Below are 72089 nucleotides of genomic sequence, written 5' to 3'. Positions count from 1 at the left end.
ACTTGCTCTATTGTTTGAATAAATGTATGTCTTTTCACTAACGATGTTATGTGTGCTTAACTCCATTCACTCTGTGTCAGAGAGGGACAATCAGTAAGGATAATCATGTGTCACAGGCACTAATACTTAGATTCCAAGATTTCAGTGACAGTCTTATTCAGTATGGGATGCCAAAAGTTCAAATATTTTTATCCAAGAGATTCCTTTATTATTTTCTATACAGCTTTTGATTCTACTTTCAGAAATATATTTTTTTCAAAGCAACCATTTTCTTTCTCATTTAAGTAGGAAAAAAAAAGGAATAATTGACCAGCAGAACTTCCACTCCAGTAGGAACAACTGGTTTGAAAGAATTTCATCTAAACACAAAGTCTCTGTGTTTTAGTTAGTCTAGTAGTGTTTTCATAGCTAAGTACACAATATTTGTTTTATTTTAAAAATAATGAAAGTGATTTGCAAAGCCTACAACAAGATATTTATTTTTATTTCCACCTCTCCCCCAACTTCCATCTTCTTCTAATAACTGTACCTTTCTATTCCTTTGATAAACAACCTCTCCACCTCTATTCATTGCCTAGGGTGGCCATAAGAAAGTACCACAAACTAGATGGCTTAAAACAACAGAAATGTACTATCTCATAGTTTTGGAGGCTAGAAGTCCAAAATCAAGGTGTCAGCAGGGCCATATTCCTTCTGAAACCTAAGAAGAAGAATCTTTTTTTTTTTTTTTTTTTTTTTTGCCTCTTATCTTTTGGTGGTTTACTGGCAATCCCCAGTGTTTTGTGGCTTGCTGCTGCAAAATTCCAATCTCTTTCTCTATCACATTGTCTTCTTACAAGGACATCAGCCATGTTTGATTAAGGACTTTGGTATGATCTCATCTTAATTATATCTATAATCATATTTCCAGATAAGATCACATTCTGAGGTATAGGGGGTTCGGATTTCAACATGTCTTTTTGAGAGGCACAGTGCAACTCATAAAACCACCATTTTCAATCCTCTAGATGACATTACATTTGGCTCAAGAGATGGACATAGAGCTCAGGTCTAGTCAATCAGAGCATATTTGCCTGCCCAAGCTGCTTGGTTTCTGGTCTGTACATATGCTTAATCAGAGTGAACAAAATACAATGGGTATTTTGCTGAGATTTCAAAAGGTGAGACACTCTTGCTTGATTTTATTTAATGTTGGGGGTATATAAAGCCTGGATTCAGTACTAGTAGTTCTCTTGCCATTAATGGGTACTGATATGTAAAGAATATGGAAGAGTGAGGGGGACAGGGAGACAGAGAGTGGGTTGGGAAGAGGAAGAGGAAGAGAGGGTTTTCCAGGAAAACAGAACCAAGAGATAGGGTTGTGCGATTATGAAGGCTGAGAAGTTCCAAGATCTGCAGTCAGCAAGCTGGAGACCCAAGAGAGCTGGTGGTATACTTCCAGTATGTATCTGAACACCTGCAAAATGGAAGAACTGATAGCGTAAGTTCCAGTCCAAAGGCTGGCACGCTTTAGACCCAAGAAGATTCCATTTTCAAGTTCCTATCAAAAGTCAGGATAAGCTTGGTATCTCAGCTCAAATAGCCTTTATGTGCCATTTGGGCCTTCAACTGATTGTATAAGTCCCACCCACATTAGAGAGCAATCTACTTTACGCAAGCTACTCGTTCAAATGGTAATCTCATTCAAAAACACCTTCACAGAAACAAACACCTGAAATAATATTTGCTCAAATATATGGGCACCCTGTGACCCTGTCAGATCAATACATAAAATTAATCATCATGGAGACAGAGAGACTGGTTTCTTTGTCATGGCTTGAGCTCCCAAATTCACCCAGGCATTCTTAAAGCTCTACCTTTGGCTTTTTCAAGTAATGACCAATATATTCCCTCATTTCTTAAGTCATTTCAGTTGTCTTCTCTAATTTAAGTATCCATTTTTTTCTTCATAATATCCCAGGACCCTTTGGTTCTAAGTGAAAATCGCTGGCAAATACCATAGCTGTGATTATATTCTTCATCTGTCATCATCCTCAGGTCTTTGGAAGCAACTTTAGCTCTATGCTCCAGTAGGCTGTGGGCCAAAAACTTGAACCATAGTAACCTACTCTTTAAACAACATAAATAACATGCTATAGTATTACTTTTCACCTCACTAAGGAAAGAAACTCTTTCGTTGGGTTAGAATATGCTTGCTACTTAATGCTTTTTCAGAACTATTCTATTATTCATAGTCATGTCCCCAGACCAAAATATCTCATTGAAATATTAAAAACACAATCAGCTAATAGTCCAGGAAAGCAAATAGCTTTATGTCTTACAATAGTGTTTAGAGGATTTATGCAACTGGAGCAAAGATTCAAAATTCCCCACAATTTCATGTAGTCTATAAGTTGACATTTTTCTAGCCCTTGAGATGTCTGCATTTATGACTCTATATAAAGAGAACTCAATCAACCAAGCAATACAATCAGTCTGTTTTCTTTAACACTTGCTTTCTTGTAAAGTTTTTTTGATTGCAATGACACACAAACATAAAGAAAAAAATTGCCCTCCACAAAACAGAAACTATACCAACTCAAGGATATAAATAAATCATCTAGGGGATCCCTGGGTGGCTCAGCGGTTTGGTGCCTGCCTTTGGCCCGGGGCACAATCCTGGAATCCCGGGATAGAGTCCCACATCGGGCTCCCGGCATGGAGCCCGCTTCTCCCTCCTCCTGTGTCTCTGCCTCTCTCTCAACCTCTGTGTCTATCATGAATAAATAAATAAATAAATAAATAAATAAATAAATAAATAAATAAATCTTTAAAAAAAATAAATCATCTAAAGGAAGTAAGAGTGCCAAGTATTACTAAAAAGATTTCATTTTACACAATGGTTTTCCAAAAGTCTGTTCCAACCTGTTTGACTTCATTTGAGGGTCGTGCTTCTGTTCTTACAACTAAATTTCAACAGTTAAGAATGGAGTTCCACTCCTGCATCATGTGTCCACGGCCCAGTCAGACATATGGAGATGTTTCTCAAAAGTTTCTTATAAGTTGAATCATGTCAGAGGTTTGCTAGAGGAAATTGGTATCTAAAAGAATTATAGAAGAACATTTTTTGAAAACCAGACGTCTATTTGGTAAAATAAAATGTCCTCAGACTTGATGTTTATGTATAAAATTTGCTCTTTCTTATTTTGGATTTGCTTTAAGCAAGTCTAGAGTTCTCTTTTATGAAATCTATGAAAAATTAAATGAAGCTGAACTTTCAGACTACTCTAAAGCAAACATGAAGAGAGAAAGCTGTGTCTAGTTAACTAAGGGCTGTGCATAAGTGAAATTACGGTCTTTCCCTACTTTCCCTTTGAGGCTGGTTTTAAATATTTAGATTGAAATTTTATATATTTATAGGGATAATAAATTTTTATTTAGTAAACAAGTCTATTTTAAAAAGTTATATGAAGGGATGCCTGGGTGGCTCAGCGATTAAGTGCCTGCCTTGGGCCCAGGGCGTGATCCCGCGGTTCTGGGATGGAGTCCCGCATTGGGCTCCCTCCATGGAGCCTGCTTCTCTTTCTCTGCTTGTGTCTCTGCCTCTCTCTCTGTGTGTCTTCATGAATAAGTAAATGAAAATCTTTAAAAAAAAGAGAAAATAAATCTTAGAGTTTTGGAACATTCTATTGCAAGTGACAGAAACTCAATTCAAACTAGCTTGAGAAAACAAAAACAAAGATAATTCACCAACTCATTGGATGCTTAGTAGGTTACAAATATCTAGTTCCTCAAAGCCTTACTGATAGTAAGAACTGCCAACTTTTCATCAATTTTTGAAACATTGAAAATATATTGCATTAAAATTTTTTTCTGGGGCACCTGAGTGGTTTAATGGTTGAGTGTCTACCTTTGGCTCAGGGCGTGATCCCAAGCTCCTGGGATCTAGCCCCACATCAGGCTCACTGCAGGGAGCCTGTTTCTCCCTCTGCCTATGTTTCTACCTCTCTCTGTGTGTCTATCATGAATAAATAAATAAAATCATTTAAAATTTCTCCCCTTGATTTTTAGTGATACCGAAATATTTTATGTTTATTAGTTATTTGATTCATTTTCTTTTGTCAATTGCCTTTTTGTTCATTTTAACTGAAATATTTTGAAGTTAGCAATACTGAATCTTTTGTTATCAAAGGTTGTATATGTTTTTCTATCATCTTTTGGCCTGCAGTGTGGATTTTATTTTGCTTACCATTTAAAATTTGTCAGTCTTTTCCTATATGGAATCATGGGTTACTGGACACACTTAGAAAAGCCTCCTTTTGAAAAGCCTTCAAAATTATTTTCTTCTTTTTTAAGATTTCATTTTTTCCATTTAAATATTTTAGCTGGAGTTTTCTTGTAGGAGATATCTACCTGGCAAATTTTTTACATTTTACATCTTTAGTGCTACAGTTGGTCATACAAAGTGAAATGGGAACAGAGACAAGGAGATGGCAAATTTGACTTGGCAGAAAAAAAAAAGGTTTATTTGCTTATTATGTTTTGGGTTTATTGACTGTTAGTTAGGATTATTTTGGTGTGAGGTAGTTATCTATTGCTATGCCAAAAACAAAAACAAAAACTACTCCTTACAACACAATGATTTAAAATAAAAATAAACTTTTTATATCCTCATTTTTTAGGGTCTGAATTTTGACTTCTTTGAGTACTTTTGTTTCAGGGTCTCTCATAAATTGTAGTCAAGATGTGTGCTGGAGTTGCAATCATCTGAAAGTTTGAGCTACAGGTCCTGCTCCCAAATGGCTGGCAAGGTGCTGCCAATGACGGTCCAGCTCCACCCTAAATGGGGCCTCTCTATAGGACCATGTGAGTGTCCTCAGGAATGATACTGGTTTTCCTCAGACCTAGTGATCCAAGAGAGAGTAAGCTCAGTGCAAGACATCCTTTCTATGATATCTGCACTCGAAAGTCAAATTACACTACTTTTGGCATAACTTTCAGGTGAAAGTTACTGAGGACTCAGAGTTTTCAGGAATGAACATTACCTCCAAGCCCAGCTTTCTATTTTGATTTTAGTCCTAGACAGGCCTTTTCTTGGTTTGTAAGATGATGCCAACGTCAGTGACTACATTCTATCATCTTGATATGCTGATTTTCTTAGTTCTGGGGTCACATGTTCCACTACTAAAGCTACTGGTGAAGCCAAACCCAGGCCATGTAAATTAAGAGGGAAGAAAGAATAGACTCCTGCACAGGAAACAGAGATATTTGTGGAAGAAGGTGGAATTGATCCTAGTGAGGTTAAAAAAAACAGTATCTACTATATATCCAGATATACACACACTGAATGACATATTAGTTTTAAATTATAATTCTTGTAGGGCATAAATTATGTTTCTCAAATTTACTTTGGATAGTGCTAATTATAGTATCATACACAAAGATGTATCTACCCAGTGCTTCTGAATAATTATTAATGAATGATTTCAGATTATTTGACCATAGATGTTTCTAGCCAGCAGTCATATAGAAGATCAGAATGCAGAGAGCATGGTTAAAGGCAGCCTGGGTTTAATGTCTATTGAAATAATAACTGGGCATTGCTGGGAGATCTTCATAGCAGCGATTGAAACAGCACAGTTGAATAGGTGGCAAAGCCTAGTGTTTGTCATCCTTATAACTACTGAAGAGGAATAATGTCAAATCCCACCATGAACACATGCCTTACGTCAATTTAAAAACTTGAAAATACCTATGATTACCTATGCCCTTTTTATTATATATGTTCCCTTATGTTTATTCAAATTTGATAGTAACATGTCACAAACTTACACTACAATTTCCCCCAAACTGACAAATATCACAGATTTGCTAATGTTATACTGTTCTGAAAATTCCCCTCTGCTGCAGAGGGCTCTTGACAACCAGACTACAGAGATTTCTCTCACACCATCATTCAAAGCATCTATTTAGCTGTAGAGCTAGGGAGAGATAGCAGTAAAGGACTGCACATAGAAAAGAGGAGGGAGTACTATAGTTTCCCACAGACATTACTGCACAGGGAGTGACTCTGTCAACAGCAGTTCCTGCAGAAAGGTAAAGTTACCCAAGGGGATCCAACAATGAGTATGATTCATGTTAGTTCACACAGTTTCTTTTTAAACAAGTTCCTTATGATGTAGCTGCATATTCTCAGGCTCGACACAGCTGATTGTGTGTTTAGCCACGTTGTTGCCATAACTTGAGGGGTTCTAAGGCCAATTCTGTTCCCAAAATGCCCCCCTTACCTCTACACAAAGGCTGAAATCCCATAAGTGATGCCTTCAGATAAGGTTTTGTCACAATGTTGAGGAAAACAACAGAAAGTAAATAGTTCCAGAATCAGTTCTTAGGCACACATCAATGTCTAGGAAATGAGCTTACTGGTTTTCTTCTGAGCTGCCGCCTGCTCCATATAAGAGAGGCAGTCCCATGGCATTTTAAATTTATGCATGGTCCCAGGTTGAACACATAAGGGTACTTGGCCCTTTGTGTGGGAGGATGGAGATGATGGTTTACAGGAAGATAAAAGAGAGAAGGAGGAGATTAGGACAAACTTTACTTACTTCGGTAATGTGGCTAGGGAAGCCCCTACTCATTTGCTAGGAGGTAGGAATTGAAGCATTAGCCTATATGAGATTGGTTAGTCAGCTGTGTCCTTTGGCCTTTGATTCCATCTTCACTATAGTAATCAGGGTTCTCCAGAGAAACCGAAACAATATCATGTGTATGTGTGTGTGTGTGTGTGTGTGTGTGTGTGTGTGTGTGTGTAGATAGGTATGTAGATAGATAGATAGATAGATAGATAGCTGTTACAGATTTTTAAAACCTGCTTATGCAGTTATGGAAGCTGGCAAGTCTAAGACCCACAGGGTTCTGGAGACCTAGGAAATAGTTGATATTGAAGTCTGCTGGCGGAATTCCTCTTCCTGGGGGGTGGTCAGTCCTTTTTCCATTAAGACCTTCGACTGATTAGATGAGGCCCACCAACAATATTGAGGGTAATCTACTTTATTAAAAGTCTACTGATTTAAATGCTAATTTCATCTAAAAATATCTTCACAGAAAAATCTAAAATAAAGTTGGGCCAGATATCTGGGTACCGTGGCTTAGCCAACTCGATACATAACATTAACTATCACATTCTTTGTAGCCACTGATGGAGAAAAAATGGTTTTAGGGCCATATACTCCAACTCTGTCTTACCTAACAAAATAGGGCTCTCTGGATGAAGTTTTCAATCACTGCTCTCAAAAGCTATGGTCACAGAAATGTGAGATGCGATGAAGATTTGGCAAAATGATGGCTTTTGTCTTAGGGCAGTTCACTGAGCCACATAATTTGAAGACATAAAATATTTTGCCCCATGTCAAAGGTAATGCAGCTCACACAGATGCCAATTTTCAGCCACTGGGGTCCAATAATTAATGTTCAGTGATCTGCTGACAAGCACAGACCGTATAGATTATCTGAGAAAATAACCACTTTTATATAGTCATATTTATTTGTTTACTCAATCTGTAAAAATATTTAATGCCTATAATGTGCTAGTATGTGAATTAGATGCTAAATATATGGAGATTAATAATGTGAAAATCCCTTTCTTCACAATTAAAGAGGCAGATTGCTATGGATTCATTCCCTCCTCAAAAAGAAAATAAGTGTTTTGGAAGGTTGTTTTTTTTTTTTAAAGATTTATTTATTCATTCATTCATTCATTCAGAGAGAGTGAAGAGAGAGGCAGAGACACAGGCAGAGGGAGAAGTAGGCTCCATGCAGGAAGCCTGATGTGGGACTCGATCCGGGTCTCCAGGATCACACCCCAGGCTGCAGGCGGCGCTAAACCACTGTGCCACCAGGGCTGCCCAGTGTTTTGGAAGGTTGTAAGTCACTCTGGAGCAGTTAGGTAAAGGAATGATGTTCTGAGGTGATTCTTAAAAGTAATAATAATAATAATAATTAGTAATAATAATGATGAACAATTATTGTTAATAGGGAATGATAATTATTATGGCTAATAATAAGTAATAATACTAATAGAAAAATGTCAAAGGTTCCTTGGGCACTTTTCATATACCAGGCATAGTTACAAAGGCCTTACAGATTTTCATTTAGTTCATGATTAATACTTTCCCAGAAGCTTGAGGTGAGATGGCATTCTTGGTAAAAGGCACAGCACGTACAATCATGATAGCCAAAGAGAGCTGGACCCACTCAAGGAATTGCAAGTAACTTAGTAGTGGAACACACAAGGCTACTATGCAGAGTATCAGTAAATAAGACTGAAGATCCTGCCTCCTGGAAATTCCCACTAGCAGCAGACATGGTCCTGCTTAGCCTGTAGGTCCTGCACCCATCTCAGTGCTTTAGATTATGTAGTAGCTCACCCCATCAACTCAGGTGCTCTGAAGGTAGTTATCTGTTTATTTATGGTGTTGATTGCCTCGGGTTCTCAATGTGTTTCCTTTTCACCTGAGTCAACTAGGAGCATCTAGAGTCATTGCCACCATCACAGCTGCCCTCATGTTCAGTGCATTTGGGTTATGGATTGTTAGGATGCTTTCTCTTTGTCAACTGTATTCTATATTATCTATCATCTATCTATCTATCATCTATCTATCTATCTATCTATCTACATTTACATATAAATCATATCAAAAGCTTTGGGGTAATAGGAAAGGTCTTTACATGCTCATTCAACCATTATGATAATTTTGGCTACTGAGTCGATGCCTCAATCATCCATTTTTTTCAGGTTTTCTGATGATATTGGTTGCACAGGACTCATGGTGAATATTGAAATCCTCTTGACCTTGGAGGCAGTGACTCCATTTGTCTCCTCATCTCAAGACTCGAGAGGCTGTTTATTCTCTCTATACTTTGAAAGGAGAGAGAGACAGACAGCATCTGAATCTGCTGGCTGTCCCTCTAGGACCATAAATCTTCTTTCTTGATGGTCTTTGTCTAGTGTCCTTTCAAAGACTCTCTGTTAGTCCCCAGCTGAGGATCAAAGGATATAACAGAATGGCTTAGTATGCAAACATGATAGCTTATAAACTGCTGACATCCCAGGCGAGAGGCCCTTTTGGGTACTTTAACATTCCTTTTCATATTCTTACTCTGTTCTCTGTGCCTTACGTCTCTGTCAGGGTCTGGGTGGTGATAGGGCCAAAGCTGTGCAAGAGCTCAGCGACTCAGATACAGCTTGGAAAATAGAAGCATTTCTAAAGTCAGAGTGACGTTCACAATAGAAGTCCAGAAAGCTGGAAAAAAACCTAAGTAGATTCGTCTCTCAGGTCAGTTATTGAAGGAACAAAAGGTCAAGATATTTGAAGTAGAGGAGCTGCCTTGTAGAAGATGGTAACAAAGCAGAATGTCAGCCCAAAGGGTCTCAGAGTTTTTCTCAAGTTCCCTGGGCTTTCTATCAGAATTTCTACTATTTTGCCTGAAAACAGTGCTTTAGGGTTACTGAGGGACTCAGGCCTCATCTTCCCCCTACTCTCAGCTTTTCTTTCTTGTTCTGCTTCCTGCATATCATTTAAAACTGTATTTTATTTCCTTTCCAAATTGCAGAAATGTTGCTCTAACATCATTTCCTTTATTTGCTGTATCTTATTACTTTAGTAAAATTCCATGATCCAAATCCTCCATGACTGATTTTTAAACCAAAAAGTACACTCTGTTTCCAATAGTATTTTTTTAAATAAAAGTGTTTTGTTTTGTTTTTTAAAGATTTTATTCATTCATGAGAGACACAGAAAGAGGCAGACACAGGCAGAGGAAGAAGTAGGTTCCTTGCAGAGAGCCTGATGTGGGACTCAATCCCAAGACCCCGGGATCAGACCTGAGCCAAAGGCAGACACTCAACCACTGAGCCACCCAGACATCCCTTTTTAAATAAAAGTTTGATTGATGTAAAATTTATATGCCATAAAAGTCTTGTAAAATATACAATTCAGTAATTGTATTCATGGGGTTGTCCAATTATTTCCATTATCTAATTTAAGCACACTTTCATCTCCACCAAAAGAAACCCAATACCCACTAGCAGTTATTCCCCATTTCCCTCCTTCCCTCACCTTCTGGCAACCCTAAATCTATTTTCTGGTTTGTTTTTTTTAATTTGCCCATTGCTGATATTTCATATAAATGCGTTTATAAAACATGTGGCTCATTTTGTGACTGGCTTCTTTCACTTAGCATAATATTTTCAAGGTTCATCCATTTGTAGGTTGTGTCAGTACTTCAACCTTTTTTCACTACTGAGTAATATTCCACTGTAGAAACATACCTCATTTTATGTTCTTCAGATAATGAAGATATGGGTTCTTCCTGCCTTTTGGCTATTATGAGTCATGCCACTATGACCATTCATGTATAGATATTATTATAGACAAAAGTTTTCAATTCTCTTGAGCATATACTTACTAGTAGAATTATTGGGTCATATGGTAAGTCTATTTAACCTTTTGAAGAACTTCGAGACTGTTTTCCAAGGAGGCTGTGTTGCTTTCATGTTGACTAATAGTATACAGATTTCCAGTTTCCTCATTCTAGTCAACAATTCTTTTATGTCTTTCTTCTTATAGTTATCCTACTGTGTACAAAGTGGTATCTCATTGCAGTTTTGATGTGCAGTTCCTTGCTGGCTAATGATGTTGAGCATCTTTCCATGTGATCATTGGCCATTTGTGTATCTTCTTTCAAGAAATTCTATTCAGAGATTTTGTTCATCATTTAAATTGGGTTGTCTTTTTATTGCTGAGTTGTAAGAGTTCTTTATATATTCTAGATATAAGTCCCTTATTAGATACATGATTTGCAAATATTTTCTTCCATTCCTTGAGTTTTTTTTTTTTACTTTCTCAATGGTGTCCTTTGATGTACAGCTTTTTAATTTTGATGAAGTTCAGATTAACTTTTATTTTGTCACTTGTGCTTCATATTTGGTTCTCGTTATGCCTAACATATTTTAGGAATTTAGAAAAATCCTGCTCTCTATCCAAACAGTCTGATTTTAAAGATTGTTATCTCACTGTGGATTTGAGAAAGTCTAAACTCAAGGCTGAAAAATGTCTTGTACAAAAAGGCAGTGATACTTTATGGAAGGTCTCCTTTTGAGTTTAAAAGAAGAGATTGCTTTTTGCTGGGATGGAAAATAGACATATCAAAAACATTTTTTTCAACTTAGATAGGGTTTGGATGGAGAAAGATATACAGTCCATAGGATATCACAGACCTACCCAAAAGACACAAAGTTGCAAGGGCTGGTTGAAATCTGAGTTAGAACTGGGAGTGTGTAGTGAAGCACTGAATGTCAAGGCAAGGATGAATTATATTCTCTTATGAAGGAACCATTTGATACTTGGAGGAAAGGTAGGAACATGATTCCTTTGGGGATTGATGAATGTTAATCAGACTGAAGTCTGGAGAAGTTATTGGAAAAACATGACATAGAGGGAAGAACATCAATAGAGAGTCTATGGCAATGGGTTAGGTGGGAGTTAGTGTAAATGGGAGGGTTGGTGGTAACAGAGAAGCAAGGAAGGAGGGTGGCAGAGATGCCACAGTGGTGGCTCTGTGGAGTCCTTGGCAGCTGCTGGGATACAAAGTGGGGGCTGACAACAGGAGCAAGAAAACAAACTAGTTTAAATAAGAAAAATATTCCTGATTAAATAGATAAAGAGCTATTTTGAAGTAATCGTGGTGCATTGTTCTGATGTTCCAAAGGGTTTGGAGTGTCCTTAATCAAAAATAATCTGAATTATACTATTTTTGAAAAATATTCCTACAAAATTTTTTCCAGCCCCCAAGACAAGATATTTGAAAAGGGGAATTTATTCATACTGCCATTTTGACTCTAGCTGTAATGAAGAAAAGAGTCTGAACTCTATTTTCAGCTCTTCATGGAAACATCTTAAAATTCTCATTTCTCTATGCAAATTAAAGCCACCTTAAATGGTAGTATGTGTTTCCCTCTTAAAGACAGAAAAAAGGGTTGTATATATGTGATTGCAATAGGATATGAGACAGTGTTCTTCCGTATATATTTTTGTACTTACATATTGCTCCACTGTAGGCCCTGGGGGTTTCTAACAGACATTAAATTTGTACAACAGATCTAAAGGAGTGAAAGGAAGTTCATTCTTTTTTGGCTTTTCTTTCCGTAAGTTCTAGTGACCTAATGTCTGAAGAACAATGATAGCTAACCTAACTTCAGATTTACAGAATTCAAAAAAAAATAAGCTATACAATATATATATTCAATATCTTTAAAGATAAGATATACTGTATATATATTCAATTAAATATTATTTACAATATTTCTGATATAGTTGTATGATGCAATCACCTTTAGGGCTAATTCTGTGTTCTAGGTGGCAGCTTTTTGCTTATGTTTGTTTTGTGTTGATTTATTTTGGTCACAGGAACTTTCAGAAACATGACAAATGCTGTGGACCATTTCCAGAAAACACACTATATTTTGCATATACTTTCAGAGGACAGCAGATTTCCTTAAAATCCAATCTCATTCTGTGAAGAGGTTTCTAGCAGCATCACACTCAAATATTGCAGATATTCTTAGATGACAGTCTCAAGATGGTTACACTGGCAGGACTGTCTAAAAATCATGTACAAATTATATTAAAATTTTTTTAAAACACTCATATTTTGTGTATCTTAATAAGATGAGGCATTAATAAGACACTGGATAACTTCTGATGTTTTAATCAGTTAATAAAAATCATAATGCAGTCAACTCTTTACTATTCCCAAATAATATAATAAATTCTATAATAGGACATAAATCAAGAGGATGTGGAAATGTGCTAAGCTACCCTATTCTGTTTGTCTACCCAGAACTAGGCTGGTGCAAGATACACACTTAAATCAAAATCTACTAAGCATGAATTATTTTCAAAATTGCACTTGTTCTTTACTTTGTTGGAATTAAGTGCTTTAATTTAAGAGCACTTTTACTATAGTGCAGATAGAAGTAATGCAAAGGGGCTGGTCCTATAGGCATATAACAAAATTGAGGTGTACTTGATCAGGCCTTAAACCTTCACTCTGTCAAAAGGGTAGTCTGTGTACTCATAGTGGCTAATGTCCATTAGGAACAGACTCTGTCCCAGGTTGGAGCTCACAGGTATCTGGATAGACAAGCCCAAGACTGGAGATCACAGTACTGGCTCCCTATGGCCTCTAATATGAAAGGGATCCAGAAGCACCTCATGCCTTTCCAAAGTGGAGAGGTCAGTGAGCATTCAGTGGGTCAGGAAACACCTGGCTCTGAGCCACAGAAAGAGCAGAAGAGAGGCACTTTATAAGAGGCAATGCTCATGGCAAGACCTCCATGAATGAGTGTATGAATTGAGTTGACCTATGCCAGGGAGCTCACCAAAGGGGTGTGCAGCTACCATCTAGCCCATGTTCTGCCTGCAAAGGCATGCCCTCCAGTATGCCCTCTGTGTCTAGCTGCAGGAGGAATTTTTCTCTGATTCTAACAAATGCCCTATGTGGGCTAGTGATGGCTCTGATTCAAGGACAATGGCAGAAACAGCAATCCTCCCAAAGTCAATGGAACAGGCTGTATCACCACCACCACTGAGAGAGACTGAATCCAGAAGGAAGAAGAAAACATGAATATCAGGCCAACCGTAAAGCCTTGAGATCCATTCTCTTTTGAACCCAGACCTTACCTTGGGAAGTAAAAAGTGGAGGAGAGGTTCAGCCCTGGCAGGAAATCCAAGTTTGAACTGCCTGAATATTTACCCAAGTGGGACTAATCAACTTCCAAGAAATGGTAGGAAGTCACAGTCTGCCGTAACTCAAATTGTTTGTGTCTCTACTTCCTCCTCCAGCAGACACACCCAGCTGCTGTGACTTCTTAGGATGGGTTTCATATAGGAGGTGATAATACAGGAAACAAAGAATCCTAGTTATCTTGCATGACTAAATGGAGATGTGACTTTTTGACTTGTATGTTATATCTGTTCTCTCCATAGTCTGTAAGCCTCCCTATTCACATTTGTGTGTTTACTCATGTATTCCCTGACTCTCTTAAAATGCTTTGTACATAGCAGATGCTCAATAAATTTGCATAGGAAGTGCTTCATCAATGGCTTAGGATGTGATGAAGCACATTTAGCTCTTTCACAAAGACTGGCTGCCTTTTCAGACTCCAAATAACTTATGTCTTTGTTTTCATCATATTTTACGTCTTTGTTGTCAGTGTTTTGGGTTTTGGCAGAAGAAGAAAGGAAGCAAACCTGTCAGTTGTATATGTGTAATATATACACTCAAATGTTGGCATATCCACAAGCTAAGCCTGATAAAAATCTGTTCAACAATCTTACTAAATTAGTTCTTTAATCCTATGAAAGAAGAAAAATACTGGAAGATGAATAGAAGTCTTAGAAAATGCTGGCTTAGCAATTCTGAAAGCTAATTCTGAAGATTTCTCTAATTAAGTTGGAAATAGTAAGGCACATTTCTCCCTAGCATTCCTATTGCCAAAGCAATACTGCACTCATGTCCCTGGTAGCAGTAAGTAGTCTCTTTAGAGGATGGCATTACTACCTCCTACCTTTAGTTTGTGAATAGTACTAATGACACACCTGGAGAGAAGCAGTTAGTAGACGAGGCGCCAATATGAAAGGCTGCATCCATTGTGTACCTAGAATATACAACATTGACTGTGTAACATTTTACTCTGTTGAACTATCTCTTGATATTTATTTTTTTGAAATTAGTGATACTTGGGATAATTTTTCTTTCCAAAATGACGTCTTTATCATCCTTAGCTTTCTTTGATTAGCCCCCAATATTTATATTTGGACTTTTAACAATTCATTCTAGAAATACTATGCTGCTCTTTCTTTTTTGCTATATGCCTTTTTTCACTGTATATATAGCACCATGCATTGCCTTCATGGTTTTTAAAAGATGTATATACTATTACATGGTAGAGTCCCAATATAAGTGACTATCAATAGAAAATGGGTTAATACAGTTTTTACTTCTTTAGTGTTTCTACAATCAATACTCTTATAAGCATCTTGAATGCAAATTTTTGTGCATTTTGTGTTTCTAGAGATAGAATTGCCAAGTCTAATTGTATGGGCTTTAAAACTGTTGATTGTATTCCCAAGCCAATTTAGTGTAGTTGTACTACTCTAGACACTAACCTGGTACTTCCCATCCTTTATGAAATCATGACACATAGAGGAAATGACAGTATTTACATAGCATAAAGTTAAACAGAGGCAGGTGTTCTCAGCCAGACTAACCAGCTACAGCTACCATTAAGGTTGGCGTATCAGCACATTCACAGCCCATTTTTGAGCCACCATTCAGGAAGTGCTGTTCTAACCAATAGTGTGTCCAAGGCTATTAACAATATTCTTAAAACTCTCCAATCTAGGGATGCCTGAGTGGCTCAGTGGTTGAGTATCTGTCTTCAGCTCAGGGAGTGATCCTGGGGTCCTGGGATCGAGTTCTACATCAGGCTCCCAGCGGCGGAGAGCCTGCTTTTCCCTCTGCCTATGTCTCTGCCTCTCTCTGCATCTCTCATGAATAAATAAATAAATAAAATCTTTTTAAAAATCCAATCTAATTGGTAAAAAAAAACTCATTTTTAATTTTGTATTTCCTTGATAATCAGTGATATTGAACAGCTTTTTCTGTACAGATTGCTGTAATTTTCTACAAATTAGCTCTACATGGGCTTTGCCCATGTGGCACCAATGTGAGCCACTGGATGTTGCTAACCTCCACACTTCTGAAACTCTTTCTGATTGCTAATCTCTCTCCCCACATTCTATGAATCATAGTTTCGGAGAATTCAGCACACAGTGGGGTTGGTTATATTCACTTGTTGGTCCCCTGTGGTCGCTATCCTGCTCAACACCACTGTCCCCCCACTGTGGACACTCTTTTACAGTTCCAAACACAGTGTTAATATAAGTCTGTTCTGAGTTGTAAATGTTTTATGAAATCTGGAGATCATAGGGTTTACATCACATAATAGCTAATAGATTAAAATGACGTCTCATATGTCACTGTCCCCAAGGTTCCTGCCCATGCTACTCTGGGGAGAGACTTTAGCTGACCTGCATCTGCCTTGCTCTTACTCAAGCCTCTCCTCACATCTTCTCCCTATATCTGCCCTTCTCAGAGTTTCAGATCCCACAATCTCTCTATAAACTCTAAAGATCTGTTAGTTGAAATGCAAGGCAATCTTGATCTCATACGTAAACTTTCAATTAGGCCCGACCCAGGGAGGTTTTTTTCTGATAATAAAGTCCATCAAGGTGCTTCCTGAACAAAAAAACCCACTCTCTTCTGTGATAATGATAAAAGTGCCATAGTCTTTTACTCATTTCTGTTATCTTTTTACAGGAACTCTCTTCCCATTTCTCCAGTGGGGTGTTTGTTTTTCCTTTTCACATGTGGAAGTTCTATATATCCCATTTCTACCACTTAGAAGCTGCAGGCTTGGGGATCCCTGGGTGGCACAGCAGTTTGGCGCCTGCCTTTGGCCCAGGGCGCGATCCTGGAGACCCGGGATCGAATCCCATATCGGGCTCCCGGTGCGTGGAGCCTGCTTCTCCCTCTGCCTGTGTCTCTGCCTCTCTCTCTCTCCCTGTGTGACTATCATAAAATAAAATAAAAATAAATTAAAAAAAAAAAGAAGCTGCAGGCTCTAGATAATTATTTTAATTTCTCTGTGCCTTAGTTTTGTCACCTGGAAAATGAGTCTAGAGTAGTGTATACTTCATGAGATAGTGGGGTACGTGGGTTAATACAAGCTTATCACAATATCTGGTACCTAATAATCACTGTGTATATTAATCTAACATTTATTATTATTATTACTAAGAATTAATATTAAACACATTGCAAATAATTTTTCCTCTTTGTAATCTGTATTTTTAATTTGGACAATCAGTCTTTTGTGAAAATTCTTGTGTGAGCCATCAAGTTTTTTCCTTTATCATTTCTGGCTTTAACATCATGCTGAGACAGTCTCCACCTCAAACTAATCTTTAAAAAATCTATTATACTTTTATATTTACTGTAAATTATGATTCAACCTATAAATATTTTTGTTAAAAGTGCTGGGGGGTTGGGGCACCAGAGTGACTCGGTCCATTAAGCGTTTCCCTTCAGCTCAGGTCATGATTCCAGGGTTCTGGGATCTAGCCCCATATCAGGGTCTCTACTTAGCAGGGAGTCTGCTTCTCCCTCTCTCCCTTCCTCATGATGCACGCTTTCTCTCTCTCTCTCTCTCTCTCTCTCTCTCTCTCTGCCTTTCCCTTAAATACAGTCTTTAAAAATAAGTAAATAAAAGTGCCAGAGAGGGAATACAGCGCCCCCAGTTCCCAAAGGAATATTTTTATATCTTCAGATATTATAAAGGGGGATTCTAGATTTAATAAAGAAAACAAAAAAAATCAGCTTAGAATGACTGCACCTTGTTATCCCATAGCGTGGGTTGAAGTTATAAACCTCATTCAGCAGGTTCTTACTTTAACTCCTAGACTGTCCTTAGGAAGGTATTTGTGAAAATGAGCCAGGTTGGCTGGAAGACATATCCTCTCAGAGTTGAGTTTTCCTCTTTTCCTTTTTAGCATGATCCTCACCTAACTGAGGGTTCCACACTCTTGGTGTGAATTTAGAACAACTGTAGCAACAAAACTTAAATTCCTTGATATGAATAGAAAGTCCTTGACATAAGGGGGTAAGTGTTCCATGCAGACCAAATACAAGCTCTTCCTCAAACTGCTGATGAACATCTGTGCCTGATCCTGATATTGCAGATCCTGCCACAGTGAAACCTAAGGAGATCTAATCTTTGCTCAAATCAGCTATATTCCTGCTGTGGCTGCCAGGTACTCAGCAATAGCTTCTGTTTCTCTGTACTCAGTGTCTCTCAGCTTGCATGGAAAGGAGTAGTAGAAAGAAACAGCTTCTAAGCTGACTCCTACAACTCTACCCTGCCCTGCCGAGGTCCATGACGCTTTCTGGGTCACATTATCACATCCACCCCTTAGATATTTTTAAAGCTCGAGTTTTACTGTGAAACCATTTTATGCCCACTGGGGCTAGATTACATTCTCCTGTGTGGGGTCACATGAGGACAACTGGTTGTGCAAATTTGTACTGCACAGAAACCAACCCTAAATGTAGATGGAGTGAGCAAGTGTATAACAGAGAGATGAAAAATCACTCTTGAATAGATAGCTACAGACCCTAGAACTTCACTAACATCTGCCATTTTTTTTTAAGATTTTATCCATTGATTTATGAGAGACACAGAGAGAGGTAGAGACACAGGCAGAGGGAGAAGCAGGCTCCCTGCAGGGAGCCTGATGTAGGACTCAATCCCAGGACCCCAAGATCACAACCCGAGCCAAAGGCAGAGGATCAACCACTGAGCCACCCAGGTGCATTCCTAACATCTACTTTAAAGGCAGCCTTCTTGAGAATACAAGTGTATGCATTAAAAGGAAATTAGACATAAGCATTTTTAAATTGTAAATCAGAAAACTTAGTTTATCTAGTAAATCAGTGCCCACTAAAGCACTAAATCAGTTGAAAATAAGGGATCACAAGGAAAAGACACAGCTTAGACAGGGTGAGGAGAGACAAGCTGTCAGTGCTATTGCAATACTAGTGGATTGCAATCAGAACACTCAAGTTCATTCATTCATACAACAAATATGACCATTTAATATGTAATTGGCAATGGGCCTGGAACTAAGTACATGCTGGCCTATGGGGAATTTACACACTGATGTGGGAACCTGATAAGATACATAATTACAAGGGCACCTGGATGACTTAGTTGCTTAAGCATCAGGTTTTGACTCAGGCCATGATCTCAGAGTTGTGAGATCAAGCCCTGTGTCAGGCTCTGTGCTGCGTGTGGAGTCTGCTTGAGATTCTCTGCCTCTCACCCTGCTACTCCTTCTTCTCTCTCTTTCAAATAAACATAAATATTTTTAAAAAGATATATAATTATAAATGGTGATGCCTGCCATGTGGTCAAATGAGCAGGGTGCAAGGGATGGGAGCAAACTTCAGAAGTGGGAGTTTTCATTAGGTAGGTGGATCAGGGAAGGTCTAAGGAGACTTTAACTTGCAATCCAAAGAATGATCAGAAGCCATCATGTGGATGAACTGGACAGAGAAGAAGTCATGTGTGAAGACTCAGGTGAAGAGTTTAGTGAGTTTGAGGGATTAGTGGGACTGGAAAAAACTGGAAACAGCAAAGGGAGACATGAGGTGAGGCTGCAGGGTACACAGGGGTCACACCACAAATGGCCTTTCCAGCCACTCTAAGGACTTTGGGTCTAGTTGAAGTGCAATGGGGTCACAGGTAGTCTTTATGTAGGACAGGATTCATATTTTAGGTTTATTCTCTGGCTGCTATATGGAGAATAGACTGTTCATATAGTCCTGTCTTTCCCTTAACTTGCTCCTAGAGCCACTGTTATAGGTTGTAAATGTTCTCTAAGTTCCCTTTGAGTCATGAAACCTTAAACTTTTATTCATACTACAAGAGAGCCATGATGGAAGAGGAAGAGAGAAGAGTGTGTGCTGGTGGTGGGGATTCAGAGAGGTTAGTGCATATAACTCAGTGAATAGTTGGGCATAAATATAAAAATACATGTTAGTAGGGTTATAGTTTTATATCTACATCTCAGTTCTTGAGATTCTCACCAATTGTAATTTGATCTTCTTATGCTAAGGATCTTCACTGGTCTTTTATTAAAATGCAAATAATTAATAGCAGGCTTTTTTTGAGACCCTCACCCAGTTATTAGTGTTCGTGTCCTTCCTATGTTTCCAGAGGTAATCATGCTTTGGGCAGGTATGGGATACTGCTTAGGAAGGTGTTGATGAGCATATGGGAAAAAATGTGAAAAAAAAAAAAGGAAAGAATGTGGGAAAATAGTCTCAAAGCAAGGGGGTGCCTAGAAAAGGTGGGGGAAAACATCTTATGGAACCCATGTAATTAGAAGAATCATGTGAAGGCTTTGGGCATGTGGTATAGAGAAAAAGAATTACCTGGGGTAAAGAAGAAGTTCTACAAAGGCTGGTGGGAGTTTTCAGTTCACTTCTTCATAGTCTTAGATGTGACATTTTTATTCCATAAGTGATTCTAGCTCAGCATGTATCCTAGAAAGGCACATTGCCTCTCTGGTCTCTATCTCTTATTCTACGAGTTAGACCAGATGACATGAAAAGTTGCTCTCTTCTCAAAAATTCCACAAATTCCCTCACCATTGAGGAAGGTAAAGGCAAATGAAAATTTATTTATTTCATAAAAATACACAGATACACAAAGGGCAATGCAAACTGTCCACAATAGAATTCATGCAAACTGCACAGGATCTGGAGTGGCACAGCTAAGGTTGAGAGACTTATAATGGAATGATATTATTTTTTTTAAAGCATTACCTCAACTAAAATGGGAATTTGCCAGGGGCATGGAAAGAGCTGCAGGTGAATATTTTTGTTTGTTTGGAGAATATTTGCTACGCTCCTTAGCTGAATTCTTATGTACAGTATAGAATCTGGTGAAAGCAAAGGAACCCTTGAGATACCTTGAATAAGGAAAAAATCTGGGAGAACATCATAGAGTCAGGGGTCACCCCTCATCCATCCCTAAAAATAATCTATTATAATTGCTGTATGAGGGATCCCTGGGTGGCGCAGCGGTTTGGCGCCTGCCTTTGGCCCAGGGCGCGATCCTGGAGACCCGGGATCGAATCCCATATCGGGCTCCCGGTGCGTGGAGCCTGCTTCTCCCTCTGCCTGTGTCTCTGCCTCTCTCTCTCTCTCTCTCTCTCTGTGTGTGTGTGTGACTATCATAAATAAATAAAAATAAAAAAAATAATTGTTGTATGATATTTCTATCACCAGGAAAATGTGCCTACTTTAGAAATGTGCTATACAGACACATTGGGAGGATGAGGGGGGAGAAAGGAATTTTATCTCTAATTAATACTGACATCTTCATTCTCAGTGTTGTGTGTGTGTGTTTTCTGGAAATTTGGCAGCTACAGAAGAGAAAAATTCTTAAGGCTATGAAAACTCTGCTCAGAGGAGCCACCACCACTTACTTTTAATTCACCTCCTTCATTTGCACTTGAAACTCACAGCCTCTTTAGAGGACAGAAGGGCTTTTTGTACCTTTGTCTTCATTACAGAACTGTGCGTCACAGAGAAGGATGCAGCAGCCATGGGGAAGGCTTTCTTTTGTTTGAGAAGAGTGATGACGAGGTTCCCCTCTACATCAGAAACCAGTTCCACACCGTTTTCTCCAAACTGGCTCCAGAAACACCTTTTACTTAGGGAAAGGAGAATCAATTTTTCAAAGTAGCTTTTTGGCTAAATGATAGTCTTAAAAATAAATGAAAAAACTTCCTACTTTATTATTTTTTTAAATAAACTCAATGTAAAAGGAAATTGAGAACCTATTTGCAGAAATATGATTTATCTCTACATGCTAGCCCTTATTTTTTTAAAGATTTATGTATGTATGTATGTATGTATGTATGTATGTAGAGACAGAGAGTGAGAAAAAGAAAGACGATGTGGGAGCGTGCAAGGGGAGGGGCAGAGAGAGAGAGAGAAAAGCAGATTCCAGAGTCCAATGTGGGGCTCTATCCCAGGACCCTGAGATCATGACCTGAGCCAAAATCAAGAGTCAGACATTTAACTGACTGAGCCATCCAGGCTCCCCTAGCCCTTTGTTTTTGAGAAAGGCTTGGAGAAAAGGTTACTGGGTGCTTTGATGCCCCATTTTCTTATTGTTTGCAACAGAAGCAGAATGTTCTCTTTCTCCCAGTCTCCCTCTGTCAGGCCCAAAATGGATAACACATGAGGTTGTTAAGAAAGCAGCAGGATGATGAAAATGTAGGCTCTTGAGTCAGTGATATCTTGATTAGAACATCAGTTGCTCCACCATGTAGTGTGTCGTGACCACTTGTAAATCCAGAAAAGAGGGCCCCTGTCCTGGGCTCTGTGGACTTTTTTGCGTATTGAAACATACAACTACCTTCACCAAAGAACCCCAGGTGGCTTCAGTCCTCTGGGATCTGTGTTCATCACAGGCACAGCACCCTCAAATCTGTTTTCGTGATTAACACACTTCAGGACCCAGAGAAATGCTTTTCCACACCTCTTGCCCTCGGTCTTCAAAAGGAAAGTCACTTCATCTCAAACACCAGGAAGGTTTGCTGGTTGTGCGGCTGGGAACAACAAAGGAGAACAGTGCTTTTGAGTGCAGGGAGGATTGGAGCTGCAGCAGAGGCATTTAGATAAAAGACAAATTAATTAACTTGTCAAAACTTCCTCTCAGATAGCATAAATGCAATAAATTCTTACATAATGAAGTGTCATTTCCAAGTTGTACTGAAACAAATGGCTCAAAGGCGTCCACTAATTAGAGCAGTTTCTCTAACAGTTGTATATAGTGTCAGAGGAACATTCTGTCCTATTAAGCATTAAACAATTCATATACATTCAATTTGTACATATATGTGTGTATGTTGAGAGGTAACATGTGAGAAGTATGACGCCAGCTCTTTACATCAGTGTTTAGGAATGCTAGAAGTGAGAATGGTTTTATTCATTTTTTTCAAGATTTATTTTAGAGAGAGAGAGAGGGGAGGGAGGGGCAGAGGAAGACAATCTCAAGTGGATTCCACACTGAGCACAGAGGCTAACATGTGGCTCCACCCCAGGACCCTGAGATCATGACCTGAACCAAACCAAGAGTCAGACAACTTAACTGACTGAGCACCCAGGTGCCTGAGAATGGCTTTATTAAAGAAAGAAGAAAGAAAGAAAGAAAGAAAGAAAGAAAGAAAGAAAGAAAGAAAGAAAGAAAGAAAGAAAGAAAGAAAGAAAGAAGTAAATTTTATTAAATTTCAAAAATTAAAACCTCTAGTTTTATTTTAATTATTTTAATATTTTTCAAATATACCTTATATATGGCTCTTTAATAATTTAAAATATTTTAGAAGATAAATTTAAAATGAATTTGGAACAATGTTTTGATCCTTTATATTTACTTTAATTTACAGGTTTGATAAAAATATATTTGATACTCACTACTTGAGTTTTGATAAAATATATTCATATGCTGCATACTTTTGATACAATTATGCTTTATTAATCCTTCAGAATACTATAACCGATTGACCCAAATTATGTGAAAAATCTTGTTTATAACAGTATAATTATTGTGCTGAAGTGAAAATAAAACTATATTTTAAGGAATATATATATAAAATATTCATTTTATCATGTTGTTATTCATTCAAACATGTTTAGTTCAGAGACAGAATACCCAACAATATATAATAATAATTAAACGTAATCATCTTTAATATATTATCAACTTTCAGCAATACAAAAAAGATAGCTTTCCACCTATTTTTTCAATTTTGTTTTATAAAAGTACATGTGTCAAGGTACAGGAATGGGATATACTTATTTACCACTGTGATAGTTTAAATTGTAACAATTAAGTATGTCACCACGTGGCACAAACACTTTGTACCCTTGCCCAGATCCTACAATTTCTATGAATGGGGTTGAATGAGTGATCTCTAGTATTAAAACTCTTGGAGTTTTAATTTCCTCATCTGTAAAATCAGAATGATAACACTTCCCAAAATGATGGTAAAAATGATATGAAATAATGCCATAAAGCCCTTAGCATAGTGAAAGATGGCAGGACTTTAGTCACGGTGTTTATCATCTCCCTCCATGAAGTAACATCTCACTAGCTTCTGATATAGCACTGTCTAATCAAATTGCATTAAGAGGCACATCACCCCTTTACATAAGCATTGAAATGTATTGAGCCCTGGAAAGTACAAATAATTTTATTTTTATATAAATGTTGAATGAGCGGTTATTAAATTTTAAAAACTAAACCGCATGTTTCAATTTTATTTAAATAATTTTGATCACACTTCCTAAAGTAATTTAAGATAAAATGAAGTGATACTCATCAAGCCCTTGGCATAGTAAGTACCTGAGAAATCACTTAATGGCCTTTATCCTTTTCTTGCATGAAGTGACTTCTAACTAACCTATGACATAGCATTGTTCTGATTAAATAACCATCCCAACCAAAATCAACTACCCCCCCAACCACTAAAAACAGAAAGTATATTTGAAAAGTTTCTGTTGCTATGGAATATGGCTATTTTACTTTGTTATCTTCCCTTTATTTACACAGAGGGAGAGCATGTGTAGTATTCTTAGACTCAGGTATATATATATTTTTAAGAAGTACATAGTTGGCTCCACTGGCCCTTTTCTTTTCCTTTTCCATTTTACTGTTTTCCATGGAGCTCCACTTTTATATCACCCAGCATAGTGCTAAGTGTAGGAGTTTAAGAAACACGAATTAATTTTTGAGTATTCCATAGTTTCATTTTGATGAAAAATTTTGAGTTGGTTAAAATAATAATAATAATTAACGACAAAATTTTAAAAAGATACCAGCATGGACTCTTAAACTAAAACCCCTACCAAGACATCTCATGGATTTCTGCTCATGAAATTGATGGCTCTTTTACTAATCATACTGCCTATTGATTAAAAAAAAATCATACTAAAAATCACAAGAGTAAAACAGAGCTCAGAAACTAAAACATAAAAGGAGACAGGTCAAAATGAAAGTTGGATGAAAACAAATCATAATATGAATGATACCTTAAGCTTACAAACACAATTATTTTCATAACCATAAGGTTTTGAAAAAAATGTCACTAGTAATTTCATCCCTTACTATCTAAATGATACAGTAGAAGCAATGAGCACATCTCTCTTATGAGAATTGTCAGGGTAGATGTACTATTTTATTAACAACAACCAGGAAAGTCAAAGCTAAAAATAGGCTTCATTATTTCAATTAATATCAAAACTCAACCAGAAAGCCTTCCTAATACTCCCACCAAAAGTACTCAAATCTGGGCCCATATTTCTTATTATCTGAAAAACTCAAATCTATTTAATTCCAAGTTCTTTACTCTTCAGTCTATAGTTTGTCCCCACAAACTTCCATGACTTTATTTTGACATTTAAGATCATCCAAAACATAGTCCCAATCATTCATAAAATATTGCTACATGTAGTCTTCAAATGATTCAAGCAAATGCTACCTTTCTCTACTACCTGAATGTTCCAGATCATTTTGCTTTTGGTCTCTATCTGAAATGATAGCCTGTCTCCTACCTCCTACAATGGAAATCCAACCTGTCGCTTGAGGTTTACTCACTGTTCCTAATCTCCAAACACTAACTGAGTTCCTCTTCCTTTAAACCATTATACCTCCATTCCAAAGCATTTTATATTCTGTATGATATTTTTAATATTTTACCTAGAAGATCAGATTTTGTTTGTTGATTTTTTGGTTTTTATTTCTCAAGGGTGACTTACATTTGTGAATTTCCTTTCTGGATTGTTTCTTCTTCAAAACAAGAGCTGGGCTTTACCTATCTTTAGAACAATGGCAGCTCTCATAAAACTGTTGAGTTAAATATTTATGTTGATTCCTTTTCCAGATGTTTAAGGTATTCCTATATATATCTGAATTTTGGACTTGTATAGGAACATTATAAAAGCTAAAGGATGCTGGCTTATTTGAATAATTAAATTATTGATTTGAATATGAATTATTTGAATAATCTCTTGTGTAGAATCATGTCTATGGTTTTTGTTTAAATTGCCAACTATGGTAATATAAGAACTGCCTAGTGGGTCTTTACCTGATTTCTGTAATCAGGAATTAAGTCATTGCAGATGTATCTGTTCACTCATCCTCTGCTCCCAACATTGTAATCACCTATTATGAGCTCAGTTCAGCAAAAGGAAAATAAGAGAAAATCACATATATTGGTGTATGTTTATCTTTGGTTTAGCAGACACAAAACAAAAGCCAAATTCCTTTCCAAAATGGTGTAATCTACTTAATCCTGATGCCCTAAAGTATCTATTCTTTCTACTCTCTTTTATATTCAAATGTCTTATTTTGCACTGTTTGAATCTGTAAGTTGCTATAAGTCCCTTTGAACATAGGTGAAGGACAAGAAGTGAATATTAATGCTACATCTGCTAATACTCATTGTCTCAATATCTCAAAAGTTCCACAGATCATATCAACTCCTATAAAAAGCACTCTAAGCTACGTCCTGCTCTATTTGGAAACAGAATGATGAATAAGCTAATCTCCTCAAGTTTTTTTTTTCTTGCTTGCTGCTATGAAATATCAAGAATTTGGGCACTGAGCATGTTTAGTTATTAATGGTCCCACAGCACAAATTGCCCAAAACGAGATGCTCATAACCCAGACACCTTGGCCTAACTCCAAAGAAAGTAATTACATTCAGTCTACCTGAAATTCCCAATGCACTGAGAACTGGAATCAGGTTTTGTATCCTGCTTAGCTGAAGTATTATGTGGCATCATTGTACAGCAATAAAACAGCTGCTATATTTGACTCACTTCTACTTTCTCCCAGTTTGAGCAACTAAAATGTCTCTATACAAAATTCTTTGAATGAGTACTTGGGCAGATAAGACTTAGAGATTCCTTCTTAGTTTTCCAAGTCCCAGGAATTTTGATGCCAAAAGAATTTATCAATTGGAGTTACAGAATCTCAATGTTAGAAAGAGTAACATGTGGCAACATAGCATAGACATGTTCAAAATCACCATTAGGAACTCATTCTTCATCATCTTTATCAGCAAAGAAAAAAAGTCATAATTTTCTGTAAAGATCCTCTAGTTTAGTTTCTTTAATAACAAAAATTTATACTCTGGTGATGAAACGCTTCTCATTATTGCTTAACCAGTGATCCTAAACCCAGTGTATGAGGCATCATGATGCCTGTTATAGGTGGTTCTTAGTAGCATCATAGTTTGTTTTTTGTTGCTGTTTTCAGACCAGAATAGGTTTATTAATTCCTAGAATTATAAAATTTTAATTTACTGAGTGCCATTTATTAACTAGATAATTTGGTAAACTGCAAGACTTCTCAACACCTTTCTTTATTCCTAGATATTTATTTTCTTTTTCACAAGCTGCAAATGAAATTGGCTGGCTCTTTGACTGGACTTACTGAAACAAAGTAAATTTCTCAAGCCCTTTGCAAATAAAATTGGCGTTAAATTTCTACCTCAGTTTTTAAATGCCCCAAAGGGCTATTTAAGCACATAAAATAATAATCATTGATCTACCGATGCTTCAAGTGCAAGGGCACTTTGAGCAACTTTGCTTGCAGAGTTTGATCAACCACAGACCATCTTAATCAGGACATTCAAATGACTTGTATTGTTTTGATGTTTGGCTCTGAGCAAAAAGGAAAAAAAATAGAAAAAAAAAGGACAGAATTTATTAAAACACCATCTTTCTAGCAAATGCTCCTTCATTACTATAAAATAATCGGTAATTCTTAGTATAATATGAGATCAACAATATTTGTTTATCCAAAAAATTTTACTTAGGTTCACTTTTCTTTGCTGATACATTAAAGCAAGTGAACAAATACAATCAAACACTTTTGTTTGAATTTTGTAGAAAATATCTAATGTGTATTTCATTTGGGGTTCTTTTTTATTACTTTGGTTGTGGTTGCTTAACTCTTAGTTACCCAGAAAATTCATTATATAGGGCAACTTACTTATGGGGCATCTCAGTTAATTTAGGCTTTGCTGTGTTACTCAGTGACAGAGAATGGGATAGTAAGCCATCAATCTCAGAATAGAATTTTAAAGTATACTCTTTTCTGACAAGGGGCTGGTTAGGGGAGAGGTTTTGTTGAATGAATGAGTTTTTTGTTATTGTTGGAAAGATTTTATTTATTTATTCATGAGAGACACAGAGAGGCAGAGACATAGGCAGAGGGAGAAGCAGGCTCCATGCAGGGAGCCCGATATGGGACAGGATTCTGGAACTCCAGGATCATGCCCTGAGCCGAAGGCAGACGCTCAACCGCTGAGCCACCCAGGCATCCCAATGAGGTTTCTTTTATCTTCTATGTCAAGTATGAAAAAACCTCTTATAAAGGTTTTCAATTACTCTAGAGTAGCTTTCCTATATTGTAAGGTACAAAATTTGGAGTACATCAGAATCACCAAAAGGTTTGTTAAAACAGATTGCTGGGCCCCACCCCCAGAATTTCTGATCACTACTTATAAAGTGAGATCAAGGATTTGTATGTCTGACGTGTTCCTCGGTGGTGCTAATGCTTATGGTCTATAGACAATACTTTGTGAAATACTAACATACTATCCTTCGCCAGGCTCACACCTTTGAGATTAGTAGACACTTTTTTTCCCCCTACTTACTACCACTTCTCCCATTGTGCCACACTTTCCAGAAACTCCAACCATGCAGCCTCCACAGTATTGGTATGATACTATAGACCATCATCATGGGTGGCTTGTGTAAAAACTATACAACTGTTTTAATGCTAAGCAAAGCATTTCCCTGGGATTTTTTTTTTTACTTAAAACTGAACATTTGAGAATATGTCTGCAGTATTAATCCCAAGATTTGAAATATAGAAGTTCTTGGTAACCATATTTCTTTCATGTGGTGAAATGTAGACTGTAGGGCAGAGGATGACATGGCGTGCATTGAGCAGCAGACATGAGAGACAAAGGAAGAACCCTGGAAGGTTGAGTTCCAGCTGCTTGTGGAATATAATTGTAGCTTTCCTGTTGTAGGGATAAACAAAGTATCCTAGTGACCTCCCATATAAATTGTCTTTTTTCCTAGCCAGCCAGAATGGACTTTTTATCACTTACTATTGGAAAGGTAACAGCCCTTTCATCTGTACTTCTCATTGCATGCAAGTTTATTTCTCTTAAGGAAAAATAACGGAGTTAAAAATCAAGTAGCAAATCACCTAGATTTTGTGTATAATTAAACTACTTATGGAAACACATCACAGATCATTTGACAAAGAAACCATGTTTCTATTTAAGGTCACCATTGCTATCTGAAAACTTATACCCAATGTCAGTCTCTAGCTGGCAGCCAGACCACCAGGAACCATAAGAACTATTTCAGAACAAGATGCCCATGTTCTTCAGCAGCCAAGTTCATATATAAGGCTCCTAGAACTTGGCTTGTTTTTCACATTGAGGTTCTTCAGTGACCAATTCCTCCCAGCTTGACCAAGATTATCCTGGTTTTAAAAATGAAACTCCCATATTTCAGGAATCCTTTCACTCTTGAGCAAACCAAGACAGTTGGATAACACCGTTTACTGAAGCAGTGATTCTTTGTCCCTTTCTTTTGAGAAAACTGTGACTTTTCAAAATGGAAGCTGAATAAAAAGACCTGATGGTTTGGTTTCAAGAAAACAAGTTATGAATAATTATATCCTTCCATTGAAGAACCTCAGCAAATCTTTACCTACGTATCTACTCTCAGCACATTATTGATCAGTGCTCATATTATTTTTTTTTCCATTGAAGACCAAACTTCACAAACTTAGTCTTTCCTTTTTCAACATTTATTTATCAGAGTTGAAAAAGCATCTTCATCTAGACTGGTCAATGCTAAACTGTGTTGAAGCTGAGATGTTGATTTATTTCCTAGACTCTTACTCCTCTACTCCATTTTTATTAGCATATTCAACTTACCATATAAATGGCTGATAATATGTTACTCTCTAAGGTCTTATTTGATTTTTAATAGAAGGTATTTCTGAATATATTACCTTAATCTCAGGAAACTTCTGTTACTGAAATGTATAAGTCATTAATCGACCCAAATTGAATTAGTGCTCATTTAGAACAATACTGTATTATATTTGTTCCATTATATTCTAATCCATTTATCATTTAACCAGATGTATCAGGTCTTCTGAAAGATATCAAAGTACAGAGTTAGTTAGCATCCAACATATATCTGCTAAAGAGATAAAAATATGCCAGTGTGACCACCTTGAATATAGAAGCTTTTGACAAATACATCAGGCTTGTATATCCCCAGTTATCTACAACCTCTGGGCTAATGTAAAGCAGGGACTTTACATTTCAACCAGAAACTCCTCCTTTTCCTCCTCTTTCTCCAATTTTTAATAATGCCACTATTATTCTTCTACCTTCCTAGGCTTGAAAACTCGGAGTCTTTCACTCTCTATGTCCACAAATCGCCAGTCTTATAAGTGTCTTATGGTAATCTCTCTGGTGGTGCCATCGTGGTTCAGGTCATATTCACTTCACACCAGAGTATTATAATACTTCCTCCCTTGAGATTCGCCTCTCTTTTTCTAGTCTTTAGTCTATTGTAACACTTCATAATAGTAATTTTCCTAAGGTGTCATTTGATCATACTAATAATGTGCTGAAAAACATTAGTGATTTGTAGCTAACAAGTGAATTTAAAAGATGTATGTGAAACATTATTTACAAGATATTTTCAAAAGTAATGAAAGCAAATTATATTATTTGCAGAAATTTGAATCCAAATTGATCCTTAACGTTTGAATCTGAGGTATTCTAGTTTCCAGCATGGGTTTTGTATCTCTGATGTAATATATTTGCTACTGAACTTCTGGGAATTACTAGAAGGAGTCAGTACCATGTGCTATTCTGATTTACAGAGAACAGTAAACTGGTAGTAATGGAACCAAACTCCTAAGATCTAGTTCCTGTTTTTCATAAATACAAAACTCCACAGCTGCCAGTCTAATGAATTACCCCAGCATAGAGTCCTAGTTTTTTCATGTTTTCTTCTTTTGAAAAATACTATTTATATTCATTTAAGAAATTACGAAGTAAAAAGGCAATGCCATATAAAATTAACTGTAATGAACCCTATGAAAACAAATGTTTGTAAAAATTAATAAAGCTTCTGTATAATTTTAAACAAATGTGAATCTCAATAACCAAGAGAATCTGAGCTGTAGAACATAGCACTATGTTAGGCATTCCAAGGAATAGGAATAGTGAAGTTTCTCCATCAAAGGGAGCTTGCAATAGCCTGGCCAACAAAAATAAGAGGCAGAAAAAAAAAAGGCAATCCAAAGCCAAGTATACAAGTATATGGTGCAAATATAAGTGCCACAAGTCACCTGTGAAGGTGAGATAAGGGTCCATAGTAGGCTCAAAAGTGGCTTTTTTGGAACAGCTATGACTTGCTCTCAATCTTGATATATGAATAAAAAGAGGTTAGGTAGAGAATAGCAGAAGTGTTTTGGCTGAAGGAAGTAGAAGGAGGTAAGAAAGATGTGACTAGCTGATATTGTATAAAGGGAAGGGAGTATACCAAACTGAGATTTCAAAGATGGGTAGAATCCATGCAAAAGGGTTTTATTTAGAGCATTGCCAAGTGTATAGATGACTAAAGCCCATGACGAAAAGAGAGATCTCACTTAAAAGTGAGATTTATTTGAAATGCACAACATGTATAATAGCCAGATTTATAAAAAATCATGACACCCAATTTATACCTTCATCTTGCTCAGTTACCATAGCTGTCCTAGGAAAGGCATCACCAGGTAGTGTTCACTACTCAGAAAGTGCCAGACTGATGGAATAGCCCACTAAAGCACATCCAAAACATCAGCTCAGAGACACCACTCAGAAAGAATGGGGAGTCATTCTAGGAGGAAATGTGTGCACTATATCAAAGACCTTTATATCAGACGGTGTCCCCAGCAGGTAAACATAAATAGGTCCAAAACCCAAGGAGTGGCAGCAGGTATGTCTCACTTAAAGTTACTTCCAATCACCCACTGAGGGACTTTATACTTTTCATCCTCATGCCTTAAAGGCTCTTGTTCTCAAATGGAGCATGTTTTTGCTTAATCACCTATAGCAAACGTTCATAAAATGTTTGTCATTTTGTACCAAACAAGAAGTAATAACGCCTTTAACAAAAGAAATGGAATGGGAAAGGAATGGAGAGCTTGTTCTCTTCCCTCTTCCTTTTAGAGGTTACCTGGATCATGGCCCTTTCCTGCATTTCTTCAACCTCTGCTTCCATAATCACCTCTTCTACTCTGTGCCTCTTGACTCTACAGCTTCCCTCTTATAAAGACCTTTGTGATTACATCAAGCCCACCTGGGTAAAGCCAGATACTCTCTCCATCTGAAGATCCTTAGCTTAAGTACATTTGCAAATTCCCTTTTGCTGTGTAAGGTAACATATTCATAGGTTTCAAAGACCAGGACACTGATAATTTTGGATTCTATCTACTACACCAAACCTCTGTTTTCTCATCTGCAAAGCAGAAATAATGAGAGTAACTGCCCCCCAGAATTGTTACAGGGGGAGGAAGTGTACATACAGCTCTTAGCAGAGTACCTGACACATCATAACTGTGGCTAACATTATTTTGTCCTTACAAATGTTATTTATCTAAGGAGATGATATAAAGTGTGCCCACTATATAGTCAGACAAACTATATAATAGCATTTTTAGCATGGACCTCCAGACTTTATCAATGGTGGCAGACACAGAATGCGCTTCCATATTTCCAGGGTACTTCTAGCATGCCTCTGGTTTTGGCAGAGTGAAAGATTTCAACTGGTACATCTTATTACATGGGTGGTCGAGTTATTGAACTCTATTGACAAAGGGCTGGATTTTCCAGCAAGATGGAGCTTCATTAAAATTCTGCAGGGACTGAAAATTCAATAATCTTTCTCACAAAGCACTGCATGAGCAGGGCTGATTAGGCAATTTCTTTCCCATTCCATTTCTTTTGCTAAAAGCATTGTTACTTCTTGTTTGGTACAAAAAGACAATCATTAAATGAGCATTCGCTATAGGTGATTAAACGGAAAGTTTTAAAGGTGTGCTGACTCCTTTCTCAAGGCCTAATTGAGGGCTTGAAAGGGGAGAGAAGGAAAAAAAGAAAACAAAACATCATTACCATAGTCTGGCCTGAAATATGGAAAGCACCATGACGCTAATAAATTACTTTGCAGGTTTTTCTTTTAGACTCTAGATCATGTTTCTCAAACTTGTTTCTTTCCCACCAATTCCCTACCTTTCACTTTCCCTCCCCAACCCTCTTTCACTCCCCCTCCTTTTTCCGGAAGAATTAACTCATGATGGAAATAATATACAATTGTGCCCAATGAACCTCACATTTTCCTGATTAAAGCCACTGTAATTATTGGATTTGAGAGCAGATAACACACAAGTGCCTATCTTTCTATCCCCACTTAATATCTAATATCTGATTGCATCAATGAAGTAGTGTTAGAAGCTGGGCTGCCACATGTAAGTAAGACTAAGGAATTGTCCCCTTTCATTTTTATATGATCTCTCTCTCTCTCTCTCTCTCTCTGGCTTTCTATCTTGGCAGAAACAGGCTTTGTCACAGTATCCTTCTCTGTAGAATATAACTAACCTGACTCTGACATGAGGGCAGGGTTTTTTTAAAATACGTTTTGTTCACTAATACATATCAAATACTTAGAAAAGTTGTAACATGTAGTTGTTAAATATTTGCTGAATAAATTACTTAATTAATTAATTAACCTTGAGGGCAATAACAGGTGAGATCTTCCCTGTGCATGTCCTATTTATAATAATAACTTGATACGGTTATTTAACCTGAATCTTTCTAAAGATAGGAAAAGTATTAATTAAAAATGCCAATCTATGCCATGAGAAAACAAGGCTAAATCTCTGTAACTATCTATTATTTTATGCTTAATTCTATTTAAGAAAAATATAAAATGGTATCCACTGGAGTTCTGATAGAAAATTTCCATTTCTCTTAGTTAGGGAGCCCTTGAACACTTCCTAGGTATTCCTAAGAATATCATTTCTAGTCTAGTCTAAATTTCTCATTGTGCACCACCCAAGTTCTGTTGATCCTTATAGTCCCTTTCCCACAACAACTTGTTCTAGGATGTCACTTTTTTACAACAGGACTTTTATCCTTAATATCCTTAATATGAACTAGTCTAAGGTCAAATTTCAAGTAGCAGGGCTTTATCCACTCTTTTGAAAGGAATATTTTAATTCCTTTAATTCCAGCCAATGCCTTTATAAAATAACTGCTATAAATTACTCATCTGACTAGTTTCCAGAAGGCCCCAGGTGTACTTGAGCACTGTTGAGGTCCTGTCTGTGTCTTGCCTGTGCCATGACAGTGGGAAGGGTATTTCATTCTGCTCCCTTTGGCAGAAAGAGAAACAGGTATGCTCCATATAATTTCCTTTATATCAAACTCCATGGGCCTCACAAAGTATCTTGTTGTATGGGAATCATAACATATAAAATCAGGAGAAGCCTTATCTGTAGCCTCCAGAGCTTGGTCTCCCTGTGTCTTGGGTTTGCAAATGAAGAGGAGTATCCTGAAGGCAGCATGGGAGACTGAAGAGGGGAGGCAAAACCCCATCCCACACCTTTCCTGCTCCAGAGCTGTTGGATGATTCTTTGTGAGTCGTTACTGGTCTCTGTGTGGTCTGAGGAGTTGGATGGGATGGAGAGCATGAAATGACAAGTAGAAAGGGCAGCGTCTTCCTTGTGGCAGGCTGGAGGGGAGCTCTTTGCAGGACAGCTGTGCTGTGAGCCAAGACATGGAAACTGCAGGCAGGGCAAACAGAGGCTACACTTGAGGATTCACAGAGACTACCTCCCTCGATGAAATGGTGCCTGAGGCCTCGATGAAATGGTGCCTGAGGCCACCAGGAAACTCCCACAGCCAGCAGACCCTGGCAGGCCAGACCAGTATGCTGGGGGCTGGACTCCTGTCTCTGTGTAAGGGCTTCTAGCCAATAACCACAGACAGCAATGAAGAAACAGTAACATACACTGTGGGCATCAGCAGAGCCAGGCACAAAAGATAATTAATATTTACATAGTTTTAGGTCAGCCAGGTAAAAAAGCAGCAGGATTAGGAAGTCTTACGACTCTAAAGAACCCAAGTTCCATGCTCCTTGCTCGAGCCTGCTCTCCATTCCACAAAGCTGTGATCTCTACACAATATCATAAAATAGGCAATCATTATATTTAGCTCACAAGCTTGGCTCTTTTATTTTGTTGGCCCATCTTCCTTTCCCACCCTGGAATCCCATATCCTCATTAGAATTCCTTCCTCCTCTTCCCTTAAAGACCCTGCTCTCAGACTGCTTATGGGAAAGAACTAGTGTTCTGGGTGAGCATTTGAAACGGTAGACTGAGTAAAAGTAGATTGTCCTCGGTGTGGTTGGGCATCATCCAACCCACTGAAGGCCTGGATAGAATACAACTGCAGAAGGACAAATTTCCACTCTGCTTGACGGTTTAAGCTGAACATGTCTTCTCTTGCCCTCCAACTCAGACCCCATCAGCTCTCCTTGTTCTTGGGCTTGGAGGCTGAACTAGATCCCCAGCTTTCAGGCAGCTATCATGGGACTTGTCAGTTTCCAGAATTATGTAACCCAATTCCTCCCATTCCTCAGATTAAATCTCTATTTCTATTTCTGTATCTATACATACATATACGTGTATGTATGTATCTTACCATGTTTCTCTGGACAACCCTGAAAAATACCAAATGTGATCAAATATTTATTTCTGTTTCTTTCTTAAATATAAAATACTGATTTGAACACTTTTCCTTTACTACATAGAGATGCTATTGTGAGCATTTATTTTCAACACAGTGTTCTGTAGCTATTTCTGAGATTTTTCTGCCTTTCCGCTCAGGCTCATAGTCATCATCTCTTAACTGATATCAGGATGCCTATCTCCAGTGGAAATAGAACTAACAAGACTACAAAGACAAGAAGCAGTGCTTACAGATATACTTAAACTATCTGAAACCCAATTTCTCATTCATAAAATTAAAAAAAAAATCATTTCTGGGGAATTAGGAAAAAAATGCACATAACTGTAGCACATAGTAGGTGCTCAAATGGTAAATATTAGCATTATGATAAGCAGTGAATTGAAATGATAGTGCAAAAAAGAGGAAGTAGGGACATGCTGGATATTTGAAGGAGTGGAGCAATAATACTGGAGTTCAGAGTATAAGGATTTCCATGTCTTTCCACTTCCCAGTAGCCTTGACTTACTTGTTATATCCCAATCATTGTTCAAGATACAGCTCAAAATCTCCACTGCCAAAAATCCAGAATTAACCCCTGTATCTCTCATGGTCCAAATAGTAACAGATATATAGATATAGATATATAGATTATGAGATTTATTGCAAGGGATTGGTTTATTCAATTTTTGGTGATTTCTAGGCAAGTCAGAAGTTTAGGGATAGGCCATCAGGACCAGAAGACAGAAGCCCTCCAGTATGAACTGAAGTTGCAGTCTACAGGCAGTATTTCTCTTCCTGGAAACCACAGCTCTTCTCTTACAGTCTTCCTTGACTGAATCAGGTTCACTTAGATTATCTAGAATAGGGACACCTGGGTAGCTCAGCGGTTTAGCCCTGCCTTCGTCCCAGGGCATGATCCTGGAGTCCCAGAACTGAGTCCCACATCGGGCTCCCTGCATGGAGCCTGCTTCTACTTCTGCCTGTGTCTCTGCCTCTCTCTCTCTCTCTCATAAATAAATAAATAAAATCTTTTTAAAAAAAGAGTATCTAGAATAGATAGATAATAGACTCTACCTGACGTCAACTGATTGTGAATGTTAATTATATATACAAAATTACCTTCACCCCAGCATGTAGATTAGTGTTTAATGAATAATGGGTTGATAGACCAGCCAGGTTGACACATAAGCTGACCATCACAGTCTATCACTCCATAACTCTTATATCTCCACTCAAGTATTAACCATGGTGGGTCTCATTTTAGAATTAGGTACACAAGCATATGCTTTTCTCCCAACAAATTCTTGAGGGCAAAACCGTGAATTAAGCTTTTGCACAGCAAGGAAACCATCAACAAAACAAAAGAAAAATCTACTAAATAAGAGTAGATACTTGGAAGTGATATATCCAATAAGTGGTTAATATCCAAAATATATAAAGAACTTACACGACTTAATACCAAAAAGCCCCAAACAATCTGATTAAAAGAATGGGCAGAGGACCTGAATAGACATTTTTTCCAAAGAAGACATACAGATGGCTAACAGATACACGAAAAGATGCTTAACATCACTAATCATCAGGGAAATGTAAATCAAAACCACGATATGGTATCACCAAACACCTGTAAGAATGGCTAAAATCAAGAAGACAAGAAACAACAAGTGTTCGTGAGGATGTAGAAAAAAGCAATCCTCCTGCACTGTTGGTGGGAATGCAAATTGGTGCACCCACTTGAAGACAGTGTTGAGGTTCCTCAAAAAATTAAAAACAGAATTACCATATGATTCAGTAATTCCTATACTGGGTATTTACCCAAAGAATATGAAAACACTAATTTAAAAAGATATATGCACCTCTATGTTTATAGCATATAACAAATGGGATAAGGAAAATGTGTTTATATATATGGGATAAGGAAAATGTGTTTATATATATATATAAATGAGATATAGATTATATAGATAGATAGATAGATATAACAATGTGGATGGACCTAGAGAGTATTATGCTAAGTGAAATAAGTCAAACTGAAAAAGACAAATACCATATGATTCCACTCCCAAATGGAATCTAAAAATAAATAAACAGGCAAACAAAGAGCAGAATCAGCACTATAAATACAGAAGACAAATTGATGGTTCCCAGAGGAGTGGGGCATGGGGGGTGAACAAAATGGGTGAAGAGGAAAGGGAGATACAGGCCTCCAGTTATGAATGAATAAGTCATGGGAATAAAAGGCACAGCATAAGGAATATAGCCAATGATATTATAATAGTGATGTAATGAGACAGATGATAGCTACATTTATGGTGAGCATAGCATAATGTGTAAACTTGTCAAATCACTAAATTGGACACCTGAAACTAATGTAACATTGTATGTCAACTCTAATCAAAACAAATATAAAAATTTAAAAATAAAAAAATCACATGAATTAACATTATTGTCTCCCAAAGACATGAAATTGAGACCTTCTATATATTTGACTAATTAAGCTCCTCCACAATTCACTTTAATAAAGAATTCTATTTTCTGGTGACTGTATTTACCAGAAATTTGATTTCTGCAATACAGTGGCTAAAGGAAATGGTTAGCATTCGTTCCTCCAGCCTGCTGGCAGAGGGCAGGCAGGAGTAAGGAGAAGGGAGCCTTACAAGAACTGAGGCACCTGTGGGTCCTGCTCATCCCCCAGATTCTAAGGGCAGAGCTAGATGTGCAGCCCAGGCACAGCTGCTGAGGCTGAGCCTGGGTCTGTCAGCCATTTGGCTTTGTTTCCCTGTCCCTCTGCCTGTTTGCTTGTCTGCCTTTGTCTATTCCTGGGAAGTTCATCACTATGGGCTCTGGTACCTTCCCAGTCTATCCCATACTGTTATTCATAAACTGACCTCTTATTTTAAAAATAAAATAAAATAATAAAATAAAGAGGCCAACAGACCCTATAGTATGAAAATAATGTATTTGTAAAATTAGGATCTTTAGAATAGATATAGGGTGTGCATGTATGCATGTCTGTGTGTGTGTATGTGTGTGTGTGAGAGACAGAGAGAGAGACAAAATAAATGAGAGAAAACTTCATTTTATTTTAGTTTCCTCAGTGCATTATCTGTGGGCTTTGCTGTCTATGTAGATTGTATATTTTAGAAGTGCTTTGTATTATTTCTGGACTGATTAATCCCTCACAGAAGGAAAAAGAGGTGTATATATGTATTTATTTTAGTACAGGTTAATGGTCACATCAAAGAGTCACGAGTCCTGGAACAACTTGAGTTAATCCTTCTATCTGGCTATTATCCCTGCACTCCACCAAATAAATGAATACAATACAAATAACAACGTGGAAATAATTTTATTCTTTGGAAAATGCAGAAATAATCACATTGTTCCTTGCAATATGTTTAAGGACAGAAAGAGGGAATGGTGAGTGATATTCTAATAAAGGGAGCTAAATAAGCATATAATTGGGAGGTGACTGAAAAAAAAAAGATACCTGTTCAGAAAGACAAGCAAGTAGATTCTATTGTTATCTATGAGTATGTCTCATCTCAGAGAGAGAGGTGGGAAGAGAGGTGGGGGGAGGAGGGAGAAAGGGGGAAGGGAGGAGCAAAAAAGCAGAACTATTCTTCTGAATTTAATTCTGAACAAAGAGAAATCTAAAGAGATCAAGGTGGCTGAGAAACAGGTCTGCTGGTGGTCAGCTCTGTATCAAAGGATTGAAGGAATGTCACATAACCAAGTAGTAAAGTCCCTAATGGAATGCCTCAAGAGAGGGTGCTCTTAAAAGTGTCCAGCTGCTTACATGCCCACATGTGGACACAACAACTCACTTATAAGCATATTGATGATGACAATCACAGTGAAAGAAAATACTCAAAGGGGTCACACTAGGTTATGTAAATGCAAGGCCAAGAGGTACCTACTGTCCTAAAGGAAAAGGATCACAAAGGATTTTTGTGGCTTGATAAAGATGAATTCAGTTTCCTCCTGGTAGGGAGAGCTCAGGATAGGGTGTAATAATATATATAAATAGACCAGGACTTTCTGGAAGGAAAGGTAGAGCCAAAACGTGTGTGTGTGTGTGTGTGTGTGTGTGTGTGTGTGTGTGTGTTTAGTGAAGGAGGATTGTAGACTAGCATGAACCCAAAGAATGACTCCAGGCAAGAAAGGATACCATGTGAGAGGGAGAGGAATTCTAGACTAAGCAGCTGAGTTTAGCAGTGACCCATAGGGTCATAAGGCTGGTTCCAGTAAAATCAAAGACCCTCTGTTCACAATTGCCCTGGGATGACAGTGACTTAGAGAACCATGGCTCTCTAAGGTACTCAAGCCAATGGTAATTTCCCTTACACTGTAAAAAAGCCTAAATCAGGACAGGAAATGCAAGAAATAACTAGCTTCACTCAATGAGTTTAAATCTCCTGACCAAAATAAATGATTTTTCCTGATGACTGAGAGTCCTTATTTATGACAGTGCTAAACCTTTCACACTAGTTTTTGAAGAACCGTGATTAAAAGGATAATGTGGGAGAGAAGAGGAGCAAATGTGGTGCTGTGAATGATTGTCTCGTGAGATTATTGTCAATTTGGGACAATTTATTCACTTAAAAGGTGGTTTATGAGCACTCTGCTCAGAGTGATCATTGCTCCATTTTTAAACATAAATTCACAGTGAAAAACTCATACCAGATTTACTTCATTTCATTTTTTGGATATTTTCTATCCTGGTAAACTAGTGCAGAGCCTTGTCTAGAAGTAATGTTTCTGTATTTTAGCACAGCATCGACAAGATGCCTCCCATGAAATGCTTGTGGACAAGATGGAGAAAATATGACTGGATAAAAGTTCAATCAGGTGGCTCAGTAATCTGTTTAATAAATGCATTTGCTAAATGACAACAGATTGATATAAGTGCGGAAAGTGTCTCTTATGTAATGTAATTTTCAGATCCGTTGTTTAATGTCTTGTAATAAGTAATCACTCTAATAACAATAGTAACACCTAACTTTTACTGAATTCTTACATTGGTCCAGATGACACCAGGTTATGTGTGCTTTCTTATTCAACCTCCTTAAAACTTTGAAGATAGACGTTAATATTACCCCCACTTTAATTAGCAATAATCGTGCCTCAGATAAACCTCATTGGCTACAATACTGCCACTGCACAAAGCTATTACCCCCATTGTAAATGAGGAAAAGAGACTTAGTGATTTTTGATTATAGTTAAACAGCAAAATAGCCATGATGGCTTACTCCAACTGCTCTTTTTTAAATGTTGGAGAAATCTTAGAAATAAAAGGAAGACATGGATTCCAGCAACTGACAACAATAATAGAGATATCAAAAACCTTTGGAAAACTCCAGGGTTATTTTTGGCTAGCAAATCTAGAAAATAAAGACTGGGACAGAGATGGATGTTTCATGCTGTTTGCTTGTGGTGCCTTAAGATGATCAGTGGTTGCCAACATAGTGGAAGAAACCTACAGAAGTGAATCAGATGCTGATTCAGGTTTCAGAGGGCTAACAGTAGGATTATTCCAAAGCCCTGAATGAATGAGGAATTGATTAAAATAGGTACGGCTAACCACTTCTCAAGTATCCACTTCTCATTCTCTTCAAATCGAAACCTTCAAGAGTGTTAAACTATAAGGAAACTGCCTCCTTTTACTGGTTGTCCAAGATTTAGAAGATGAAGATGACCAGAAGAATTGCATGGTAGAGTGACAGCAAATGAAAGCAGTAAACAAGGGATCTCTACTACGAGGCATTTTCAAGTCCTTACACTCATTAGGCTCTAACACAGATTATTTTTTATTTATTCATTCATGAGAGACACAGAGAGAGAGGCAGAGACACAGGAAGAGGGAGAAGCAGGATCCCCGCAAGGAGCCTGATGTGGAACTCCATCCTAGAACCCCAGGATCATGCCCTGAGCTGAAGGGAGACACTCAACCAGTGAGCCACCGAGGAGTCCCTAATACAGATGAAAGTTTGCCCTAAGTTCTTCTCCAATTCACACTAGCAATCAGAGTAGCTCATGCGCCAAAGGAACATAAATTTCCAGGATAAAATAAACACAGAGCAATATGACTACCTCCAAAAGCACGCAAGGGATTGGATTATGTGTATACCATCTCAAGTAAAAGTATTAGAAGAAAAATGAACCTGAATTTTATGATAGGAGATAAGGGAAAATATAATCATTATAAAACAAGAAAACAAAATCATTGAAGAAAAGCCTACTGGGAGTATTAGGCTAAAAAAATAATAAATTGATGTCTCTATCTGGGCATGATAAAATAAATGGAATTAATTTTTCCTTTTAATGGCGAACAATTAGAAAACTCAAATGAAAGTTATACTTACTCTCTTATTAGACATTTGGCAACAGGCAATGAAGAACTATGACATCTGAGAGAGGGGAAACAAATGATATGAGCTTGATTATTTCCTCATATTTCTTCCATAAGGCATTTTTCAGACCATGGCAGGAAGAGCAAAATTGAATTGAGTTGAAAAGCAGAGACAGTCAGAATTTGTGTGCCAAATGGCTAGATATGAGGAATAGTTTCAGAAAATACAGAGGAGTCTACTTGACTCCTATTCTTTGCTGAATACTGAATTGAAGGTAAAACTCCATGAGTCCAGTCAAAGAACCACCATGATCAAAACAATTCCCAGAGCCCACATAAGGTATGAGACTTTTTAAATTTTGGCCCACTAAAGTGAAAAAAAACCTCACTGAAGATTCAGGTTATTTAGTATAGATTTCAAAATGGCATACTTTATTTGGAGGGCTAAACTAAACACGAGCAATAGCTCTCAAAGTATGATCTGTCGAACCCTGGGGAAACCTGAGACCCTTTCAAGGGGGCTGTGACATCAAAATCGTTTTTATAATAATATTTATTTTGTAATAATATTTATTTTTAAATAAACATTTAAATTTTAAATATTAATATTTACACAAATACATATTTATTATTATTTTATAGTAATCATAAGACATTATTTTTCACTATATTGACATTTACACTAAAAGTGCAAAAGCAATTGTGGGTAAAGTTACTGATGATTTAGCAGTAGCACAAAGTTGTATTAATTAGTAATTACATTCTTCACCTCAATGCATGTGTAGTTAAAAAAAGGCAAGTTTCAATTATGCATGTTCTTGATGAAGCTGTTGAAGTAATTAATTTTGTTTAACCTCAACTCTTGCTTACAGATATTTTTCTTATGCTAGGTGACAAAATAAGATGTGCTCACATAGCGCTTCTGTCGTATACTCAAGTGTGGTGATTGCCTTAAGGAAGGCACTTGTGTAATTGTTTGAGTTACCAGGTGAACAAGCCACTTTTTTCATGGGACACAAAGTGGCAATGTGGAGTCTGAAGCCATATCAATGAACTTTTGTACTCTAAGAATAGCAGAGAACTTTTTCAAGCTATAGAGAGTACAAAAACCTACAGCCAAAATCAACATCACACTGAATGGTAAAACATCGACTGTTTCCCCTCGAGAGCAGAAACAAGGTAAGAGAGCTCACTTTCTTCAGTTCTGCTCAACATTATAATGGAGGGCCTAGCCACTACAATAAGGCTAAAAAAAGAGGCAAAAATATAAGAAAAAAAAACGGAATTGTTTCTATTTACAAAATAAATGATTATTCACACAGAAAAATCACAGGAAATGTCCCAAATCTTTGCTAGAATAAATGTAGCAATGTCATAGGATACAAGTTTAATATACAAAAATCAAGTATATTTTTAAATATAATAAAAATTAAATATGAAATATTAAAAATTATATTTTGTAGTGCCATAAAACATGACACAAATAAATTTGAAAACGGTACTTAAGACCTCTACACTGAATGCTATATAACACTATTGAAAAAAATAGAGATGACCTAAATAAATAAAGAGATATGTCACCTTCATGGATTATAAAACTCAGTATCAAGGTTACAATTTGCCCCCAAATGACCTATTGATTTAATTCATTCCCAATAAAAATTCCAACAGCCATTTTTATAGAAACAGCCAAACTGATTCTAAACCTTGGTGGAAATTTAAAGAACACAGAATAACCAAAGCGGTTTTTTTTTTTTTTAAAGAACACAGTTTGAGGACTTAAAGTATCTAATTTTAAGACTTAAATACATAATTACTAATCAACACCATTAAGCATTGGTTAAAAAAAAAGGCAGAGAAATGCATAGATCTGTAAAACATAAAAAAAAATAGAATGCTCACAAATGGGAACAATTGAGTTTCAACAAGAGTTTCAAGGCAATCTATGAGGAAAGGAAATTTCAACAAATAATTCTGGATAAACTATATACTTAAATAATAAAAAAGGGGGCACCTGGGCAGCTCACTGGGTTAAGCATATGATTCTTGGTTTCAGCTCAGGTCATGATTTCAGGGTCTTGAGATCGAGCCCCACACCTACTTCCTGCTCAGTAGTGAGTCTGCTTGAGATTCTCTTTCCCTCTCCCTCTGCCCTTCCTCTGCTCACACATGCTCTCTCTCTCTCTCTCAAATAAATAAATAATAAAAAGTAAATATTGACTCTTATTTTACATGATTCACAAAAATTAATTTGAAATTGATTATAGATCTAGCTGCAAAAATCTAAAACTACAAAATTTCTATAAAAAAGCATAAAAGATTTTTATAACCTTGTGGTATGCAAAATATTCTTAGATTAAAAATCAAAACCACAAACCATAAAAGAGTACTCTACGCTTAATTCATCAAGATTTAAAACATTTGCAAAAATTTTTTTTAAATATTTGCTCTTCTAAAGTACCAAGCCACAGAAAGAAAATACTTATAACACAAATATCAAAGTAATTGTAGTGGGATGCCTGGGTTGCTCAGCAGTTGAGTGTCTGCCTTTGGCTCAGGGTGTGATCCTGGGATCCGAGATTGAGTCCCACATCAGGCTCCCTACATGGAGCCTGCTTCTCCCTCTGCGTGCGTCTCAGCCTCTCTCTCTCTCTCTCTCTCTCTCTCTCTCTCTCTCTCATAAATAAATAAATAAATAAATAAATAAATAAATAAATAAATAAATAAAATCTTTAAAAAAAGAATTCCCATAACTAAATAATTAGTCAAAAAATGTAATAGGAATATAAGCAAAATATATAAACATACTTCACAATATAAGATAGCTACATAGCCAAAAGTATGCATGGAAGAGACTTAACATCATTAGTAATCAGAGTAACCCAAGTTAAAACCACAGTATAAACTAGAACCAAAACTGTTAGAGGAAATGTAAAATGGTATAAAATATAAAATGGTATAACAGGTTGGTAGTTTCTTAAGAATTTACACATAATTGTCATATGATCAAGGCATTCCACTCCCAAGAATTTACCCAACAGAAATAAAAAATATATTCACCAAAGAACTATTACACAAATATTTATAGATCTTTAATAGTCCCAAATTGGAACTACCCATATGTCCATCAATGGGTGGATGAATTAACCAAATGTGGCAATGGAATATTACCCACCAATAGAATGAAACTATTGATATACACAAGAACATGGATAAACCTCAAGATAATTATGCTAAGTGAAAGACATTCGACAAAAGAGTATGTTAGATATGATTTCATTCATATAAAATTCTAGAAAATGCAGACTAATTTATAGTGATGGTAAGCAGGTCAGTGGTTCTTGAAGAGTTAAGAGGAAGGAGGGATAGATTACAAACAGGCAGGAGGAAACCTGTGGGAGTGATAAAAAATCTATTATAGTTTTGCAGGTGTTTCCACATGTCAAAACTGATCAAAGTGTACTTCCTAAAGATTCGGAATTTATTGTCTTTTAATTGTACATTAATAAAGTTGTAACAAAAATTCAAAGCATATTTTTCTCTCTTTCTACTGTAGTAGCCTAAAAACAATGACAAGTGCAGTAGTGCTGAGCATCCCTAGCAGCCACAAAAGGAAATCAAAGTTTCTTGGGAAAATGATAGTTTCCAGGTCTGGAGTAGGAACGGCGAAAGTCAGGCATGGAACATAGTATCATCTCAAAGACTGAGGATGTTATCCAAGCCTATGAGGCTTTCTTTTGAAAGGAATCATGAATTCTGAATTCATAATTACTCTAAAGAAAAACAAAACCCTCAAGACTTTCTGTTTACTACCAATCTTTAGGAAATGAAGGGGGCTGGCACCACAGGGATACAATCAGCCAAACTCAGGTTCTTGGAAACAACCCGGTTTGCTCTACACAACAATAACACTTAAATAGTTAATTCATTCATTCATTTAATCAGGGGGAGGTGAAACAGCAATGATATATTCATTCCTATATTTTTATGTCATGAACATGGTTCTGCATTATTCTTTTTTTCACAAATGAAATTGTAATATATTTAAAATGTACACCATGGTGGTTTTGATTTATGTATGTTTTGTGAAAAGATCCCAACCATTGAGTTAATTAACACATCCATTACTTCAGTATGTATTTATTTATTTATTTATTTATTTATTTATTTATTTATTTATTTATTTATTTTGGTGAGAACACTTAAGTTCTACTCTCTTAGCAAATTAATTTCAATTATATAACATAATACTGTCAAATACAGCTATTGTGTTATATATCAGATCCTCAGACCTTATTCATCTTATACTGGAAAGCTTATACCCTTTACCATCTTCTATTTTCCACATACTCACTTTTTTGTCCTGACAACCACTTTTTTGCTCTCTGTTTCTTTGAGTTTGACTTTCTTCATTTTTAGATTTCACATAGAAGTGATATCATGAAGTACCTATCTTTCTCCTTATGATTTATTTCACTTAGTATAATACTCTACAGATTTATCCATGTTGTTGCAAATGGCAAATTTCTTTCTGTTTTGAGGCTGAATAACATTCCATTGTGTACATGTATATATATATGCAGAGAAACACCACATTTCCTTTATATATTCATCCACAAATGGGCATTTAAGTTGTTTCCAAATCCTGGTTACTGTAAATAAAGCAACATAAAACACGGGAGTACAGATAACCCTTCGTAGTAATGATTTTGTTTCCTCTGGATTTACACCCAGAAGCAGGATTGCTAGACCCCGTGGTAGTTCTATTTTCAATTTCTTAAGGAATCTTCATATTGTTTTCCATAGTGGCTATACCAGTTTACACTCCCATCAACAATCCACATGTGTTCCCTTTCCTCTACATCCTTGACAGCATTTATTTTTTTCATAATGGATATCCTAACAGGTGTGATGTGAAATCTTATTGTTTTGATTTGCATTTCCCTGATGATACTGAATATTTTTTCATGTGTCTGTTGGCCTTTTGTAATTTGTATGTTTTCTTTAGAAACATTTCTTTTCAAGTCCTTTGCCTATTTTAAATTATTTCAATTAATCGATTCATTGATTGAGTTTTTGCTATTGAGTAGATGAGTTCCTTGTATATTTCAGATATTAACCTTTTATTGGAGATGTGGTTTGCAGATATATTTTCCCATTCCATACATTGCCTTTTTTTTACTAATTTTAATATGAATATTTTCTCAGTTACCTGATGTGTAGAAGTCACTCAACTAGGTTCCAGATTTCTTTCAGAAACAATTGTTTCATATGTAGCTGTATATTCATTGTGTCCATGGGAAGAGGGAAATTCAGGAGCCTCCTATGCCACCATCTTGGTTCTGTCTCTACCTCACAGTCTGTAACTGTATATTTAAAGAAACTTGCCAACTAATCACAATGTATAGGGTGAGCCTTATTGGGATTCTGATTCAATAACAAAGTGACCAAAAAAGTTATATTTAGGGAAATGTAAACACTGGGTATTTGACAATATTGAGGAATTTCTGGGTTTTTTTATTGTATGATAGTGCCAATTTAAATATGCAGCAACTCTGCAAAAAAAGCAGAGTACAAATCACTTATTATATCAACCTACTAAAACATTTAAATATAAAATGCTATACTTATCGAGAATTTACCTTAGTAGTCCAGGAGAAGGATAAGTGTATGAAGGTATGTTTGAACAAAATTGATCACAAATTAGTCACAATTCTATCTTAATTATGGATACATAGGACTCGTTATTCAATTATCTCTACTTTTGCATAGGTTTGAAATTTTCCTTATTATTAAAAAAGAAAAAAAAATTTTCCAAGTGTTATATAAAAAAATAAAATCTATAAAAATGCTGTTACCAAATATGCTTAGGAAATACTGTGCTAAACAAATTTGATTTTTTTTTAACTGCAGAGTTTCTCAGTCTTTAAAATACTCTTGTACATGAGTAATTTCCAACAGGAGAAGGCCAGTGCAGTGTTTCCTAAGCCCATGTAAACACAGAATCCATTTCTCACACAATTCACAAGATGGGTGTTGCACTGCAGTCCCTTTTTGGGAAACTCATGGAATCTTGGGTCATATCAGCTCAAGCCAAATGCAAATGATAACCAGTGTGAGTGTTCTGGTATTTGCATTGACTACATAATACCAAGAAGCTTATGTTCAGTTTGGGGCTCTGAACTTCAAGAGATCAATCGGAATAATGAAGATAGCTGAATCAAATCATCTTAGTAATCAGGAATAATTAAACTGGGGAGTAACATTAGGGACAATAGGATGAGTGTCTCTAAGGATTTGAGAGACATGGGAAAAGTTTAGATTGGTTCGGTAACCATAGAGGTTAAAATAAAAAATAATGGTCAGAAGTTAAAGCATTTAGTTAAGCAGAAAGATTTTACTAGTCAAGAAGAAGAGCTTTATGTAAGCAGAGTTGCCCAAAGATGGAATGAATTATCTTGATAGGTAATAAGCTTTTCATCACAGGTGGGATAATTTATCAGGAATTGGAGAACACTTTGCACAGAATATTAGTTAAGGTCTTCCGGAAGAAATTTCAGTGTTAAATAATCTCTAAGTTTCTTCTCCCTCCTCAAATTCTATGATTCTAAATGTATTTTGGGGATCCCTGGGTGGCACAGCGGTTTGGCGCCTGCCTTTGGCCCAGGGCGCGATCCTGGAGATCCGGGATCGAATCCCACATCGGGCTCCCGGTGCATGGAGCCTGCTTCTCCCTCTGCCTGTGTCTCTGCCTCTCTCTCTCTGTGACTATCATAAATACATAAAAAATTAAAAAAAATAAAATAAAATAAAAATAAAAAATAAATGTATTTTGTTGGTGTACCAATAATCTTAAAACTAAGGATCATTCCTCGATGATTTGGAGTTCCCAGGGCTCTAAATTACCTTTCCTATCTTTGACCTCTCTTATATGTTTCAGAGTACTTCATATGGTGAAGAAGTTATTCTCTAAAAAGTTCTTTCTCCCTTAGGATCTCCTCTTTCTCTGCAAAGTCATTGTGATCGATCACTGTATCATGACAAAAGAAAAGAAGTTTGAAAACAAATGTCTGGATCCTGTACTGTGGACCTAACTGAAATGAACTGTCTGCATGACTTTCAGTAGGCCATGATGTATCCGTTAGTCTCAATATTTTCATCTACAAAATAGGATAGCCAAGATTATTTCTAAAGTGTCTTTCTACAATTAACTGAAATGCTATACAGAAAAATCTCCAAATTTCATCTACTAAAAGCCAAGGCAGGTAAGTTTTAATGAAAAGATAAGGGAAGTAATATTTACAAAGGACCAGACCAATTTTAGATATTGTACTCACATTGTGTGCTCATTTGAACCTCAGGAGAATAGAGAATTCCTTGGCCTGTCAAAAGGTACCAACACAAAGACATGGTGAGGTTAAGTAAATTGGTCAGGGTCACACAGCTTATAAAAAAAAAAATTGCTCTTTCCATTATATCATATTGTGAAATTCTTCCAGCCTTGTTTGACAACACTGGCCTCCTGGATTCTAATGTTGACTGATTATAGAACATGCAGGCCACTCGTGTTCTGTCTTATTTGATTTTCCTCATTTTTATTGTTATTATTCTATTTATCATTAATTTATTATTATTACCTTCACTGTCAATATTAAGTATCTCTTGACAGAACTGGCTAGAAAGGGAGCCATGGTTTAAACAAAAATAAATGATATTTTGTCCATTTGGTGTTTACTATTTGAACTATTTGAAAGAAGAATGTTCTTTCAGGACATAACACAACTTTCAGAAAGAGAGTTCTGTGGTATCTTTTTTTTTTTAAAGGACATTTACTATCTTCACAGTTTTTTTCTTTTCTTTTTTAAAAGTAAGTGTGAGCTGTTTAGTAAGTACTTTATATCAGCCAATTCCCTTAATAATCTTAGGTGCCTGTCTAGCTGATTTATAAATGTGCAAATTTTCCAAGTTCTGTATTCCCTCACCTGATTGTTGCCAATAGCTATTTGGCAAGGTTTTCATTATATCCTAATAGTCCAAATTTGTTTGCTTCATTTTTCCTGTTAAAACTAGATTCAAAGAATGAGTTTGCTCTCTCAGCCATTTTAGAATCATCATCAATTTCATACCCATCCTCTCTGATTAGCAGCCTTAATTTCCCTCATCTCCCTATTTCCCTGGGCATATTTATAAAAGCCTTCTTTTGCACTCCACAACCCATTTTAGCACTAGTCATTTCACTACCTTTATCTTTTTCTATCAGGTTTTAACTGATGGGGAATAATTTTACTCCACGCTCTCGTTTTCAGTCATGTCAAGCAAGAATTTTGTTCTCTTGTCTCTCCTCTGTGATACAACATTGAATGTGTCATGCAATTAGCATTGCTGTTTTTCAGAACTGAAGCACTATCCTGATAATTTGGGCTCAAGCTCCACTTCTGCCTGAAATGTCTAGATAATTGCAACCTATGTGGGTGTTGTGGACTTTCTTTCTGCTTGAATTATCCAAATAATTGCTTTAATTCTTCACTTGGCTTTACATATAGAGATACAAACACAAAGAAAGTAGATCTAGAAAATGGAATAACCAAGGGGCTTTCTGTGAAGGACCCTTATTCTGCTCAGGGCTACAATCTTATGCTACTCTTCTGAAAGTACTTGTCTTCAGGTCACCACTATGCACTTGCCTAGTATCCTTCTGTGCTGAGTATTCCTCCCTCTATGAACCACTGCTCAGCCAGCTGTGACTTCCATGGTTTCCCACAAAACCCAAGACACTTTCTTAGTTATCTTCAACAGATATCTTTGACTATTTATAATATTCAGAGAATATCAGAGATAAAAGGAGCCTAGAATATCAACCAACCTCCCTCCACTGCCACTACCATTTTACAGATGTAGTAACTGAGACCTGAAGGAATTAAGTGAGCACAGAAATGTTCATAGAAAATCAGTGCAGGGGCAGAACCAGATGCAAGTTAGAAGTTAACCATGGACCAAACAAAGCAGAATAAAACAAAACCCCAAACCGGTTTACTTAATTGTATTTTCTCTAAGTGCTTATGAAACAAAACAGCAGTTTAGTTGTCTATAAAATTGGATATAGGGGAAAATGGGTGAGTGGCACCAGAGGTCCACTACCTCCTGTCATATCTCCACTTTTGCTGGGTAATACAGAGTAGAACAAAGAATAGGAGGAGTCTATGTATTTCCTCCTCAATGAGGGTAAAAACAGGTGGCAAGAGCTATGTTTTTCATTCTTTCCACCTTCTCTGGAGGGCTGTTCAAGAAGCCAGCTCTTAAGTATCAGCTAAAATTCTGGAGCCGACACATGCCAGTTGGGGAAAATACCAGGATCTAAATTCGGATTGGACATCAGTGATGAAGCGGAGTCCTTTTATAGCTGCTTCCCATAGTTATGCAAAGAAGAAAGTGGGCACAGTGGTCATAAGTTTAAGACTTTGAACACAGAATTTGTTTCTCTTCCTCACATTTCTTTAGCTTCAGCAGAAGACTCCACCATCTTGTCTCCTTTCTCATTTCCCATTCAGAGAAAGCTACTTTCATACCTTCTCCCCGAGGACTGTTAGACATTCACAGGCATATGCATGGGTGTGCATGGGTGTGTCTGCACACTGTAAGTGTCAGAGCAAATGCTTGGATCTTTCCATCTTGCCCTTCAACTTGGAATCCCTATAGAAAGAATTGCTGACAGTGTACACTGCCCACCACTAGAGAGCAGCCAAAGCCAACATTTTCCTGGGCAAAAAAACCTCTTTAACAAGTTCTTTTCAAAGGAGTTAGGCTCTGTTGGTCTTCTCTTCTTCCCTTTCACCTTCTATCTTTCTTTGAGCAAAGCAACTCACCAGTCTCTTTCACAAGAGAACATTCTATGTGTCTATTCATGTATTGTGGGAACAGGGAAAACTAATTCGGCCAGAGAAGCCTTTGTCAAAAACGTTTCTTCTTGAAATCTCCATGCTTTTACCCCATCAGGTTAACCTAAGTGAATCATAAAATATTGAAAGTGAGGTAATTTTGCAGTAAAAAAAACAGCTATCTTCATAAATCCATGAGGAAACAAAATCTGTTCTTGGTTGATTCTTTCCTAAGCCTCTCTAGAAGGATGGATAACACACCATCCTAAGTAAGGTCCTAAGCACACCTTTAGATGTCATTTATTGCTATGGAGAACATGATTTTTCCAACATAAGTGAAAATAGCAATTGTGCCACACATAGTGTATCTTTCAAATTTGAGTAGGTCTGTGTCTACTGCATTTGGTTTACTTTAATGAACAATAAAAGAAAATAATTATTATTGGTTAGAAAATAATTATTATTGTCATTGCAGGAAGAATGCTCTAGTCTTCTACATTAGAATGGAAAGAAGGTGAGAATGGACTTTTGGAACATAATATGGCTGAAGATTCAGGATCGTGGATCCTCAATTGAGTTTTAGATTTACACTTGATACCTATCTCTTCCACTTGCCAGAGACTGATCTCAAACAACTTACCTAAGCTCTTTCTTACCCTCAGTTGCTTTCTCTGTAAGGTAGGAGTCATAGCTGTTTTTATCAAGTAGGACTGGATTAAAGGACACGATGTAAGTAATGCCTTTAATAAAAGATTAGCTATGATTGTTCAAAGTGCTTACCATGTGCCAGGTTCCCTGCTGATTTCTTTCTGCCTTCTTCTGCTACCACTTGATTTCAATATATCCTCTTTCAATTTTAATTTTGTTAAATATTCATTAAACATGTGTTACATTCCAGGTATAATTCTGATCCTCGAGAGGTTACAATGTAGTTTTAAAAAGAGATAAAGAAATATGAAGGAAGGAAATAACAAAGAAGACATGTCTTACAACATTTGATTCTAAAGGGAACACACAAGACAGAAGTTGTGTACTGTCAAAATTACCCTCAGGACTTTCAAGTGCCCATAAACTCTAGTTCTGTATATGTAAGATCTTTTTTAACTATTTATTATCTAGTGTTTCTTTATGGCCTGAATTAATTCTCAATATTGGTATCACCAACAACTTGCTGGACCACTTAAACAAGTGGAACACATCTCAGTTATGGCAGAGAACTCTTAGTTCTATTCGTACATTCTTTCCAGGGGATTCACTGACAGACATTGACTCTTTGGGGTTTGACTGCATTAATTACCTATTCATATAGATGATGCAATAGCATCATGGCCAAATGCCTTGAGTTGGATATTGTAACTGATGTCTTGAGCAATGTAACTTCACTATAAATGCTAAATGGAAGTTTTCAGTCCACAAGTTGCTGGAGCACAAAATACAGTTTAAATAATTGTCACTGATGGCATTTAAAAAAGGACATATAGAAGATACAGTTGGTCTTGAATAATGAATTGGATTTTTGTAAATAGAGAAAGAGGTTAGGGAAGAATAGGAGGGCATACAAGACTGAGGGAAGAGCTTGACAAGGGCAGTGAGAGAAAGAACAGTGGCACTTATGGGTTAAGTCCTATGTGAACTAGTTAAGATACCTTGACTCCTTTAACCTGTTTCATTGTCTCCACAAACCTGAAAGGTTTACAGAAATAGCTCCATTTTTTGCAAATTGGGGAAATGTGACACTGAAGATACATCTAGTATGCAGCAAACTAAGGATTTGTATCCAAATTAGCAGAATTCCAATGCACGTGTCCATTATGCTACATTGCCAGAGCATACGGAGTGTAATTACAGAGGAGGAGATGCTGAAATAAACACAAAACTATTGCATTGTCTCCTTGAGCGGCAATAAACATTTTTAAAGGGTTTTCTTTTTTTTTTATTAGAAAGGGCTAACTAAACATTAAAAATGATCACCAAAACTTGTTGGTTTTTTTATCTTTTGTGACTGAGATTTGCTTGTAGCAGATCATTAACACTTTAACAACCATGGCTATGCAAGGGGCTGGCAAAAGAAAATCTAATAGATTCTTAAAAACCACAAGCTAGTTAGAAGATAATAGATGATGAGGGGGGAAAATGGGTGGAAAAGTTAGCCATCATGAGCATGTGAAATGGTCAAAGATCACTATAATTCACCTGTCTGCAATAAAAATACTTCCTTCCTAATGCTGCCCTACCATTAAGGAAACCTGCCTGTCCCAAGCCTAAACTTTTACCTGTTCCATAAGTGACAAAAATCCCTTTTTTAAGACATGGCCCAAAAGCCTTCTTGGTAGACTTTTTTTTTTTTAATCCCTTAGAGCTAGAATTCATTTCTTATTTCTTTGAACTCGTAAGAGCCTTTTCGTTTATGTCTATCTTGGTCATTTATTGATAGTTATCTTTCTATCAGAATAAAAGGTCCTGGGAGCTATGGTGATTTATTAACTGTGATTTATTATTGCATGCCCAAGACCCACTTTATACATAGTAAGCACTCAAAATATTTGTTGGGTGAATCCTGCATGTGTGTTTCAAATGGGTTAGCATCAGATTTGAAAATCAAACATCATACATGCACGAATTATTTTCAGCTTGTTTGGGTTTTTGTTAGTTGTTCATAGGCACTGCAGTCATCACAGACACTGTAACTTCCCAGTGGATTATACTGCTGAACCAATAAATTCACTGAATCTGGATTTTCAAAAAAAAGATGTCTTCCAATGATCAGAATTCTGAATATCCTTAGTTATATGTAAAATATCTGTTGCTAATTGTCCAACAGTGATTGTAGCTTTTGTTAAAGCCACCTAATGAAACTTTTGGTCAAAACGGTTCCATAATTTCAAGCTTCAATACACTCTTAGCAGTGACATTTAAAACATAAAAAGAGACAAGTAAACTCATAAGTGAGGGAGAACTCAAGACTCCTGGGGTTTGTGGCCAAAAGCAGACTGAGCCAGAGATCTGGATCCTACAGATTACTAGTGACTGAGAGTGGCCTATAAGAGTCAGGAGATGGGGCAAGATCAATGTCTGAAGCCAGGGGAGGGTGGCTTTCTTCACCTGGGAAAAGCATAGTTGTGCATGGAGTGGGAACAGGGAGGCAATGGCTGCGTTGCTGCATTGACTTTTTTGTGGGGAGGCAGGTAACTTTATTTTGAGATAGTTTCAGTTTACAGGAAAATTATAAAAGAAGTAGAAAGAACGCTTATATACACCTCATTTAGATGCCTGAATTGTTAACATTTTTACTACATTTGATTTGTATATGTATTCATAATCTGTATGTATGTAAAGGTATATATGTAAATATAATATATATGTATAGATATATCTGTAATCATATGATGTCAATAAATATATATGTATGTATGTAAATATCACTATTTATTAACCATTTGAGAGAAAGTTGCAGAATTTATCTTTTTACCCTTAAGTCCTTACATTTCCATAACCATGGTACAATGATAAAAATCAGAAAAAATAGCATTGATTCAATGCTATTTTATATCTACAAAACTTATTCAAACTTTAATTATTGTCTCAGTACTATCCTTTATAGCAAATAAGAAAGAAATAAGCTTCACGATCAACATTTTATTTAGTTTCCATGTCATTTTCATTCCTTGAATTAATCTTTCTTTTTTAAATTGAACTTAATGACATCAAGATTCCTGAAGAACACAGACCAGGTATTTTGCATATATCTCTCAGTTTATGAATGAATGATGTTTCCTCATAATTAGATTTGGATTATGCCCTCTGGCAGGAACATTACAGAAACTATACTCCATCATCTTCTGACTTTAGGTGTTTAGGGTTCTAGGTAGCGAGTATTAAAGAATGCCAAATCTGTATACATGGATAGGTGTAAGGAAGTGGTAAAAATAAGAAAGCCAACAAAATTAGTAATCAATACACAAATTCTCTTCCCCTCACAAAAATAATTTCTGGGGTAGATTGAGAAAGGCTACCTGTTTTAGGGTGCTTAAAGTAATAAAAGGAAAAATAATTTACATTAAAAACTTGTAAGAAATATGAAACAAAAATAGGAAAAATGTAACAAGAGACCAAAAAAAGAATTAGAAATTTTGGAGATACAAACATATCCATAGAAATCTACACTGGATGCTTTGAAACCTACCATCCAAAGACTATCAGCAAATCAGTAACATACCTAGAGTCAAGTAATCAGAAACACACATATAGGCAAAGTTTGATTTATTTAGCTTGCTCCGTGCACTCTGTGCACTCTGTGGACAAAGGAGAATGCACCCTATAAGAATCTCAGTAAGGGGGATTGAAAATATGTTTGGGCATTCCCTGGATTATTCCAAAAAGGGTTAGGAAAGTGGGGAAGACCTCTGAGTTGAATACTGTTAAAAAGGAGGATGAGCTAGCAATTCAGCATTTGAGTCAATCAGTAATTTATTTGTTCACAAGGTGGGAGAAAATAAGCACCACTGGCTATCACTGGTAAGAAAAGAACAGTAACAGAAGAAACAATTGTCACCCATTATTACAGCTATAGAGTGACTTTGTATAGAAAGGGCTTATTTGCTCTTGCTTACTTAGGAATGAAAATATTATCCATCTGTAATACATTGCTGACTTTATTGTCTCTGAGAAAGGATAAATTAGAATATAGTTTAAAGGAATTCACTGAGAACTTAAAATGAAGAGTCAAATGTATATACATAAAAGTAAAAGAAGGGGGCAAGAAAGCTTGATCAAGAATCTCTAAAGAAATGACTGGAAAGTGATATTTGTAGAGATCGGAACGTTTTCCAGAATTTTTTCTGAAATTGAGTAAAACATTATTCCTCAGATGAAAATTTACTCCAGTACTTAGTAGTAAACAAGACAACAACACTCTAGATATTAATAATAATATGAGAAAAGGATAATCTATGTAATTTTAAAGAGTTTTAAGTTCCTTGTCAAGGAGTAGAATGGAAATATGTGGGTATCTTTAGATTTAAGACAAATTATATAAATATGTGTAAAAAATAAGACAACCATTAATAGAGTAGAAACATTACAACTCTTATGCAAAGAAAATATGCAGAGAAAATTAAGAGAATTTTTGCAAATTATTATTCCAAGAGAAACAAGGACAGAGAAAAGTAAAGGTAAAGAAAAGGATGAATAGGGATGCCTGGATGGCTCTGCGGCTGGGCACCTGCCTTCGGCTCAGGTCGTGATCCCAGGATCCAGGATCGAGTCTCGCATCAGGCTCCCTGTGAGGAGCCTGCTTCTCCCTCTGCCTATGTCTTTGCCTCTCTCTCTCTCTCAGCCTGTGTCACTCATGAATAAATAAATAAATCTTTAAAAAAAAAGGACGAATAAAGAGTAAGCTTGAGTTAAAGGAGTAGGTAACTGCAAACACATTAGTGATTATAATATATTAATCTGTAGGTCAGAAAACAGAATAATCAAATAATTTTTATTTTTTTATTTAAAAAACACACAGACAAGTTAAAATCATAGGGATATTAAAAGTTATATCAGGCAAGTTCTAATCGAAATAAAGTTGATGTGGCTGTGATAATAGCAAAAAAGTTGGAATTTAAGGTATAAATCAATAATAGTGATGGAAGAAAAATCCAAGAAGGTTTAATTATCACAGATATTTATGCACTAATTTAAGATCAAAATATGTAAAGCAAAAATTGACATAATTACATAGAGAAATTGACAAACCCACAACCAAGTGGGGAGGAGGTTGGGATTATACTACTTCTCTCAGAAACCAGTACATTAAACCAACAAAAATTAGTATAGCAAATTAGAATAATAAAATTAATAAGACTGATCTAAAAGATTTTTTTCTAAAAATATTTTTTAATGGAGCTTTATATCTATAAACAAAATATACATTATTTTCAGGTACTTGTGTAATATTTACAAAAATTACTGCCAATGGGATTTAATAAATTCCAAGGAAAAACATCGTAAATCATATTCTCTAGCTAAACTTGATTAAATTAAATCAATAATAAAAATAACACCTGAATTAAAATAAACAAGCAAACATGCAAAATGTTTGGGAACTTTATAATGTATTCAGATCAGTGACCTAGTTCAAAAATAACTGCAAACTAAGCTCAAGTCAGTCCCCACCCACTTCAATTCTATCAATACATGCAGTTAGACAGTCATGAGACCAGTTCTGCCATTTCATATTGCAACATGAGTTGCAGAAATCAAAGTGCTATTTTATAACATGAAGAAACAAGATACTTGTTAATTTGTAGAATCAAAGAATTTTTGAAAGAACTAAGATTACTTTTGAGAATGTGGTGAGAATTAAAAGACTCAACACTTCAGCAAATGAGTGCTTTAAAGTACATACTATGGTATCTTTTAATATTAAGTACTGAAATAATAGTATATGATATTGAGTTTTCTGGATCATTTCCATCTCCTCTCACTTAAATAACTGTATTTTCCCATTATACCTTTAACGTACAGGATACTGTAATTTTCCAAACTCCTCATCAAACTGTTATTGCCACTTTTGATTTGCATTAATCATTTACTGTTTTATTAATAAATTATTTTATTAATAATTCCAATGACTATTGTCTTTGTTGAAGTTATTGTGTTCCTAAGTTTTTTATTTTTTAAGAAGCTCTTTCTTCATTTACCATGTTGAGATTTTAGGGAATTTCACTGGGATTTTTTTCTGATTTTAGAAACAAGTTATCAATAAGTGCATGAATCAGTAGATAGAGATCAAGACATCCCCTCTGTTGCTGATAAAACAATTGGAGAACATAGTTCCAATGTGGATCAATGAGAGGTTTCCTGATGCATCTTCTCAAAATTATCCAAACTTTCTTAATCAAAACCACTGGCAGCAGTGAGCAGAGATGGGCCTCTCTCATAATAAAAGAGTAAGACAGAACTCAGGCATTCTACAAGTAGACAGACTCCTGGGTGAGAGGGTAGGGAGATTAAGGAGCATGGTAATATTTTTTATCTCATTCTTCTAAACTGGTCAATCAGGAAAGAGTCTCTTTGTCTATGAGCAGAAATGAAGAAAGGAGGAGAAAGTTAAGAGTTTAATCTATAGATTTTCAGGTTAGAATCTGAAGCAAAACATCAAAGATGGAAAAAAAGAGACATCTTACTTTTTTATTTCCTTAGATAATCAACAAATATGAACTAAGTAAGGTTCTTATTTAGGAGCTAAGGCACTGGGGCTACCTAGAGTTTCAGAAGGCAAAGCTAGGCATGGTGTGGAGAGGGGCTAGATGGCATCAAGTGCGACATCCCAGCTGACAGTGGACTCAGGAATCAAAGCAGTTGAAAACCCAATAGGTTAGCAAGAGACTTAGTGCAAAATATAAAGAGAAAATTTTATAGTAGCCAAAATAAAGAGTTTCTAAAGCATTATTACATAAAGAGAGTGTCTTTTGTGCAACTTCACCTTAAATTGGGAATATTTACGGCACAAAGTCAGTTGGGAAAATATGGAAGATAAACCAGCTAAAGAGTTCAGAGTCTGGGATTCTAATTACAATTAGTTGAGGAGCTTTGGGAAACCATTCCTTTTCAAGATAATTTCTCAAGGAAATTATTTCCTTTTCAGTTTCCTTATTTATTCATTAAAAAATTCATTATAGATTGGCTTCCAGTTATAGAATTTCCATGGACTAATCCATTATGCAAAGACCACAATGAAAACTAAAGACAGAATTTTGAACTTTTACCAGAAAGATTATTGAAATATGTTTGCAGAAAGGATTCTATTTTTAAAATATTATTTCATTTAGTGCTTTCTATAGCTATGTATTCCTCAAGGTCAACAATTTGCCAGAAAACATGAAAGTATTTTTCTTGTGCTCTGGGACAATGTTTTCAGAAAGGTATAAATCTGATCATATAGATTGCTAAATCTTAACCAGGGAGAAGACACTTTCTTGAAGAGAATATCAGCATTCCTAAGGTCCCTTTATAACTTGAAAAATCTTTTAGATACTATAATTTTCATAGTAAAATTTGATTTACATTTTGAAAGCAAAAATAAACTCTTTGGTTTTCATAACACAAGATGTTGCCAGTTGAACATCAACAAAATTTTGGTAGGTAAAATAGACTGAATAGACTTTGACTCTTAAATAAGGTATTTATCTCAAGTGAGAGCACAAGACAGATTTTGGGAGGTGCAGGCTGTGGTTTAAAAAAAAAAAAAGGTAAAAAATATGTGTGCCTCAGTTTGGATTTCCCTGAAAGTAGAACGTGAGATAGTATACACTTAGTTTAATTAGGAATAATTCTAGGAATTATGAAATTATGACAAATCCTAGGAGTTATGAGAGTGTTTCAGAGAAAGAATGAGAAAAGGAAGAAGGAAAGGCCTATATGGGGATGCTTTCTACACCTGGGGACCAATTCTGTTGTACATCCTGATTATCTTATGAAATATCTTCTCAAGTATGGGAGGCTGAAACATTTATCCATGGACTCTTATCCCCATTGGTTGAGGATTGTCCCATCAGCAATAACTCCCCTTACTTCTGGTGTGTGTTCCCATGATGTTGTAAAAGGCCCTCAAAGAGAAACAGAAAGGCACGTGACATACACTTGAGGTAAGCTAAGTAAGCAGGGAACTGCACTACAGCAGCGACACGAGGAGCCCTTACTGCAACTGATACTGGCCAATATTTAGAACTTATCCTTGTTAAATGAAATTATTTATTATAAAGTCTGATTAGCTGGACAGATGCCTTAATTCTCTCCAGGGGCAAACATCCAATATGCTTTCTTTTACTACAACTAAGCCCTCGTTCGCTCTCCCAGTTGGTTTCCCAATCCCTTCCCAAGTCTAAATTGTATACTCTCACAACAATTTAAAATACTCACTTGCATATTTCTGAGATTCTTTTCCATTTCATATCTCTTCACTCAATCAAAAAATATTTTTGTACCTCCTATTATATGCCAGGAGGTGTGAGGCTTTATCTGAGGCACAACACTAAGTGCTTCACCTGGATAATCACCTGGAAATCACCTGGAAATCACCTGGAAATCACCTGGATAATCACCTGAAAAATTTAGATATAAAGTACTTTATAAAGTAACTTGCCCAAGGGCACATGGCTACAAATGCCTAAGCCAACTTTATAACCTAGGCACAGATCATGTTTTCTGTGCTCAGGCTGATTTGAGGGAAACTGGAAGTTTATGCTATTGTTCCTACTACTTTACCACTTCTGTATCTATAACCTCAGTCATGTAACTTTGCTGATCCTCAGACTAGAAGCATGGTATATTCTTCCATCACATGAATGTTGTGTCTGGCCATGTTATTTGCTTTGGCCAGTGAAATAGTTGCAGATATGATATCAGCAAAAGTTTGAAATCGATTGGACAATTGAGCTAATGCTCTTATATTTTTTTCCAACACCATGAGAAGAACATATGCAAGTAGTCCACTGGCCCCAGATCTGAATGTAACTTAGGACCTGAAGTCAAGCCTTGTGAGCCCAGTCTAAATTAACTGAACTCCAGTTAACCATCAGACACTTAGGTGAGAAATAAAGGCTTGATTTTGTATGTATGGTTTTGTTTGTGGTTGTTTGTTATGTAATAGCTCACCAGCAAATAGCCAGCTGAGACAACTGGAAAGCAAGAAAAAAAAATACTGATACAATTTGGTTAGTACTCTTGTAAAAGAATATTCTGGACTCTGATCAGCTCTTCCAATATGTCTGGAACTGAGGGATTTCCTAAGAAGTAGAAATTTTAGTGTACTTTTATTTCTGTGCAAACCAATAAGATTGGTCACACTAGATTGAAAAAAGTATTTTAATGAACAAGTAGGCAGATGTTTTTTCACCTCTTTACTTACTTAATTTCTTTACCATTCTATTTATATTTTGAAAAGATAAAGGAGAAATTAGTAGAATCTACATGGTAAGGAGGGTATAGAAGAAAGTACATTCATGTGTGTATACTTGTTCTATCCAGGTCCATGCAAGGATTTTCCCTCCTAAAAATGTCTCTTCTAAGGCTATAACTCCACACATATGATTACATATTTTGCTCACTTGAACCAAATTTTAAGGATAAGGAACTTCTCAGTCAGCAAGAATTGCTCATACTAGCAATGGTTCAAAATAGAGAAGAGAGGCATATAAAAATCTAGAGGCTAGACTCTGGTACAGGAGAATAAAATTCTCAGTAAATTTTATTCCAACCAAAAAAAATTATAAAACTGGAAAAAATTTCAGGGTTATGGAAATTGACCAAAATAATACACCAAACTGAGAAGTGGATATTCTTTTTAAAGAGAAAAAAGTGAACTTTGTATAATGACAGTGGGGATCTGTGACATTCTCCCTGGACTACTTCCATCTCTTTTCCCAGCTCAATCTGCAGAGTGAGTCTACCAATGCAAAGCAATGTATAATATAAGCAACTTTGTTGCTGGAGAGGAATGCCTTCATTTGGATCAGAATACAGAAAGATCCCAAAGCCAATGGGTTTATAACAGTTGTGAATTGGGAAGCAAATAAATTTCAGTGGCAAACGAATTGGGAAGACTTGAGGCTCAGTTCACCTGAGGCTGCATTCCTCTCTGGGACAAACAGCAAACTAGCCAGAAATTTTACAGGGAGATACTGGAAATAAGGCATCTGTAGTGTCTTGATAACCTCTCCACATATTTGCACAGGAGAGAGTAGAGAGCCTAAGTTACCCACACATCTTTGAGTGATCTTAATAGTACATCAAACTATAAAGGATACATTAGAGAGTTCAGGGAAAAGTAAAATACGGGCAAATTTTAAAATTGCTTGAACTTTGAATGCCCTTACTAACACAAACATATCCACTAACGCAAGACAGAAACTGTCTTGAGATGTTTGAGCATGACCTCCTACCAATCACAGGCTGACTACTAAGATATGCAGAAATATAAACATGTCCCCTAATAAGTTAGTCTTAAAATTAAAAAAATAAGGATCAAAAAAGAAAACTGAGCAGAGATACCAATAGCCACACAACATGGAAAAACAAATCCCACAGTATAGTCCAAACAAATAAGCAACAGCAGCAACAACTTTTGGGTGGAATTATAATCCAGAGATTCTACAATATGTTATGTAAAGTATTAGATTTTTTAAATGCTCAATTTTCAACAACAACAAAAAAAGACAAAACATGGAAAGAACCAAAAAGTATTTCTCATTTTCAGAAAAGAAAGAAAAGAAAGAAGAAAATAAAAGAAAAGAGAAGAAAAGAAAGAAAACTGTCTAAGGAGGCCCACATTTTGGACTCAGATAAAGACTTCCAAGGAGTTGTTTTATATATCTGTGTTCAAAGAACTAATGAAATTCTGTTTAAATAATTAAAAGAAGGGAGCCCGGGTGACTCAGTGAGTTAAGTGTCTGCCTTTGGCTCAGGTCATGATCTCAGGATCCTGAGGTAGAGACCTATGTTGTACTCCCTGCTCAGCAGGGAGTTTGCTTCTCTCCCTCCCTCTCTCCCTCTGCCCCCTCCCTGCTCTCTTTCTCTGTCTCTCTCATTCTCAAATAAATGATAAAATCTGTTAAACAAAAGTTTAAGTAATATATAGACAATCTAAAGCAAACAAAGAATGAAGGGAATTTTTGTTAGGAGCTTTGCCTTACAAGAAACACTAAAAAAATTTTTTTTCAGGCTGAATAAAAGGAAATATTTCCATGAGGTATCTACTCCAAGACATACAAAGCAGTGGAAAAGGTAATATATGCATAAATATTAAAGACTATGTAAAGGAATATATATATTAACTGTGTGAAAAACAGTGTTAAAATTTCATAAAACAATAATTTTAACACTATACCTGTACTGTTGTCTTTATAACATTTATGTAACAATAATAGCTGAAAGAAGCAGGGATGAAGTGGGTTGTATCAGACAAAAATATCTGTATTTTACTAGGATTACATTCATATTAATCTGAAGTAGACTTTGATAAATTAACACGCACATTGTAATCTCTAAGATATCATCAAAAAAAGAATTTAAAAATGTAGTGATAAAATCAATGAAATAATTATAATATACATGGGGAAAATGTCTATCTAACAAAAAAGAAAGCATAAAGAAGGAGCAAAGAAATAGGAGACAAGGCATAAGGCATATTAAAGGCAAATGGCAAAATGCCAGATGTAAATATGATTCTGTCAATAATTACATTAAATGTTAGTAGGTTAAACATACAAACTAAAAGGTAGAAGTCATCAGAACAGATTAACCAAAACAAACAAACAAAACCAAAAAAACCAAACTCCACAATTATTTGCTGCCTATAAGAGATACACTTTAGGTTCCAAGATACAAATAGCTTGAAAGTAAAAAGACAAAAAAAAAAAAAAAAAAAAGACCATAAAACAGTAATTATAAGAGAGCTGGAGTGGCTATATAACAAAATTTAACTCACTCAAAATGTCCCTACAATGACAGACATGTAATAATGATATAAATGATTTATCATCAGAAAAGTAAACAATTATAAATGTAAATGCACCTAAAACACAGCTCTAAAATATATAGATGCACTTAGAGATATTGTGGGTTTGTTTTCAGACCACTGTAATAAGAGTATACTGCAACATAGTAAATCAAATGAAGTTTTTGGTTTCCCAGTGCATATAAAAGTTACAATAGTAATATCAAAGAGCACTGTCACTGATCACCATATAAATATAACAACAACAGTAATAATAAAATTAATAAAATAATAAAAGTATTGCAAGAATTAACCAAAATGTGAACCAAAACATGTAGTGAGAAAATACTGTTGGAAAAATGGCACAATTGACTTGTTTAATGCAGTGTTGCTACAAATCTTCCATTTATAAAAAATGTAGTATCTGCAAAGCACAATAAAGCAAAGTGCAATTAAATGACGTATGCCTGTACATGAAATAACAATTGATAGAAATGAAAGAAGAAATAGACTACTCCACAAAAACTTTTAGGGACAAATAGACCATTTTCCATAATTGATAGAATAATAAGTTGGAAAATTAGCAAGAAGACTTGAGCAATACTATCAAATAGATTAACAACTGAGATTTATAAACAATTCCACCAAAGAACAGCAGAATAGATATTTTTTCATGAATACATGGAACATTCCCTGAGATTTCTCAGATAAATCATATTGTTGACAATACAAGTCTCAATAAATTTTAAAGAACTAGGGTCACTGGATAGTGCAGACAGTTAAGTGTCCAACTCTTGGTTTTGGCTCAGGTCATGATCTCATGGGTCAGGAGATTGAGCCCTGCATCAGGCTCTGCACTCTATAAATGAAATGTCTTTAAAATTTTTTTAAATTTTTTTTAAAAAGAATTAAAATTATACAAAGTATGTTATCCAATGACAATAAAAAGTAAATTAGAAATAAATAATCCAAATGTTGGAAATCCCCAAACATATAGAAATTAAGCATAATATTTCTAAATAACACAAGGATCAAAGGAAAAGTTATTAAGGGAAAATAGAATTATTTTGAATAGCTAAAAATGAAAACACAGTATACTATTTTTTTAGGATGAAGCTGAAGCAAGCTTAGAGGCTATTTGTAGTTTTAAACACCTATATTGGAAAGAATACATGTATTAAGCCAATAACTTAAGATTTCATCTTAGAAAATTAGAAAAGGAAGAGTAAAGTCTACCCAAAGCAAGAAGAAAGAAGCAAATAAGGGTAAAATCAGAAATCAAGGTAGAGAAACAATACAGTTGTGGAGAAAATAAATGAAACCAAAGATGTTTTTAAAAAAATTAACAAAGTCTACAAACCTTCTTTTGACAAGAAAAAAAAGAGAGAGAGAGACACACACAGACCTTAACAAAATCAGGAAAGCCTTTTTTTTTTTTTTTTTTTTTTTTAGGAAAGCCTTTGGAGGAGGCATCACTACCAATCCTATAGATACTAAGATTAAAAGGAAATACTATGAACAACTTTGTAATAACACATTTTCAACTTAGATGAAAAGGAAACATTTATAAAAAGATACAAATAACCACAACTTAATAAGAATTATAAAATAAATGGGCATGTAACAATAACAAAGAAGAAACACAATTAATAATGAAAAATCTCAGAACAGCTGCCATCTGAAGTATTGGCAATTACTGAGGCAGAGAGAGACAACTATCCATGGGAATGGCAAAGCCATTTAGAAACAACAATGGAGCACAGGGAAGAGAAGAGAGAAGCAACCAAAAAACAGACTCTTAACTATAGAGAGCAAATTGATGGTTACTAGAGGTAACCATAGGTGATGGGGATTAAGAAGTGTTAGGATGATCACGGGGTGTTGTCTATAATCACTATTGAATTGAATCACTAAGTTGTATACCTGAAACTAATATTACACTGTATGTTAACTGGAATTTAAATAAAAACTTAAACAAACTTCCCTAAAAGAAAAGCTCAAGCCCAGATGGCTTTCACTGGTGATTTCCAGTGAATATTTTAAGAATAAATAATACTAAAAAAAAAAAAGAAGAAGAAGAAGAAAGAAAGAAAATAATAAATAATACCAAACATTTACAAATGCCTTATGAATGTAGGAGGAAGGTACAATTTCCAACTCATTCTGTGAAGCCAACATCCCTCTTACACGAGATGCAAAAATTCTTTTAAAAAAATAGTAACATATTGAAAAAGAATTATCCATTAAGACTAAATGGGATTTATGTCAGTACTGTAAATTTGGTTTAACTTTCTAAAAACCAGTTGTTGTAGTAAATAATAACTAATAAAATGAAGGAAAAAATGATCATCCCAATAGATATATAAAAATTCATTTCGCAAAATTAAACTTTCATCCATGATAAGACTTACAACAAAGTAGTAACAGAAAGGGAGCCTGATATAAAGGGAGTGGCAGCAGGAATTGATTACATTCAGACAAGAGAGAACTTGTTTGGGTGATAGAAATGTTCTAAAACTATATTCTGGTGATGGCTGCATAATTTTAAATATTTACAAAAACTCATTGAGTTATACACTTAAAATGTATGCATTTATGTTATGTAAATTTTGCATCAGTAAAGCTATAAAAATTAATAAACAGCAAGAGTAGATGGTAGGGAGATATAGATGAATCAAGTTAACAATATACTGATAATTGATAATGCTAAATTATAGGTAATGGGAAGTTATTACAGTATTACTTCTGCTTTTGTATATATTTGAAATCTATCATAAAAAAAATTTAGGGACCCCTGAGTGTCTCAGCGGTTGAGCATCTGTCTTTGGCTCAGGTCATGAGGTCCTGGGATCGAGTCTTACATCAGGCTCCCCAAAGGGAGCCTGCTTCTCCCTCTGCCTATATCTCTGCCTCTCTCTGTGTGCTCTCATGAATAAATAAAATCTTAAATAAATACATAAATACTTTTAAAAATTAAAAATAGATAAATAAATTTTTAAAAAATCAAAGTGTCGGGGGGTGGGGAAGATTTGGGGCTTGGTCATGTGAAAACACCCTTTGGGCAGTCCTGACATTTTTTCTTCCTCTCCTTTAGGAAGCACCTTCTTAAATTTCTAGATGTTTTACATAGTTTTTTCTTTGCTTGGTGCATTTGATCCTAACATTTGGAGAGGAAGATAGACATTATTATCTCTGTTATGTAGATGAAGAAACCACAATCCAAGGTGACAAAAATAGAAAGGGGTGAAGCTAAGGACAAAGTCTGAGTGCCCAGTGCTCTGTCCATTCCACCATGAAGCTCCTTGCACTCCAGGCCTAGGACAAGGCTGGAACCAAACTAATTTGTGAGTAAGTGAGAATTATCTTCAGTGTCACCACTATTTCCCACCCATTTGAGAACTCTTCTCCTCATTTGGACTCACTGACATCTCTAAGCCTAGCCCTATATTCTCCCACTTCACTCCCTCCCCCCAACATACACACACACACACATAACACACACACATACACACTTTATTTTGATATTCCTTGAAATGTAGTCATTTTCAATTAGGACTCCTTACTCTACCTCTCTTCCATCTCATCTTCCTTACTCCACCAGTACCTTCTCTCTCAATTTGTGATTGAAAAGACTTAATAAAATATTCCCTCCAAAAAGTTAGTAAATTCATACTACTCTTACCAGAGTATTTACATTTAAACAGAGGCCAAAAAAAAAATAGTTGTTCTACTAATAATATTTTAAGGTTCTATATAATGTAGATAAGGAGAATATTGGAAGGTAAGGAAGCAAATTACTGGGTCCTATGTATTACCTTCCAGTCCATACATTAGGCCAGCTCTAACCTAAGTCATAACTAATATACACTGAGGATGATGAACAAATAATCATCAGTACAGTAAGCCAAATTTCTGTTTATTCCCAATGGAAAATAAGCCTCCATTGTTTAGAGAACATGAAAGAACTGTGGAGAGTCAGCTATAAATGGAGTTGGTGTGCACATAGAAGAACAGCAGGTAGTGAACAGTGTTGGAATTTGTCTAGTCTAAGGGGCCTTCTCCTCTCTTTGATGTGGGAATATTCAACAACCTTAAAGATCACTCTTACCTTCGGATGCATCTCAGTGAATCAGAGTATTGGATATTTGGCTTAACATGGGTATTTTTCTCAGAATTCTCTTCACAATTCTTTCCAGTTGAGTCTCTGTTCTTTGATCTATTCTCATAAACACTTTGCTCCTTGATGTCATCATGTGGCATTGAAAATGTGCATATTTATTTATTCATCCAATCTGCTAAGTGTCAACACTCTTCTGGATGCTGAAAAATCAGCCACAAACAAAACAGAGGAAGACCTTGACCTTGTGGAGGGATGCATAGGTGAGGGAGACAGACTATGTATTATAAAAAGTAAATTATGTAGGATGTTAGGAGTTGGTAGATGCTAAGAAACATTAGTAGTGCAAATGCCCTAAGATGAGAACATGCATGGGATGTTTGAGGGGTAATAAAGAGGTCCCTGTGGCTGGAGCAGAGTGAATGGGATGGGTATGTGGGGGCAAAGCAGTAGGTGATAAGGCCCATGATTACATGGGGCCTGGTAGGCCTCTTTAAGGTCTACTTCTTTGTTTTTGTTTTTGTTTTTGTTTTTTTGCGGACTACTTCTTTGAATGTAATGGGTAGCCAATGCAAGTTTTGAACAGAATAGTACATGATCTTACATTTTATGAGTCATCTTGGTTGCTATATTGAGAATAGGGGAGAAATGTAAAAGCAGAAAGATTAATAGTAAGGCTATAGGAGAAACCAAGTGAGAAGAGATGGTCAGAGTGGTAGTAAGTGGAGAGGGGGAGAAGTTACTTATTGTAGGTACAGTGAATATAGATTCAAGAGAATTTCCTTCATCAGTGAATAGGTCTATTTCCCTCTTTACACCATGAGCTTAGCATTCCTGAACACACAGTGTGCTCAATGAATGTGTGATTAATGAATTAAGAAATGATTGAATAAATGTTGAGCAGTTGTAATCAGTCTGGAGCAGGGAATACAAAGCCCTTTCAAGACAGCCAGGATATAGTTAACATAATCTGTGGGCACAAGTTGATAATTGTTATAAAGAATAGCTATAATCATCTTTGGGTACAGAGGCTACTGGTAATTTTCATTTGAAAATATCTGAAATAGATGTTTCCAGAATAGAATTGGAGAGTTTTCTGCCTGAGTGTTGTCCTCAATAAATGCATAAAATGAACCTTCCTTCATCCAGCAGCTGTTATTAGGGAAATGTGTGCAAACAACATACAATTTTGAACTGCTATTAAGTTCCTAAAATATGGTGAGTGGTTGACAGGCCATGGCAATAGCCTTCTAACTCTTCTATCCCCAGTCTCCCTTGCTTTTGTTGACCTGCCCTACTACTCTCAGGGCATTCTTTCTAAGGCCCATTTCTGTTTAAAACTTTCAACAACTATTCATTGTCTTCTGACTTAAGAACAATTTTCTCAAACTTGGTATCCAAGGCACTTCAAAACTTCTGTCTTTACACTATCTAACCATTACCTAAACTTGGGACAAGTATGCTTATTACTGACAGGAATTTAATGTTGTGTTCAGGAGAAAAATTCTGAAGATGAGCTACTTGGGTTCAAATCTCAGGTAAACACTGTAATTAATTTCTCTAGCCCCAGTGTCAGCCTTGGGGAAAATGGAATTTAATAGTTTCTATGTTGTGTCTTTTGAGGACTTACTTAGAAAACCAGTGTAAATCCCACTAGAGTATAAGCTTCATGAGGCAGAAACCAAATTTGTTTTATTCCACACTGAAACTCAAAACTATGTACATGGTAGACATGAAATTTATATCCACTAGATAATTATATTATTTAGTGTCTATTCTATGCCTGGCACTTTTCTAAACTCTGAGGATACTGTGATTGTTCTTCTCATGAAGTTCACCTTCTGGTCCAGGAAGGCAGATGATAAACAAAAGTACAAATAAATTAAACATTTGAATTTCATATATTAATAAATGCAATTTTAAACATTAAAATGGGGTAATATACAGAAGCATCTGATTTTGTGGCCATGGAAGAACTTTCTAAAGAAGTCACATATGAACTAAAATCTAAATATTAGAAAAAATAAAATAAAATCTAAATATTGGAAAATAAAAATCATATAAAACTAGGAATGTGGAAATATTACAGATTGAAGGATCTTATGTGAACAGCCCCTGAGGCAAATGTGTTCTGTGAGCAGAGAAAAGGCCAGTGCAGCTAGGTCACCATGACAGTGATCATGGTGAAGATAATACAGATTGAGTTCAAACAGATAGCCAAGGACCTTTGGCTAAGATAAAAAGATGAAGTTGTATTTTATGTGTAATATGAAGCCCTGGAACATTTTAAGCAGAGGAATGACCACAGCTTCCCAGGAAGCTGTGTAGAAAGTAGGTTTTATAAGAGAAGAGTAAAAGCAAAGAACTGGTTAGGAGCTCATATTGTAATCCTTACAAGAGGTTTTATACGGGTTTGTCTTTGACTGAAACAATGGAAATGAAGAAAAAGGAAAGATTTGGAAATAGTTTGGAAGTCTAAACAAATGAAAGGCATCAAGGATAGTTCCATTCAATACCACATTATGTCTGTTGTGGGCTCTTCCACCATGAAAATAATATTAAAAAATTATACTTTATGACTGCATTGGTATAAAGACAAATATGACCCAGGATGGATTATATTATTTTTCCTTCTAATTGTGAAAAAGACATTAAAACATTTTCATGGGCCACTAAGAGTACTGTGGGCCCTACACACTGTACTTATTGGATAAATTGAACCTGGTTCCATTTTTAACATAAAAAATATAAAGTTTAGAATTTATATTTAAAAACTATAAGATCTTAATGCATATTAACTATCACATTATTATTACTATTATTATATTATTATTATTACTATTATTATTTTATTATTACATGCTGGACATGTCCTATGCCTCCTAATCTTTATAGATTTGCTCATCGTGCATCTTGAATTTCTCTTTACCTATCAAAAATTCATCCATCCTTCAATGCCCAGATCAAAGGCCAGTTCTTTCTTTGTGTTTCCTAATTCCTCAACTGGTCTTGATCTTTCTCCTTCCTGTCCTCACAAGTCCATACTCTTACCTCTAATTACAGTCTGCCTTTGATTCATACTAATTTATGTACTTCTCTCCCTTTCAAGGTTTTGAGTTCCATTTAACGCTTGGCAATATATCTTATACCATGGCTCTATCTCTTACTGTGCCTAGCCAAGTGCCTTACACAGAGTATAGCCTCAATAAATATTTATTGACTTGAATATCAAGGAAACAGACGGTCAGCCAAGTAGTCTCACCAAAGCCTGTTGGGGCAAGTCTGGTCTCCATTATTGCTGCCCAGACCCTGGCACATAATTAATTTGAGACCATCTATTAGGCAACAAAATGCTAAAAAGAGGAATGCCAACTGTGACTCCCCACTTTGCAAAGGATGCTGCCAGGCTACTAAATAACAACTTCATGGAGTATCCATCCAAAACACCATCTGGAGTGCAGACAGACACTTGTACCTTGTTGACTCCCAGAACCATAAATCTAGAGCCTTGGCTAATCTCCATCATGGTTAATGATGACTGTGATCTATGGCAGCTGAAAGATAAGGATTCTGATTAGACATACAAAGGAAACTAGATCCTGAGTAAATAGAAATATTATTCATTTAAATCACATTTGTTCTACCACTCATTTAAACATTTCATACTCATTCTCCAGTGCTTTGCACCATGGAA

General features: G+C 36.1%; 1 pseudogene; it reads right to left on the bottom strand.

Annotated features, from left to right (window-relative positions):
* Positions 1 to 40670: 40670 nt before the first annotated feature.
* LOC129496506 (U4 spliceosomal RNA) lies at positions 40671 to 40738 on the bottom strand (annotated as a pseudogene).
* Between the last annotated feature and the right edge of the window lie 31351 nt (positions 40739 to 72089).

Source organism: Nyctereutes procyonoides, unplaced genomic scaffold (assembly GCF_905146905.1).
Source record: "Nyctereutes procyonoides isolate TBG_1078 unplaced genomic scaffold, NYPRO_anot_genome, whole genome shotgun sequence".
In the NCBI taxonomy this organism is placed as follows: Eukaryota; Metazoa; Chordata; class Mammalia; order Carnivora; family Canidae; genus Nyctereutes; species Nyctereutes procyonoides.
Note: the sequence above shows the minus strand (reverse complement) of the source record. Positions and strands in the feature narration are given on the sequence as shown.